Source organism: Stegodyphus dumicola, chromosome 1 (genome assembly GCF_044657685.1).
Source record: "Stegodyphus dumicola isolate Sdum_Otavi_A_Nest chromosome 1, ASM4465768v1".
NCBI lineage: Eukaryota > Metazoa > Arthropoda > Arachnida > Araneae > Eresidae > Stegodyphus > Stegodyphus dumicola.
In genome coordinates, this window is record NC_140768.1 from 67,988,393 (window position 1) to 68,060,481 (window position 72,089).

General features: G+C 31.5%; 1 protein-coding gene and 1 long non-coding RNA gene across 5 annotated transcripts; one reads left to right on the plus strand and one right to left on the minus strand.

The window, feature by feature from the left end:
* Positions 1–10,149: 10,149 nt before the first annotated feature.
* Positions 10,150–55,069, minus strand: CSN5 (COP9 signalosome subunit 5). Of its 3 annotated transcripts, none has more exons than XM_035370729.2 (6): positions 55,020–55,069; positions 33,071–33,305; positions 23,595–23,723; positions 23,444–23,509; positions 14,141–14,338; positions 10,150–10,865 (listed from the first exon to the last, which is right to left on the minus strand). In XM_035370729.2, exons 1-6 carry the CDS (start codon positions 55,052–55,054, stop codon positions 10,629–10,631), a joined length of 900 nt encoding a protein of 299 aa, XP_035226620.2. In that variant the 5' UTR covers positions 55,055–55,069; the 3' UTR covers positions 10,150–10,628. The 3 variants fall into 3 exon arrangements, with proteins under 3 accessions (XP_035226620.2, XP_085672258.1, XP_035226619.1); XM_085816132.1 differs by having other exon boundaries at positions 55,024–55,052; XM_035370728.2 differs by lacking the exon at positions 55,020–55,069 and adding an exon at positions 40,685–40,958.
* LOC118198949 (uncharacterized) lies at positions 41,689–49,263 on the plus strand. Of its 2 annotated transcripts, none has more exons than XR_004759872.2 (2): positions 41,689–41,882; positions 49,054–49,263. It is a non-coding gene; the product is annotated as an uncharacterized LOC118198949 (long non-coding RNA). The 2 variants fall into 2 exon arrangements; XR_015039431.1 differs by lacking the exon at positions 41,689–41,882 and adding an exon at positions 41,945–42,052.
* Positions 55,070–72,089: the final 17,020 nt, after the last annotated feature.

Here is a 72,089-nt window from a genome sequence, read left to right on the forward strand (position 1 = left end):
TATACGTCGACTTATTTTTACTTAAAAAAACATCCCAGAATTGCACAAAAATGGCATTGCGCACACTCTTCACTATATCCATGTACACTGCTTTTTTCTCATAAATTAGAAAAATGTCACGAAAATGTATAACAATTTTCTGAATCTTTAAACCCATTAAAAAGAACATATATGAAATTACCTGATCGCGAAAAAGTACATACCCTTTCCAAATATGAACATTTCCCCGTATAAAATAAATAAAATATCCAAAAACTTTTACCTCTACATTATCTATTATATTACAAACGTCACTAATTCATACCTTTACTTCATTACAAATGGTTACAAATACTTAGTGTCAAATATTTAAATTATTTCCATGCACGTTTACGCAAATTACTTTACTTCCACCTTACATTTAGAACAATGCATAAAAATAATATCCTCAAATAATTAAAAATACTAACTTACCTATTCTTCTGCAGAATCTTGATTACGTGTCCGATAAACTTTTCTTATTTCTGTTTCAGGATCTTTAAAATCATACTTATAGTTCACACCAAGGTACCAGGTAAAATAAATAACTTAATAAAACATCTTTACTTCTATCTCGCACAACCTTAAAGAAACACTTATTACCCCTTTCAATCCCACTAAATACCCATTTCGAATTCACTTTAGTTAGGGCCATGGGATCCAAAAATTAACGAACACTGTTTCACACAACACAGAATAAAGGCAAATACAAAATTTCCAGATTTTTTCCTGATTTCCCTCCTTTTCCGATTAAAGAACCGTAATTCGTCCATTAATATCACATGATCTTTCATTTCCCTCACACAAAATAATGCGTAATCGGAACTGAGTACTGCTCACATTATTACCAAAGTCCCAGGTAGTAACCTTTATCGCCTCCAAACTACCAGTTACCATATTGTAAAGATCAGCCATTTTTTTATATATATAACACATTTTTATTGTTTTTTTTTTTTTTTTTTTTTTTTTTTTTTGATAAAGTTGTTCTGCAGAGTAAAATTCTGTGCAGAATTTTTTGTTTTTTGAGTTTCTTTCATGTTATTTTTTGCTTATTTCACTGTAAGATATTGAAAAGTTTTGCATGATTTTTTTCCTTCAACAGAAAGTTGGTTAATTTTTTATTAGGATAATTAATATTTGTATTAAGGGATATAGCTTATTTCATTGTAATTTTTTTCTCTTGAAAGTATAAGATCAAATATCATTAATTATATTTTGCTTTTCAGAATTTTTTTCTCTTGAAAGTATAAGATCAAATATCATTAATTATATTTTGCTTTTCAGAATTTTTTGTTTTTGTATTCTTTTATATTATTTATTGCTCATTTCACTGTCTTTAAGATATTGAAAAGTTTTGAGTAATTCTTTTAGGAAACAAAGTTATTAACCTCCTTTATACCATTTGAGTTCTTAAGATTTTGCAAAGAGAAGTTGGTTAATTTATTTATTAGGATAATTAATATTTGTATTAAGGGATATTGCTCATTCCATTGTAATTTTGTTATACGTAAAAACTTTTTTTATGAAGTTGTTCTGCAGAATAAAATTTTACGCAATTTTTAAATTTAACGTTTGGTGTTCCCTTCAGCCATTTTTCCGGTACATTTAAAAGCCAGACGAAGGCAGGCAGCGAAGCTGCTAGTATACTTATACTGCTTTTTTTGAAAAAAAGTTCTCTGAATGTAGTCGGATACCTTAAATTTTATAATACAGCATGCTTCCCAATTATTTCAAGTTTTTCACAGCCGATAATAATTGCAGATCTGGGAACTTCAAATTTCCTGTTTACGGATTTACGCTTAAATAGGAAATTTTGTAACAGTATATTCCGAGCAAGGAAGATAATACAAATAACTTGTATTATCTTTCTGCCTTATAAATAGAATTTTAATAGCCAAACAGAGCTTAAGCAGCAGATGAAACATATTAAAATATCAGATTTTACTGATTAAATTCATTTTAAATAAATCATGTACTTTATTTCTAAGCATTTTCTGAATACGTATGAAACAAACATAAAACAGCTTTTTTTTTTAAATTCTGTTCTTACATTCCAAATAATTTTTGATTATCATGATATCCAAAAAAAGTTATTTACGAATGAAGGGCACGGAAACTACTAACTATTAAAGGTCAAACTAAATATTGGGGGAGAGAGAACAGATTTAAACATGTGACCATTTTTACCCAGCTTCCTGAACGATTATCTAACTTTCTATACATGACTTTTAATTAAATTTTCAAAAACCATCTAAATTCGAAATGTTTTTTTAATAAAAGAACTTTTAATAACATACTCTACAACTCCCATTTTCAGTATCAGAGACACTAAGGATGGTAAAATTACAAACTACTCATCTCTTTCATACTCCTGTATAATTATGGAAAGATTTTCTTTCATATTAACTCTCACATCTGTTTCAGGTAAAGAACTTAAGCAAATTTAAATTAGCAAACATAGGTGTAATAAATTTTATGTATAAAAGTCTTGTGGGCTCCATTGAAGAAAAATCCTGCGATTATCTGAGCCACTATAAAACGTTATGCAATTTCGGTATTGCGTAGGTACCACAAATTTAAAATGATGACAAAAATAAAAGGTATATTTTACTAGAAATGTTATACATATCACACATTGGATAATAAACAAATAAATGTTCGTTTACAAGTAAGTTTATATTTTTTCTGTTTAAAATAGCTGAACAATAGAATTACCTATTAATAAGAACAATCTGGAAGATATGATGACGTAGCCATAGCTCTCTTTGCCATGCTTTGATGTAATGGTACAAAAGCAATACATTCAGGATAACGTTTAAAAAAAAAAAGTCTAAAGGTTTCAGATTTTAAATTACGTCCAGAGGGAACTTTTTTTAACGTTTTGTGTGTTATCTTTATTTATTAAAAATCATGTTCTTTGCACTTAAACCATGAAATTCAGTTCAATAGCAATAGCGCAAAATAATTCTAAAATGAGCATATCCTTTAGAATTTCCGATACACAGTTCCGCGCGCTAGAGATAAAAAGATCTTTTTTCCCCGTAGAGTGTTGCCATTGCTCGCTTTTAAATCGTTGAGTTTTTTACTCAAAAATTTGTTAAAGTTTTACAAAATATGAAATCGTTAATAAAACAAATTACAAATTTCAAATTTGGTCTTCCACATGCCCATATTCGTAGGAAGATCATGTCATTCAAAATTCGATGGCTCTATGTACCGTTGTTTTATCACAATGCGAGAAATATACATACATTTATGCAGATTTTTCATTACTTAATTTCTTCAAATATAATGCAGGACTCTAAAATTTGGTGGCAACAGCTTGAAAAGTGAAACGAACATTTATACTGATTCAACGCAAAACGAAAAGAATAGTCCTTCAGGGACAAAGTCCCTAAAATAATAAAAACCTAGAAAATTTACAATTGATGCATCGTGTCTAAATTTGAACTGAAATCTACGAGGATTACGATATTTTTAAGATATAATGATGTCTCGGACAATCAAACTATATAAGGATAGTGATAATCTATAAAGACACGCTACAAGGAAGTGAACAAAGTATATGCGAATATTCGATTTGAAATTAAAATTAAGCATCTTTAAAGATATCAGTGTCAACTGTTATTAATCTTACTTGAGCAATGTTTCTTCCTTAAAATATGTTTAAAAAACTTAGCTGATATATCAAGCAGTATGTTTATATCTCTTGTATATCAATTGTAATTCCAATTTCCATTTCTATTCACATATCCTAATCTTAGTACAGCGTTCTGTTTAGAAAGCCATATTCCTCCTCCCCCATATAGAATGAAACCCATATTCTACAAAACCTCCAGTTACAGAAAGAGCATGACACTTCAGACTTGTAGTATCACAAAACACAACATAACAGCATATGTTCCTAACAGTAGCATAGCTAGGGTGGGGCATCTGTCCCCGGGCGCAGCATCCAGTTGGCACCAAATTTAATCTACAAAATTTTAGAATAAAGTGTTTTTCATTTGTGGCAAACATAAAGGGGTGCAAAATCTCCAGTTGTCCCCGGGCACTGAAAACCCTAGCTATGCCTCTGGTTCCTAATGACCAAGGTTGGTCTTCTATATTGCTTCTACTCATCTGCTTTATTAATTGAAAATTTGCATCTCACCAACACAAATTTTAATTAATTAATAAATTAAATAAAAATTGTGTCAGAATGATAATGAATCGAATAAACTGGTGTATTTAATCTAATTATGGCAAAGCATACTAGGGCTATCTGCCTAAGGGGAGGGATGCCTTTGTGGAGGACTTTCTAAGGGAAACTGGCTCGTATACACATTACACATGCAGAAAACACCAATACAGCCAGCCCGTTCGCGGAATTCGAACCTTGGACCGAACTACCAGTGTTCAGCGACTTTACCACTCGGCCACTGGTGGGCCTCGAATAAACTGAATGAACTAACAATTCTTTCTTTTAAAATGTATGCTCCTCAAAAGTTACACTTGGAACAGTTATTTTGAATCTAATATTAATAATATTTTAAAATTAACAATCATAAAAAATCCCATTCTTGATTAAGTCAATAACGATAAAGAAAATTGCATTTCAGTTTCTAAAGATTATCACCTGAATGCTTGAATTTCAATATATTCTAGGTTCCTGGGGAAAAATCATGAATGCATTACCACAATAATATAATCAAATAAACTAGCAAATGCTTTAATATAGTACCCATTACTGTTCTATACTTCCCAGCAAAGCAATTTAGGCTACTTTATTAAAAACATGTAACTATTATTTGTTTCTGTAGATGAAAACATCTTAACCAATTGGAAACTAACAAAAACACTATTAATTACAAAGTTCAATACTTTTTTAACTTATCTTCAGAAATTAAGTTACAGTGACTAAAATTTACACCTGCCCATTTCTCACCTACATCAAAAGCTTTTTAGCAAATATATTTAAATCACTAATGCATAGTATATTTACCTGTTTTCTCCAGCAGAGTTTACATATATGATTATTACAAAACTCAGTTTTTTTAAACTGCCTAACAGGTAATCCTCCCCCAAGTTTGCTAACTTTAGTTCCCCGTATCATGCAATTTAATACAACTCAGATTCGTTTCAGAATGTACAAAGATACGAGGGCCATCCAGGAAGTAGATTACGTTTCCGTCTGTGTCCGCTAGGGGCGGGGCTAGCGCGGCCATCTTGGGGTCAGAGCGTTGTGCAGCTCAGTCTGCATCTAGCCGTGCTAGTGAGAGGTTCGTGCTGTGCTCCGTTCAGATACTGTGACGGTTTGAAATGTCTGCGTTAATTGAAAATCCCGCGAGCTGCGAGGTGCGCTCAGTAATAAGGTTTCTGACTGCAAAAAACTGTAAGCTGATAGAAATCTATCGGCAGCTTCGTGAAGTGTATGGGGACAACATTATCACTGAAGGTGGAGTGCGTCAGTGGGTCATAAGATTTCAAAATGGCCGAACCAATGTTCACGACGAAGATCGAAGTGGGAGACCCAGCATAGTGACCGCCGAACTTCTCGAAAAAGTCGATGCTAAAGTCCGTGAAAATCGAAATTTCACAATAACGGAACTTTCTTTGAGTTTTCCACAAATTTCGCGAAGTTTGTTGCACGAAATCATCAGCGAAAAGCTTGGTTACCACAAGTTTTCTGCAAGATGGATTCCAAAAATCTTGACAGAGGACCACAAAAATCAGCGAATGGCTGCAGCGTTGAACTTTTTGGACGCTTACCATAAGGATGGTGACTCTTTACTCGATCGCATCGTTACTGGTGACGAAACATGGGTGAAACGTGAACTGTGAAACGAAATTGCAATCAATGCAGTGGGGGCACACAAGTTCTCCCCAAAAACCCAAGAAATGCATGCAAACAATGTCGGCAAGGAAGATGATGGCGACTGTTTTTTGGGACAGAAAAGGTGTAATTTTGGTGGACTTCCTGGAAAGAGGCACTACAATAAACTCTCAAAGGTATTGCCAAACTCTCCAAAAACTCAGAAGAGCAATTCAAAACAAGCGCAGAGGAATGTTGAGCTCTAAGATCTTGTTGATTCACGACAACGCCCGGCCCCACACGGCAAATGTCACTCGTAAAGTTCTTGAATCTTTTAAGTGGGAGTTGTTTCCTCATCCGCCGTACAGTCCCGACCTGGCACCGAGCGACTTCCACCTATTCCCAGCAATGAAGAAGTGGCTGGCTATGCAGCGTTTTGATGACGACGCACAGCTGCAAGAAGAGGTAACGAAGTGGTTGAAGGCGCAGGCGGCCGAATTTTTCGACGAAGGAATTTCCAAGCTCGTACATCACTACGATAAATGCCTTAATTTGTATGGTGACTATGTAGAAAAGTAGTATTTGAGTGTGGCTTTCATCTGTATATAATAAAATTTGTTTCCTATACTTTGTTTATTTTTTTATTCCAAAACGTAATCTACTTTCTGGATAGCCCTCGTATTTCAAGCTGATACGTACGACAGCAAAATAGTGCCTTTCATACATTTTTAGAACCCTGTTTTTGTGTTTCTTTTTTTAGATTAAGCAAAATTTCAAAAATGTTCATATCTGCTACTTAAAAGCTGTGTTATAGGGTGTCGTTACACATCGGTTGTTTCTCATCTTGCACTATCAGAAATTAAATACAACAATGCATAAACATACTTTTTTGAGTGAAGATAAAAAAGTGCCTATCAAGATTTTAGTACTGCTTATTTCCAATATGGAATTTCAGTCTCATAAACATTTCATTAAACTGTACTTTAAACAATGCTAGGTGTTTAATCTGAAATGAAACTCTGCTATTTTGATAATATAAAAAACTGTTTTTAAGTATATAGAAAAATATATTGTCATAATTTATTTATAATGGTATATAGAAATTTAATATCTTATAAAATTTTAAGATTACTAAAATATACTGTTCTTAAGTAACTAAAAACTCTAAAATCTAATGCTTTAATTTACAGTTGCATTATCAAGGATATCTTATTTTCTACAAAAAACAAAAAACAAAGGGAAAAAAAAAAAAAAAAAACCCACTTTCCTGAGAGTAGCAATATTTTAATTAACTTTTACAGTCATACAAACAACAACAAAAATTCTTATTTCAAATGGGAATTTTGCTGGTTCATACTGCACTTAAACTGCTATTTCTTATTCTTTTCCACAATATCCATAAACATACTATATCCTCATTTGCTTGTGAATGGTAGCACCAAATCAATAATTAAAAACAGAAGCTACCTTTTTGAATGAGTTAACAAAATGTAGTAAAGATGGTCATGGATATTTATTAATGAAAGTACTTTGAGAATTTTTTTTATTTAATTCCCCTTTTCAAGATGGGTGCAAGTGTGAACAGTACAATTTTAAACCTTTATTGAAGATCATCAGTAATGGTTAACTTCAGAAAGAAAATATTCATGCATTTGTTGGATTGCTCACTAAATTTTTTCGACTTTTTATACATCTATTAATTTTCAACATCTGAAAATGTTATCAATTAAAAAAGTCTTGAAATTTCCACAGGTTATAAAAAAAACTCACTTCTTCACTCTCTTTTAAAATTAGAATGAAGAAGAGATATTAATTGAGATTTTTTTTAATTAAAAAAATGTGTAAATGTATATGCAATGAAGCAAAAGAAGTAGTATCAGTTCTTCTTAAGCATCAATTGGAAACATACTTTCAAGGTTATTACCCTTGCTTCGATATACATTTTTCGATAATTGATTTTATTTATTTATTCATTAATAAAAATTTACTTGCAGCAACGAAATTAAGTTTATTATAAAAGTCTATTCCATTTTATAAATGCTGTTTTTCTCCCCCTTTTACACATATATTTTACATGTACAATAGATTTAATTTTATTAATCTCAAAAATAATAATAGTTGATTACAGTTAAAAATATTTCCAATAAAATCTGCCACATCATTTTTAATTATTTCCATTTCATAGGTTTATATACATATTTCTCAGCATTTTACTTTAAGAGCTGATTTTTTTAATTTTATAGCAGTATGTACTACTATATTTTTTCATGTGTTTTAAAATTCTGACATTAAAAAATGTATCAACAACAAAGGTTTGAAATATTCAAAGGTCATAAAATAAATTCTTCAAACTTTTTTAAAATGAGAATGATAAAAATTGTGAAAAAATATATATTGGGATATTTTCTAAAGTTTATATTAATATATATCTGTATTTTATATGCTTCAATTTATTTAACCTGTTCATGATGTTTGTCACTGCAATCAAAACTTTATCATCGATCTGTTAAGGTATGAAACAGAAATTTTGGCATACATACTTAATGTGCATGATAATATGTGGTAAAATATTCATTTAAAGAACAAATTAAAAATCTCAGAATTATGCTGTTTGCACCATTGGATAAAGCAGCAAAATCTTTAAAAGGCATTTATACAAGATAAAACTAATTTCTGACTTTTTAAACCATCTGACACAACAGATTTTTTTAAGTAAAAAGCAATGACTCATAGTTGGAAAATTATTTTTCATACGAATAATTTGATTGACAGCATACCACTGACATTGACAGCATTTTTAATAAAGAAGTTTTTATTTGAAATATATGAAATAATTAATAGATTAAAAGGAAAAATAATTTATCATATAGTTTAATGGGAAACAAGAGATTAAATAATTATCTCCATAAAATTTATCTACAATTCTATATCAAGAATAAAGAAAGCCAGGGCATCAAAAAAATTTACAGCATTACCAAATGCATAAGCCATTATCTTTATAAATTTATCAAGGGTGCGAAACATTTTTATTATTAGTGATATAAAATCATAGATGTATTGTGTGAAGAGAATTATTAAATTTCTTGTTCGCATTAGATTTGATAAATTCCTTTTCTTTTTTTTAGTACTTTATAATTTTATGAGTTTGAAAAAAAAAGTTATATAAAAATATTTTATTTTAACCCCCAGCCAAGATTTTGTTTTTCCACCTACAATTAAGTGTCTGATGTTTTGAGGACAAATTGTTACTTCACCAAAGACATGGCTTTACTGAAGGAAATTTGAGTCTTCTTTTATAAATCCAATATTGGGGGGGGGGGATTTCTACTATTAATGCTTATTCTCTTGTTGATGTTTATAAATAACATTTCATTATAATTTTCAAAAGATTAATGCATTAGAGCAAACTGGGCACCAAAAATGTGTTCACAATTCATTTTGATATGCTCAATGGAATTTGTTAATCATTTGGTATTTTTGGCAAAACCCTGATATCAAGCAGAAATAAATAATAGTCCTAGATTATCTTGCAGGTGATGAAAGAAGGGAGCAAGGCATTCAATTACTAGCCTAACCACAGTACCCTGACCAGGTCAGATGAAGTCACATAAGCTTTTCCCATTAATAATTAAAGCTCTGAAATCTGCTAAAACTTACTTATGACATGCACAATAATACCCATGTGTGCAAACTTCTATGATGTCAATATTTTATATTGCATTTTTTATCATTTATTAAAAAGTCAATAAATGAAAAAAGTTCACTTGAATCAGTCAATCAACAATGGATAAACCACGATGATTTAATCACACTGCACTTTTGACGAATGAAAAAATTTAGTATTGCACCTCAAAGCATTCTAAACTAAAATTAATCAGGCTTCTTTTAAAGTCTTTTTTTTTTTTTTTTTTTTTTTTTCTTTCTTCAATCACATATTTTGGTGAATCATATTAAATTATATGCTAATTAGTACCATGAATGTAATACTGCTGGTCACATGATGATTAACACACAGATATGTCAATTCAAAAACTTTTCTCTGCATAAGCTAGAAGAAGCAAATAATTAATTTTTATCTTGCATTTTCATAGTTCCCTTGCTTTACTTTCCATGGCCTTTTTCCTTCACTTCAAGACCTAGATTTATTATTTATTTCTGCTCGACATCAAGATTCACTGGCGAATGATAAACAAATCATAAACAGAACAAAATTTTTAGTGCTCAAACTGCCAAACCAAAAAAACTTGCTTAAAATTTTCTGCATCTCACAGAAGAAAGATATTACAGACTTTATTTTAATCATTTTTTTTTTTTTTTAATATTGAAGAACTATGTTTAAATACATTATACAAATATCTTTTATTCAACAAAGTACATCACAAGGAACAAAATGAAAGCAAGAGAAAAATTAAAACACTGTTACACCATAATAGTGTAATACAATACTGCACAACATTTCAACACTGTCAAGAAAATTTACCTGTTGATACAGTAATATTTATTAAGCAAAATACAGAAACCAAATACGACTATTAAAAATATTTAACTATTTACTGGAAAGAAATACATTTAACATTAAAATATGATTCTGAAGTACAATAATTATGAATTTCAGTTGTATAGTTGCATATAAGCAACTAATGCATATGTATGCAATGTAACATACAAACAAACTTCTTACCAATGCATATAAATACAAGAAATAAACTATATCACATCGATCCATACATCTTTTTTTTTTTTTTTAGTTAGTTTATTTTTCAGTTGAATATAAAGCTAAAAAAACATACATTTAAGTGGAATGGAAATGCAAATATTCTCAAAATTTACGGTTCACTTGATTAAACAAGCGATCTTTAATTATCTGAGACATAAGTCCATGGATTACTTCAATAGTTATTTTACAGCTATCTTTTGTAGCTTTGGCCAATTTGTCTTCAGTTTTCTTTTCATGAGGATCCATGCCCAAAACAAAACCACAGCGTCCCAACTGAGCTTCTGATTGTTCGAGTTTATCAGACAGATCAAATACTTGTCCTGTTGTATAATCAGCATTCTGTTACAGAGGAAGAAAAAAAAAAAACTTTTATTTAATTGCATATTAAGAACAAAAACTGTTGATAACATTTGGAAAGATATTTAACATAAAAAGTAAAATCTCTGAACTAAGGATTAATTATATATATATATAATTAAGCTTTAAATAAAGCTTGACTAATGGCTATAAATAAGGCCTGACTGATGGCTAAAGCCACAAAATGCTCATACTGCTGCTCGAGTTGTACTTTCAGTAATTGAATATACTGGTTGTATGAAATTTCTACAATTTTCCACAGGTTTAGCAACATAAAGCTGGGCTAATTTCCTTTAGAAAATCTTTAACAAAGTTTGTTCTTTGCCATAATCAAATGATCCAATCAAATTGATTAATGAAACTTGCTCTTGCGCAGTACATTTTCCATGTACAATCAAAACCTTGCACCTTCTAATGCGAAATGTTTTCGAGTTGTATACTTTATACAATGCAGTTGTTTATCAGTGTGATTTGAAAAGATAGGATAGTCTCAGTTATCCATTTTTATAAGGCCAAAGTTAAAAAATATGCCATCTTCCATTGACAACTAATGTTTTTTCATGTTTGTAAAGGGGGGGGGGAAGGAGAATCACAAAACTTTCAAAGCTTTGCAACTTTAATTATTTTGTTACTATAAATAAAGTGTAGTATTTGAATTTACTGTAAGTTGCAAATTTTTAGTTCAAATGACATCAGGATACTGACAAAGTTCCATACAGGGCCTGACTATCACCTAGGCCTTCAAATACTATGCCTAAGACCCCCAGATTTAAAAGGGTCTTAATATCATCTTACAATTTCTCATAACCTACACATGTTCTCTTACAAACACAGGTAAAGTGAGTATTGGGAGCCTCTGAAAGAAAGTGATTGGTGCCCCTGTTTTAAATGTATACAAATTATCTTATTTTATACTTTCACATGTATTTTATACTTTCACATGAAGTTATATACAACACTTATGATGCGCTACAGCTAGACTAGAACAAATTATGCGTAAAAGAAAATAACTCAGTTATAAAAAGAAAAAAAAATAATGTTTTACTAAAACAGAATAAACAACAGAATTTATGAATCCATGTTTAATTAAAAAATTTAATGATATTGAAAAAGCTACTAACATTCCTATGAATATATGTGACAGAAAACAGTGCATAAAATCCTAGGATTTTTGCTTCATATATGAAATATTTAGACAACAGTGCAAAAAAAAAAAAAAAAAAAAAATTAGCAATTATTAGGCATTTTAATTTTTAAAAGTGGCAAAATTGGACCTGACAATGCCTTTTCTTAATAAAATAGACATGAAACCTTAAACAAGAAAATGAAAGTAACATACTATAAACTTGCTTCTTATAAACTCAGTCATGACACACTTTAAATTGTCACTTTATTTTATTTAAAAACTTTGTGGTGACAAATAATTTGCCATACTAATTGTGCTTGTTCCAGAATGTAATATTTTACATTTATATAAAATCGAGCAATTATTGGGCATTTTAACTTTTTAAAGATGGCAAAAATTAGACCTGAAAATGCCTTTTCTTAATAAAATAGACATGGAAACTTAAACAAGAAAATGAAAGTAACATACTATAAACCTGCTGTTATCAATCAACAGTGATCTTCCTTATAAACTCAGTCATGGCACATTTTAAATTGTCATTTCATTTTAGTTAAATGCTTTGTGGTGACAAATAATTTGCCATACTAATTGTGCTTGTTCCAGAATGTAATATTTTACACTTATATATCTTTGTGGTTAGAAGAGTTAGAAGAGAACTGTGCACCTAGGTCAAAAGGAAGAAGCAAAGTGAAGTATTCAGGACAAAACCTTAACACAGAGTGAATTAGTTTCAGACTGGGTTAGTGTTTAGTCGAAAGATTCAGAGTAAATTTTGAAGCAGTAATTAAATCACAGAAGATCATTGAGCATATTTTTTTCATTCTTAGGTATCTGGCAGAAAGTAAGATTTTTCATTAAATATCCAGTCAATAAATTTGACAGATGTGGAACAGATTCAAACCTTATCAACTTTAATAAATGTGATGGATCTAATTTTTGGAATGTTGACTGCAATAGATGCTGAAACAAAAGACAGTAGAAGCTTGCAATCATGGCAAATTTTAAAAATTCATTTTAATTAAATATTTTGCAGTCACAATTAATTTGGTACACTAATCATGTCTGCTCCAAACTCTAATATTAACATTTAAGATGTCTTAGCAATAAAGAGAGCAGCCCTGCAACAGTCTACTTAGGCTGAAGAAAGAAGCAAAGTGAAGTGTTCAAGACAAAATCTTAATTCACAGTGGGTTAGTTTCAGTGTCAATACCTTTTGTACATTTTATTGGATAATTAATAATGCTCTAAATAAAGCAAATATACTATTGGCTATCTGAGGTTTAGTTCCCTTTACATAATCAGTGTTATGTAAAGCATATGATATGGATTAATCTAAAAATAATGCAGTCCAGAAAACATGACTATAAGCAATTGCTATTTTACCTTACATATACACACATACACATAATTCATAGGCTACTTGTACATGAACAAGTTTAAAAATTTGCTACTACTTAGTGCACTGTAATTTATTTCCATCTAAAATATTTTACGTGAACCAATATACTAAAAGATATGAAATGCTTACTAAACATTCCATGTTGTTTTAAAGACAAATATAACATACTTTTATTACTTATGTTCTATATTAATTTAAATATTCAAAAGAAATAAAGATTTTTCGAAGAAAAAATACAAAAAAAAATTGCTTTGTTTTAGCACTAATGTTACATAAAAAGAAGGACCACAATTTTAATTTAAAACAGTAATTTTATTAGGATTATTCTAAAGGTTCCCCCCGCCTAAAATAACCACAATTAGCTACATTCTGATATCAAATACAAATGCATCACAGCAGTGAAATGTTTATATTAGCATAATTTTTATAGAACAGCTTCCCATTATTAAGTATACTCCTAAAAGCTTTTATGTTACTAGCATAAAATGTTTATATTAACTTTCTGCCCATATTTCAATCAAATGTCACAATCTTAGAATATATACTTTATATCAAAAATCATACATAATTAAAAATACCATTCACAAAAAATTTAATGTAAATTTCAAAGCCCACAGGAAAATGAAACACCAGGAAATAAACAATTATATATTACCATATATATTTCATAATACTAAAATTCTGTGTAAAAATCCCTTGAGACACTTAGAATGGCAGGAAAAACAATCTTACTGTAAGAAGGCTTGATGAACTAAGAGTGTTAACCCAGTACTTGTTCCATAATGAATCTAACAACCTCCTGTCTAGTTTAGATTTAAAATAAGATACATCCAATGAGTAGTACTGCTTGCAGTGAACTCCAAAATCTTCAATCTTGTTCAAAGGAATTGTCTGATATTCAGAAGGACCTTCATCAGGTGGTTTATAACCCTTCAAAGAGTACAAAAAAGAAATATGAATTTAAATAAAACTAATAAAAACTTTAAAGAAAGTAAAAAGAGTGTTACATAATTCAACACAATGTTCTACTGATTTTTTTAGGATGCATGAAATATACATCTCTTTCCATTAATGAATGTTCAAAATATTTTGGCAGAAAAGCCAGATATACTGAAATTTATAATTAAAGAAGCGAATACTCTTAATTTTAGAATATGCATCTGATTTTAAATAGTTTCCATCTTCACTTCTATTTTTACATCATAAAAAATTTCAAATATAATTCAATATTTCCAATTTTCTTGAAATATAAAAACATTACTCTAACATTAAGAGGTATTTCTTTGCCAATCCTGGGTGAAGAGAATCATCATCCAACACCCTTTTAGTTTGGGCGCCATTAAGATTCTAACAATCCATATCTGATATTGAGATTCTAACAATAACATAACCATCACATCCTTATAATATTGTAGAGACATTAGGTATTTTTGGAAGCAAGCAAGATGAAAAATTAGCAATGCTTTCACCAGCAATCGAACCGCCGACCTCTCAATAATGCACTGAGTCTGCTGACCACTACACTACGAAGGCAGGAGAAATACCATATATACTTCCCCTTTTTAAATGGCGACTGGGGTTTTTAGGGGACCCAGTCACCAAATTCTGGTTGAAGAGAATCATCATCCAACACCCTTTTAGTTCGGGCACCACTGTAGAGAGATTAGGTATTTTTGGAAGCAGGCAAGATGAAAAATCAGTATCGCCTTCATCGGGAATCGAACTGCGGACCTCTCAATTATGCACTGAGTGTGCTGACCACTACACCACGAAGCCATGCTAAAAAGGCAAAAGAAATACCTTACAATATAACTAATTACCTAAATATTTACCAGTATTTATCTTGACATTGATTATCTTGGAAGTTAATTGGCATATCCAGAAATGGACACTGTATTTCCATCTATTTCTGGAAACCAAGCAATTCTACATCCCATTCATTCATAACTATAAAAAAGGAAGCAGAAATTTCCCTCACAACCTATCTTGAAAGTTTACAAACAAATCAAGGAACTATTAGCATACTTGTATAAAATGCTGAAAAGTGAATGATTTTGTGTTCTATTGATTTGAATTCTATTTGAATAAAAATGGAGACAGAAATTAATATTGAAAAACCTATTTTGGAAGTGACCCATAGAAACTGACAAACAAACCAAAACAAAGAAACCAAATGATTTATATAATCAAAAGCTGAACAAAAAGTAAAGTTTTATATTTTAATGAGAATATAGAGAATTTAAGAAAATAGCCAAATAGCTATGTTGGTTAAATAACAAAAACTATGATGCCCAGAAATAGTACATCTGGAACCTTCTTCAGAACTGTACAAGCGAAACTGTCATCCATTAATAATATGTGACTTTTATAGAACTTGCTGTTAAATTATTCATTGGTAGGTAGAAAAAATGTACTTTTTTATAAATATATATAGCAACTAGGTATAAATACACATAGCAATTATGTAAAGCCACATGATTAGAACAATTCTTATCTGAAATTAATTTTTTTTAAACTTTTAATAAATTAAGACAACTGTCAAATATTTTTACTCAAAATGCGAAACAGAATGAAATACATAGATTTTGTCTAATGAAAACATACACATTAAACATACATAATCTATTTTAATTACTAAAATGCTAAAAATGTCACTGAAAAAAGGAGAGAAGAGGATTGCTAAGTTATATTTTATACTATTTAAAATACTTATATGTTTCAATGCATCTTTTAATATAAACTCTGTGCAGAAATGTGAAACTGTAACATAAATGTAAATTATCCAGATTCAAAATCACAGTTGGTAATTAAAAATTAATTTCCAATTTAAATTAAAAACTTGCTCTTAAAGAATTATAATCTATTAAAATTTAACTTAAGCCTGTTCTAAATAGTCTAAACTGTTTAACCCTTAAATGCACGCTATATTATTTTTATAATTTTAACCTAAAAACTCTAGAAATTGAATATTATGATTCTAGAGATAAGAAATATATGAATTTAAAAAAATCTACTCTTGCCCATTGTTCTGTGGGTGGTGGTCGCACTGCGAAACCAGCACACGTCTAGGACATTGAAACTTACTGAGGTAGTAGGGGGGAAAAAACTTACCTTTTTCCATGCGCGTTTCCAATAAATGATGAAATTTATGAATTTTTTTAAAAAAATGTATGTAAGAATTGCATTATATGTAAATTTTTTACATTATTTTACAAAAAGCATGTCTTGTCTTTTTGGTACATGCATAGTCTCACATTGCACATGTATCTTGCTCTATGAGGTTTCTTCCGTGTGCCTGGACCTTCTAAATTTCACTGGCATATGTCATATGAAATTTGTGGTTTTTTATGTTAATGGGGAAGGGGGCTTCTTCTTTTTGGCTTTGATACGGATCATTCATTTTTCATCCATATTTATTTTATTCGTATTTCAACCCAAAATATTTTTAATTTAAATAAAACTTTTACACGATTTCTATTTTTAATTGCAGCAAAGTATATTAAATTTAAACCACACCAAATAATTTATAAAATCACAATACTAGCTTGGGAAGCAAGTGCGTTGAGGTCAGAGAAAAATCTCTGGAAAAGAAAGACATTTTGACTAGGCAAGTGCATATATTGTTTAGTAATAAACTAACTCTGTGGTTTCAAAGTCCCTTATCTATATTTGGGTAAAAACAAAAATTCGTATTTGAGAAGCAAGCAAACGCCATTGTGAAGAGCAGTGGTTTCAAGGCACAACCACAGAGCCTCTATAGGATTGTGAGCATTGTGACACAATGGTCTAGCGGTGCAGTGGTGAAACCACAAAGCAAACGCCATAAATATAGACTTTTTTTTTATATATATATATACAGTTTAATTATTGCAATTTTTTATTATTGTCGATAGAAACCATGATGTGCGATGAATAACTTTTTAAATTTAAAGTTGTTTATATTAATAAAAGGAATGCCCAACGATGCCATTTTATGAGCACCATTACTTTAAGTTCACTTTATAATGCATAATTCAGGCAACTGAACTATTTATAATATGATTCTGATGCAAAATATATTAATATTGAATTACATATTCTAAATTTTATGCACTAATTTTATTTTATAGCTTTCTTATACTTTTCTACTGAGAAAAATCTGAGTAGGAAAGAAAAGCTTTTACTTTAAGAAAATAAAATTGATACTTAACATATAGACAAGTGTGTGGATAAACTTAATAATGTACCGTAGAATAATGTAAAACAAAATTAAATATAAATATTAACTGATTAGATGCTCCTTGAATTTTTATAAAAAGTTCCACAAATATATACAGCAGATTAAAGATAATTCAGGTCAAATTAAACTTTATTACAAAAAAACATGCTAAAAATAACTAAGGTTGGCTAATGGAATCTGCATACTTTAAATTTCATTTTTTGCAGGAAAATATTTTCCTTAGTAATTTTTTTAGTAAAAGCTGAAAAGTAAAAAACAGGAGATTTAGCAAACTGCCAGGAGATACATGGAATAAATGGAAAATTTGTGGCTATGCATTATTAGAAAACACATCAATCACAAAAATCTTGATGACAAAAGTCTCTCACTGATGGCATTAAGTATATATAAATACTCAGTTTTAACAAACTGATCAATTATGTCCATTAGAATAGGTAATTGATTTAATGCTTTATTTTTTACTTGTTAATTTTTATTATCAAACTTTGAGTACCTAACAAGAATCTTTTCAAATTCATCATAAGCTGAAAGTCTTTCTATTCCTTTGAGTTCTACAGTTCTTTTAGATTAAGATATAGCATGCAAAACATTTTGGAAATATAAGAGCTTTATACAGCTCTGATTTCAGTTACACCCACTGAATCAGCATTTCTCTGACGTGAACTTTTATTTTCTGTGTACTGATTTGAACAACAAGTAACTTAGAACAGCAGGTAAAAACAACAGGTAAACTAGAATTATTATCAAAAAATAATTGCATGCTTTCATGCAATTTTATCTTGTCAAATCCATACTATCCCAAATATAAAATATAGTGCTTTTCTTCCTCAGAATTATTTCTATCACTACCAGTTTGATCACTAAAACTATAACCACTACCTTCATCACCATCATCAAAAAATGTTTAGTATACTTCACCTAAATCATAGTAGTTATTTAAATTGAAAGAAGAACTTATTATTAAAATTCTAGATATCAAAGTTTTGAAAACCTACATGACCAGATGCAGCATATCTGACAGATAAACAATAGTGGAAAGGAGAAATTTTTTTCTGGAAGAAATGTAAAATTACAACAAAAAGAATGTTTTCAACCAAATTTCTAAAAACAAAAGAAACTACAGAAACTTAAGTAAGTATGTGCTATATATTTCATCTGTTGGTCAAGAGATGGGAAAAAAAGATATTTATACTTTATGGTCAGGTATCTGTCTTTTACACTATGGGAACATTAAAAATGTTATGCACACAGATGGTGCTATAATATTTCAGCACACAGATAGTGCTAAGCTATAATGTTGCTCAGCAACTCCCAGGCACATACAGAAAAGTATCTCACAGATAACCAGATAATCTGAAAGGTGAATGAAGTAAGTTTACAAAGACAAATGCTTCATACTATCAAGATTTCAATAAAAAACATTTGACATACAATCTGCTCTTGGACAATGTTGATTCTGGCTGAGCAATTCTACAAGATCATTGGATATCATGTAATATCTTGGATACAGTGTTTTGCATTGTACATGAAAATTTACTGCTTTACTGCATAAACTGCAGATATGTCTCTGAGCATTTTAACATGAAGACAAACATTAGCCAGATATAAGAAAATGAAATTTGAAACAAATTTGAATCTCTTAAAGATACTAGTAAAAACCAATGAAACAAGGGTCCATAACACTGATCCCCTTACAAAGCCTGCAACAAGTGTCTGGAAACACATCCAACTCTCCCCCCCCCCCCGAAAAAAAAAGGAAAAAAACTGCCAAACCAAATGAGATGGAAAGATTTTTATTATTATTCCTACTACTATAAAGCTGTTGTCTTTTAAAATGTCATTCCTCCAAAACTATTATTAATGTTCAATACCAAATTTCAGTCTTGAAGCATCTTTTAAAAGAGTGTTTATTACTCAAGGCCATTTGCAGTCTACATAAAAGCAGCCGTGAGTCGTTTTGTGATTTCAAATTACTTCAGAAAATTTAAATTTTAAGAAAATACAGTGCAACTGTGTTTATAAAAAGACAATCTCACAGATAAGTATGTTATTTTATCTTTATTAAATAGAACTAGAAAGTTACTAAAAGCTACTCAACAGAATTCTTAGAAAATGTCAGTGGAACTTTTATGCATCGGCAAACAAACATCAAAGAAAGTTTTGAAAAATTTAAACACTTTCAGATACCAATAACTTCATTTGCTATAGGCAAAGGCATTATTTTTACAAAATTAGTTTGTCTGCAAGCTAAAAAACTGAAATGAGTATATTATCTTTTAGAAATATATTGAGATGTTTAGTTTTTGTAGCTAAAAGGGCTAGACCTATGGACCATGCACTAAATATTTTATCAGAATCTTAGGAAAATTATGAAATTAATCATTCAGAAGTATTGATAAAAATTGCTCAGTTATCTCAATATAGTATTAAACTCATCAAAAAATGTATGTTGCTATTTAGATGCTAATTATGCAAGTAAGAGGAATGGCAGGGTATCCATGGATGGATTCAAATTATATTTAGACAAAGTACTATTAATTTGGAAATCATAAAAGTGAAGTTTATCCAGCATGGAGGAAAAGCATATCACCTTACCAGTAGCAGCAAAGGAGTTGCTGTGGACGAAAAATGTCTTAAAAAAGGAAGTTTCAAAGTTTGATTTGAAAGAGTGTAAACTATTTTGAGATAACAAATCTGTTCTAGATTTTTCTAGAACACCAACAGAAAACAAATTCATTCAACTAAGTACACTGAAATATGATATCACCTTATTAGAAGAGTGACAGGTGATGTGGAGTCTGACCTTAAGTTTATCTCCAGAAAACTAAACGTGAACTTATTTACAAAACCTGTAATTACTCTGGATTTGAAAAAGTTTCATATGAGTGTTCAGAGTATTCCAGAAGAATGATTATTTTGTTCATGTCATAGAAATGAAATACGCAAATGTGTATTGTATGCTTTCCTCATGCAAAATTATCAGAGGCTAATCAGTGGCAAAATGACATGGTTGCTTGCAGTGAATTGGCTGACGATCTGTTATAAAGAATATATAAACTACAAACTCAATTAAATCTGCACTTACCAATTTTTTTTTTTAATTTACTGTATATACTCGCGTATAAGTCGACCCCCCCCACTTCGACATAAAAAATTCGTAGAAAATAAGAAAACCGTGTATAAGTCGACCCCCCACTTCTGAAATCGATTGAGAAACTTAGAAAAAAAAATTTAAGTACTACATTTATTCAAAATCATCTGAGAAAAAAAAGTAAATATACGATAAAAAATACCTTAGTAAATAAACAAAATCAAAATCCTTCAACGTCCGATTCATGGTCAGATTCGCCAAACATTTCATAGAACTCTTCTGTCGTCATTGGCTTGTCATCATACATATTTTCAGTCTCGAACTCTGTATTGTTACAATCACTACCAGAGCCTTCGTCGTCATTTTCACTTTCAAAAACAGCATCATCTTCCGTGCCGTCTAGTTCTCTATGATTAGTTCGTCACATAATTCAAGTCATGAAATTACTTCAATTAAGTGACATATTTGATAAGTCGTCCAATTTGCATGCGGGAAGAAAACAACTGCATTATATAAAGAAATTTTTGAACTTCCGATTCGTTTAATTTTTTATGGCCCCGCGTATAAGTCGACCCCCCTTTGAAGTCTTTTTTTTGTCCAAAATATCTCGACTTATACGCCAGTATATATGGTAGTTTCGGCCAGTTTTAAGAGTGAAATAAAGTTCAATTGTTGATTTTTAGTCAGGTTCTTGTGTTCTCATTTCTTCAAAAAGCAAAGTATACATTTCACTTGATTTCTACCCTTCCCCCTTCTGACAGTCATCTATCTCAGTTGTGGTGATAATTCCTGCAGTTTTGAAATTTAAAGGTTAGGTTCAAAGTTTCTGCTTGTTGTGATTAGGGTGTGGAGTTTTGTTTCTTGTAACAAGTTGTACTGCCACTGTGGAGTTTGCCGAAAAACAATGTTGCATTTTTTCAGAAATATGGCATTTTGCCTAGTAGTAGAAAGTGTAGGAATGCACATGAAGATAATTTGTGCAATTCTTTGATGCTTTTTTTAAAATTTAAAACAGGTTGATGCATACATGGAGAGTGGTGAATATTTGCTCTGCAATTTCAAGAATTCTGAATTTTTTTTTTTTTTTTAAGTCCACAGGGGCTTTTCCTGAAGGACTACAGTTTACATTCTACAATTTTGCGCTGAACCACTATAAAAGTCCGTTTCATTTTTCAAACTTTTGCCACCAAATGCTAGAGTCCTGCATTATATTTAAAGAAATTAAATAATGAAAAATCTACATAAATGTATGTATATTTCTCGCATTTTTATGAAACAACCGTACATAGAACCATCGAATTTTGAATGACAAAATCTTCCTACGAATATGGGCAAGTAAAAGACCAAATTTGAAATTTTTTTATTACCAATTTCATATTTTATAAAACTTTAATGAATTTTTGAGTAACAAACACCAACGATTTAAAAGCGAGCAAAAGTAACACTATACAGAGGGGGGGAAATCTTTTTATCCCCAGTGCGTGGAACTGTGCAATCGGAAATTCTAAAGATATGCTTATTTTAAAATTATTTTGAGACACTGCTATTGAACTGAATTTTAATTGAATCTGCATAAATGTATGTATGTATGTATGTATGTATGTTTCTTGCATTGTGATAAAACAACAGTACGTAGAGCCATCAAATTTTGAATAATATATGACTCCACCCAAATATGGCATCTGGAAGCCCGAATTTGGAATTTGTTTTATTATCTATTTCATATTTTGTAAAGCAATTATAAGTTTCTGATTTAGAAACTCAATGATTTCAAAGCGAGCAATGGCAACACTGTATAGGAAAAAAAATTATCTCCAGCACGCGAGACTGTATATCAGAAAATATATAAAGATCTGCTCTTTTAAACATTTTGTGATATTGCTGTCAAATTGAATTTTATGGTTTAAGTGCAAAGAACATGATATTTAATAAATAAAGGTAATATATAAAGTGTTAAAAAACACCCCTTTGGGTGTAATATATAATCTGAAAGCTTTTAGACTTTTTTCCTGTGAAGACTTGGGGGGGGGAGGGGAAGGTTAAGTGTTTTATTATGGATGTTGCATTTTTAATTCAGGTAATTTGCTGCTGTTTTATGTAATTTAGAGTACTTCATTATGGATGTTTGTTTTATGCAATTTTCAGTTTTTCATTATGGATGTTTCTTTAATTTTAATTTCCTAAATTCATTGCTGTTTTATGTAATTTTCAGCAAGATGCCTATTTTTAAAATATCTTCTGTTTTTCATGTGTTAGGTTGATGAAAATTCAGTCACCAACAATTGGCTATTTTGTGGTGGGTGCTGGGTGAATAATGTGAGAATTTCTTAATTCAAAATTAGTAAAAGAAAAATCCACTTCAAAAATTCTTACGTTATTTTAAATATTTAATAGTTTTATGAGTAAAATACTATTCAAAGCATGCTATATTTAATGACAAATCGAATTTTACACACTGACATAAAAAATATCTGTTTTCCATACCAATCACTTCTAATACACGGCAGTGATGTGATACGAATGATAATGAATAAATAAATAATAGTAATATAACAAGTGAATAAATAAACAATAATGATACAAATAAGTGAACAATAAATGTAAATAAAAATAAAATCCATATGGTGTTATCATAGGATAAAATAGACTTCATTAACAAAATGTTTTGCATCTTGTCTATCATTCAATTAGTTTTAATTGTACGTAGATTTCAAAAAAAAATTACCTTTGGATATGTTCTGAAAGCACCTAAATTCACTTTGCCAGCAGATATTGTTCTTACAGGATCAATCTATAAGAATAATACAGTAAAATAAGAGGGAAGTGCTAAATGCTATTGCATCGAGAATTACAATGTACTAAAAAAATTCACTTACTACAATGGCAACAAATGGCTCTTGAAACTGCTGATTCAACATCTGAGTACTAACATCTATTCCAGAAAGCCAACATCCATAGCCAGGATGACTGTGATACCAACCAATCACATTTTCTAATCTACCAACCTAAAATGCAAAATTATCATTGCAGAATATAAACAATTTATGCAGCATAAGCAAAACAGAAAAACCAGTGTATTGCAGATATTTCTATGATATGCACTCCCTTTATTATTTCACTAATAATTTCAGTTTATTAGTTAAAAGCAAACTGATTTGTTACCTGTGACTATTTATAGTAATCTCAATAATTATTTATATTGCTTGCTGTGGGTTAACTATGATGGTGGTTTGGCTGATTTTTTAAAAATTTTATTTATTCATTAATTCATTCCTGGAGGATACTGCCAAGCTATCACCTGCAGCAGAACTTCAAAGTAAAGAAAGAGGAGAAGGAGTTCGAACAGTAAGATAACATGCATTCCTGGTCTTAAGTTTCAAGTTCATCTCTAGTCCAGCATTTGTACAATGGCTCACAAAAATGATCGGATAATTCAAATTTTTGAATTCTTCAATGAACATAAAAACTAAAATAAATTAAAATAATAAGAAAGGCTTTCATTTTGATTATGTATAAATTCAACATTTTTTACAGAAAATACATTTTCAAAATGATGAAAATTAAATTAAAAAATCAATATCATTTGTTTAATGAGGAAAAGTATTCTCATAAAAGTAATCTTGCACTTTTAGTAACAGTAAAAAATAACAAAAACTTACATTATTTTTGCTTCTTAATATCTTGTGAGATTACCTTTAATCTTTTGGGCACTGCAACAAGTTTTTTTTTTTATGCCACCCTCTTGACTGCTTTCAGCTGCTGCAGCAAAGATATATTTTGTTTTCAAATTTCCAATTCCAGTTCCTGCCAAATACGTTCAATAGGATTAAGATCTGGTGATTGGGGTGATGCCTTAATTACTTCGGGACACATATATTACACCCACAGTCTAACACTGTGAGCAGTATGCTTTGGATCATTGTCCTGGTAGAATTTAAAATTATTTTGTATATAAGTTTTTGTGCTGATGATGCTAAATTTTGCTTGCTTCCGAAATTCTTCTTTGGGTTTTTTTCACACCAGCATTTCTCCATCTGAGCTGAAGATGTTAAATTTGCGTTCATCAGCAAACAAATTTTTTTTCCAGTTCTTGAAGTGTTTTTTGTTTCATCGATTTTGTGAAAGCAATTCGAACTTTTGTTTATTATTATTATTATTGATATAAAATTTTCTTCCTCTTACTACGCCTATGATAAAATTTCTGATATGATGCCTTCTAAAGAGATTTCTGATGTATCAACAGCTGGTAATTGCTTGAATACAGAACTGTTAATGAAAATTCAATCCCTTGAACAGTGAATTGCCGAAATGACTGTTCATTATATATCGAGACCACGATTTAGAAACAACTCTCCATCCTGCAGACGATCTCGCAGTACTTCTAGGAAAAGATTTAATCCTAAAGGAAATTATTGTTTTAATCATTTCCCTTTTGATAACAAATGTCATCCAGATAAACGAACTAAGCCGTGCAGTTGGTCAACTAATAGATCATCCAATCAGGGAAACGACAATGCGCAGTAGAAGAGGCGGCAAGCTCTACTGCCAATTAAAGAATGTAGCCAATTTCGAGTATTTATCAGAGATAATGCATCAGCACAAGACAAACAATCCGCGGATTTCAAGTTGTACACAGTGAATGGTACCGAAATTGAAACATATGGTATAAAAATGTTAACACTTGATTTAGGACTTAGGCGTGAATTCCAATTTCCATTTATAGTAGCCAAAATTAATAAAGGAATTTTAGGAGCTGATTTCCTTAACAAATTTAAATTAATAATTGATTTACATGGCAAGAAACTGATTGATGGAGTAACTCAACTCAGTAACTGGTGACGTTGCTTCCATCAGTGAAAATAGTGATATCGTTACAGTAACCCAGTCAACAAAATTTAACACTCTTCTAAAACAATACCCAGACTTATGCAAACCAAATTTATTCTTATCAGGTTTAAAACATAATGTTCAATATCACATCATAACACATGGTCAACCTATGCATTCTAAAGCAAGACAGTTGGATCCTCGAAAGCTTACAGTAGATAAGCAAGAGTTCCAGTTCATGTTGGACAATAACATAATAAGACCCTCGAGTTCTCAATGGGCAAGTCCTCTGCATGTGGTGCTAAAAAAAAGATGGTACTCTTCGCACATGTGGAGATTATAGACAGCTAAACAATAGAACAGTTCCTGATAGATATCCTATACCTAGGATAGAAAACTTCCATCATATTTTAAAAGGTACGAATATTTATTCTAAAATAGATTTATTTACAGTCTACTATCAAGTGTCCATTGCCAAAGAAGACAGATGTAAAACTGCTATTATTACTCCTTTTGGATTATATGAATTTAATGTTACGAGTTTTGGTTTGAAGAATGCACCAGCAACGTTCCAAAGATTTATAAATACAGTTCTTTCTGGTCTAAATTTCGCTTTTCCATACTTAGATGACATTCTGATAGCATTTGCTAGTGAAGAACAAAACAAAATCCATTTGAAGCTTGTGTTTGAGAGATTTAATGCCTATGGACTCCACATTAATGTTTCCAAATCTATCTTTGGCACACAAGAAATAGAATTCTTGAGTTACTTAATTACTCCTCAAGGATCACGACCTTTACCTGACAAAGTCCAAACTATTGTTAATTACGAGCTTCCAACAACCATTCAAGAATTCAGAACATTCTTAGGCCTTATTAATTTTTATCGGCGATATTTAAAAAATGCATTAAAAAAAAAACAATCTCTCCTGCCTTAAAGGACCTCGAAAAAAAGATAAACAGAAAATTCAGTGAACTGATGAAGCTAAGGAACAATTTCAGCGATGCAAAGATGACTTAGTCAATACAACACTGTTATCCTTCTGGAATCATGAACTCGGCAATTGGAACAGTACTTCAACAATTTGAAGATAACGGATGGAAACCTATTGCATTTTATTCCAAAAAACTAAACGAAGAAAAAGCATTACAGTACTTACAATAGAGAGTTACTACATATTTACCTCTCCATCAAATACTTTAAATTTTTGCTGGAAGGAAGAACATTTACAATATTCACAGACCATAAATCCATAATCTTTGCATTTAAACAAAAGCCAGAAAAAGCATCACCTCGTCAACTTAGAGATTTACAATATGTCTCTCACTTTTCAACTGATATACAGCACATAGAAGGTCGAGACAACACCTTTTACGTGCAGATACTTTACCTAGAATTGAACAAATTTCTTTGATCGACTATGACAAAATTGCAGATGAACAAATTATGGATAAAGAATTGCAAAATTTAAAGACATCAGCAATTTCCCTGAACTTCAAGCAGTATCTGCTACCTTCTGGGAAGTCTTTGTGGTGTGAAACTTCAACGAATAGCCCACCAGCGGCCGAGCGGTAAAGTCGCTGAACACTGGTAGTTCGGTCCGAGGTTCGAAATCCCGCGAACGGGCTGGCTGCATGGGCGTTTTCATGGTTTTCCCCATGTGTAACGTGTATACGAGCCAGTTTCCCTTAGAAAGTCCTCCACGAAAGGCATCCCTCCCCTTAGACAGATAGCCCTTGTGTGCTTTGCCATAATTAAATACACCAACTTCAACGAATAATATCAGACCATATATTCCAGACAGTTATCACAAGAAAATATTTTATCAAATGCATAACTTAGCCCATCCTGGCATTAAGTCATCTGTAAAACTCTTATCGTCTAAATTTATTTGGCCAAGTATTTGTAAAGATGTACAGCTTTGGACTCGATCTTGCATGGCTAGCCAAAGAAGTAAAATTAATCGACACACAAAATCAAGTTTCAGTGATTTTCAACTGCCTTCAGAAAGATTTTGTGACATGCATATTGATCTTATTGGATCCCTACCACCATCAAATGGGAATATTTACTGTCTCACTTGCATTGACCGGTACTCTAACTGGATGGAAGTGATTCCACTTAACAACATTTCAGCAGACACAGTTGCTAAAGCATTTTATTCTAATTGGATTTCAAGATTTGGGACGCCATGTCGCCTAGTCATAGATCGTGGACCGCAGTTTAGTTCAGAGTTGTTCAACAACCTATCAAAAATGTGTGGAATAAAATTACAACATACAATGGCTTATCACCCCCAAGCAAATGGGAAAGCAGAGTGCCTCCCTAGATCTCTCAAGATCTGCACTTATGGCACACAATAGCCTGGCCTGGACTGAAACACTTCCAACTGTTCTTGACTTATGCACAGCTATGCAAGAAGACTCTGCATATACCATTGCTCAAATGGTTTATGGACAAAATATACGATTACCTGGAGAATTTCTCCATGATAGCACAACTCCTACACCACCTGATATTTTTGTCAAGCAGCTAAAAGAAACTATGGAAAAAATTGGACCAAGAACAGTATCTGATAAATATGTCCAAAAAATATTCGTCCGTAAAGACCTGAAAACAACATCGCATGTGTTTATTCACAAAGACAGAGTTAAAAAGCAATTAGAACCCCCTTACGATGATCCTTTTCAAGTGGTTGACAGAAAAGAAAAATATTTTACAGTAAAAATTAATCGCAAAGATGTTACAGTGTCTATTGATAAATTAAAGCCTGCATATTTCTTGCAAACAAATATGCAGACATTACTACGAAGCAACCAACAACGTCAATGAGACAACCTGTCAAACCTCCAACAGACTTACCTCTTAAAATTAACAAGTTTCCTGTAAAACAGTCGCGTACCAGACAGACAACCCCTGTGCAATTTCGGGATTAGCATTTACATGTATCAATAATATATTTTTTGTAAATAGTGTGTTTCAAAGGTAATATTATACTCTACCGTAACTTAGTTACTGGGAAGGAGTACTGTTGTGGCTTGAGCTTATACAGAAACTTTAAATACTGATTAATAGCATTTTATTTATTTATTTATTTATTTGTTGCTCTTGGCATGGCAACAAAAGATTACTAATGATATTGTTCTAAAGAGTTGTTTACATTTGCTAAAAATGAAATAAAGATTATTTTTGATTTAAAACATGGATTGATGTTATTTGATGAAACGGAGTTGTAAAAATAAAGATTAATTTGGAGTCAGAGCCAATAATTCGACCAAGAGACAAAAAGGTAAAGTACTGTTTTATATCAATTTATTATTTTAATCATAAGTGTGTTAAACAACATTCAAAAACAAGATTTCCAAATAATTGCAGACAAGTTAGGCTTAACAATGATGATTGAAGTGAAAGTTATTGAAATTACATCTTTTGTTGAGAATGCTGATATTTATAAAACTGATATTTATATCCTGAATTTGTTCATGGAATTATTATCCAGATGGTTACAGAGGAGCAAAAGAACATAGCGACTGAACAACAGTGAAAATTAGGGCATGAAAAATCAAATTAGCTCAGGAAGGGAATCAAGCTCCAAAAACGGCAACTACAATTAGCTGGTGAAAATGGCGATCATGCTGCGATTACAAATATTGAATTAACATCTTGGAGTTTAGAAAATATCATTAAAAGCATTAAAAGCTTGACTATAGCTGTCCCTCAGGGATTGGAAGCTTTGCATTTGTTTTTTCAATCGCTTGAAAAAGCTTTTACTCAACTTTTGCTTCCGAACAAGAAATAACAGATTATGATAAATAAAAAGCACTAATCTTGAAGGAATTTCAGCCAACATCACATAAATGTTTGAATAACTTTTAAAAATGAACACAGATATTAATTAGAATCGCATGTTCAGTTTGCAACTTGACTTGGTACAACTTTTGATTACTACTCCAGACTTTGTATGAAATGCTCGACTGGAAAACAAATGGACATATTAGTATTTGGGAGGGCCAAAATTGGTTTATTCTTGGTCAATTGGGAAGAGAGTTTGATTTATTTTATTCATTTAGAAGTTCTTAGGCGATGTCAGTAAAACGGGAATCAAAATCTAAAAAATAAAAGGCTTAACTTTTCTAAAAACAACTTTTAAAAAGCACAGTGCAATTTGAAGGATTCAAGGTTCATAAATCAAAAAAACCAGAAGTTATTTGCTTATGAGTGTGGGGTTAAGGTTTTTTTTCTTTTCTTTTCTTTTTTTTTTTTTTTTTTTGCAAGAAACTGCCCTAAAAATTTTAAAAAGCACGAAAATTTATCTCAAGAAAGGTTGTATCAGGTTTAAAGATTAAATCAGATTGTACAACGAGAAATGAGGAGTTGGAATTTATAGAACAGTCAATTTACGACAGGAAAAGAAAATGTTTGAAATATTCTGGGAGTGAACTCGTAATTGCAAAGGAAGCTCTTTCCTGATAAAATACCTTTTGGATTAAATGAAATCAAAAGCTCTTTTGGTCATGTGATTCACACAGAAACAGCTAAATTTATATTTTTCTTAAGCAAAAGCGTGAAACACATTGAATTATAAGCTGTGATGGTTTTTGAATTGATAGCGGATTGCATCCCCCCATGTCTTGTCTTGTTATTTGGAACCTGCACTCATTGAGTGATGATTATACAATAAGGAAATGACTCTCTTCCAAAAGGGATTTTTTGTCTTTTATTTCTGTAGCCAATTAGGAAAAGCATGAAATAGATTTAACACACATTACAGACAAAAGATTATGTAAAACTGTTTTCGCTCTTGTTAAAGAGAATAAACTGTGAGAAAAGCCATGCAGTGCAGATATAAAAATGACACTTATACTGAAAGATGAAATTCCAGTTTCTCTGCATTTGAGAAGAATTCCTTTTGCTGACAAATGAATTGTTCACGATCAAATCGAGGAGTGGTTAAGGGATGGGAAAATAAAGCTATCTTGTTCAGAATATGCTTCAACAATTGTTTTGTGTTGTGTGGATTTTCATGAATTAAATAAATAAAAAAAATCATGATTTGTCAATAATGATCAATTTTCAGCAGCATATTGCATGGAAATGCTTGGAATAATTATGTTTTTAAATAAGAAAATTTTGTGATTCTATATATACATTTATTAATTACTAGATGTACCCGCCCGGCGTTGCCCATGCATTTAGGAAATGCAGATAAGTGAATAGCGCAGGAATAGTAGTGTAGGACATGTAGACTGTCTCTCTCTCTTCCCCCCCCCACAAGCTACAAAAAAGAAATGAATTGTAATTAATCGATTTAATGTATCGTCAAAACAGCAAACTAACGCTAGAATAAAGAAATCAATTGTTACAATTGAACGTTATTTGAAAACAAATAATAATATCACTGAGTCAAAAAAACTGTGATTAATTAATTATAAATAATTTTTTTAAAATTTTTCTAATTCAAAAATCGAAAATCGGGCTTCGAGGTCTGGTGGCCAGCCCCTTTGTGCTTCCGTATAAAAAATTCCAGGTCCCTGCGTGCGATAGATTTGGCTGGAGAGCTCGGTCAGACAGACAGACAGACAAATAATTAATTATAAATAATTTTTTTTAAATTTTTCTAATTCAAAAATCGAAAATCGGGCTTCGAGGTCTGGTGGCCAGCCCCTTTGTGCTTCCGTATAAAAAATTCCAGGTCCCTGCGTGCAATAGATTTGGCTGGAGAGCTCGGTCAGACAGACAGACAGACACATTACACTTGCTTTTATTATTATAGATTGTTAATTGATTAGAAGTTAGTTTGCTCCCCTTGAAAAGTTTCCCTTGATAATTGCTGCATATGGATCTTTTTCAGGTTATTATCAGTGAGTGATGAGTCATTTAAAAAAACTGATTCATTTCAGTGAGCGAATTGTTTTATTCTGATTCCATAAAAGAACAAATTTGCCCTTCTTTAGTGCAGCCGTCTGAATGCAGAGGTAATTTTTCCAATCAGTGTTTGTTTCTCCCTTTTATGGGACTGAGTTTTCCCACTGATGAAAAAGAAAGTGTTGCCATTTCTTCAGAAATATAATATTTGTTCATTAGCTTTCATGACAATATTTCTTAAATGATCAACTTTTATAGAAATGCCATGGGAAAAATTGCAAGCAGAGTGTTAAATTGTGGTATCTAATCTAATCTAAGAAAATAAGCCGTACCGCCAAAATTGGCACAACCGGCAATTTAAAAGAAACAAACTGAAAGATAACTGGATAAACACTACAACAGAATAAGGACTACTTATCCAAAAACTCATCCTCCGCTGGAGATGTGTCGGCACCGCCAATGGGTCATCTCGACCTTCATTCAGAATAGAAACCACCTATTTCTTAACATAAAATGACTAAATTGAACTCAAGACAACTGCTAACCTAAACAACAGTTATAAAATACAAATATTGCCTAGCTTAACGAACAATAAGCATTTACAGTTTTCAGTAAATGTGGTATGACAAATTTGTACAAATTTCTGCAACTTTTGATTTTGTAAGTAAAAACAGATAGCTATATATGCAGAGAATAGTGAAAAAAAACTGCATAAGGATTTCTTCAAAAAATATGTGCTTCATTATGGATTTTTCTTGCTGTTTTATAGAATTCTTAGTGCATCACCATTTTGGAAATGGGTGTTAATTCAAGTATTATATCTGCAAAAAATTACTTGGCAACGAGTTGCTGAATTCTCAGGAGGTGTGGGGGTGCAGAAAATCAGAAAATACCATTAATATAACACATTTAAAAAATTGGATAGTACCAAAAATTTTGCATGTAATGTTTATGGGTTAATTGATTCAGAAAATGTAAAATTAAATTTTCCAAGAGCAACAGAAAACGATCCCATTCCTCACAAGGATGACAAAAGACATTTAAAAAAACACTGAATTACATGGGCCCTAATTACACAGACATTATATTTTATTTTTGCCTTCTGACACTTGTAAGGAATGGAATAGTTGCCGTTGCTCCTGTAAAATTTGACTTTTCTCATCCCTTTTACATCTTCTGATTTAATTATAAGTTTGTGAACTTCTGATTCAGTTATAGTGTTTGCTATAAAAAAGGTCTGATTATATTTTAGAGTTTGCTCAAATTAAATTATGAAATTCAACATCTTTCAAAAACTGAAGTATTATAAGATGAACATACCACTAAAATAACATACACTTGTTTTAAAATATTTAAAACTGATATGACAAGCATACTAAAAAATAAACAATTAAAATATATGACATTGGTACAAATTATGCAGCTCAGTGCATTATTCCCTCTGAACAGAAGTTAATAGAACAACATCTGCTATCTAGAGTAATGCCTGCTCTTGAATGTATGAGCAAAAGCTTATATAAAGTCCAGTTATATTAAAAAAAAAAAAAAAAAAGAAAGAAAGAAAGAAAAGAAACAGCATTACTAATTAGGTGGCAATCTTACAATCCACAGTCTTTAAAAAAAGTTAAACCAAATCATTAATTTGACAAGAAATCATACCTGCTTAGCACTTTCGGTGTAAGCAGCCATGTATTCATACGCTTGAGCCTGAGCATTAACTCTCGTTTCTGTACCTTCCACAGGCAAAGCAAAGGAATCCATAACAATCATTGTAGTCAGGTCCACTTTCCCAATAAGCATACCCATTACTTCCAGAGTGCCACCAGATCGTGCATGCATGACCATCTTCAGTAAAGCAAGAGCTGATATTTTGATATCTTTGAAAAAATGAGGACTGTAGAAAAAATATTCATTTATTAGAAGATGAAAATTGGCAAAAATACTAGCACATAATAGACATCTTCAAACACTAATAAGCAGTACTTACATATTAGCATAACCACTTTAGTGCAGTTGTGACAATTTTTTACGGGAAAGAAAGAAGGATGATGGATAATTGCAAAAGTCATTTAGTACATATATATTTTAAATTTAAATTAGATATTTATTCAAAAACCTCCATTAATAAACTTACTTACAAATGGGTTTTTATTTTGTTCTAGTGGAAACTGTTTCCGATCGTTTTCAGAATAGATTAAAAGCAAATGTTCTATTTACTGATTTTGCAGCAAAATATTCTACTCCTATATAATTTTATCAATTTCTTCCACTGCAATCATAAGCTCATATTTAAAAATCAAGACAAAAATATCACAATTTGTCTAAAAACTGCTGAAACATGGAATAGAACAAAAAGAACAAATATGAAAACAACAATGTTGCCTGCTAACGGTTATGCACATGCTTATCAGAGTCTGGCACATTATTGAAATTTTGGCAATGTGGCAGCACTAATGCACAAGTATCACGTTTTGTTTTCCTTCCCACAAAGGAAGAATGGAATTTTACCATAGGCACATAGGATCTCATATCTCATATCTATATTTTACCATAGGATCTCGTATCACTACCACTATACGCATTTTTTAGTATCAAGCCAGTTTGTTATAAAACAAAACTCCGATTAAATTGAATTTTTATTAAAACAACCAAGTAATACTTTGTTTATGAGTACTTCATAAACGATATCGTAAACATAAAGCAGTCATCATTAACATACAATTAAAACAAAGATAAAATTATGAATAATAATTATATTTGTCTATTAAAACTTATGTGTATTGACAAAACAGAAAAATAATTAAAAAAATCAATGCATATTATTACATAATATGAAATTTATATACAGTCAAAAGTCATTAATCCGGACTCGTCTGGACTTCGTCGATTCCGGATTATAGATCATTAGTTTAAATCTGGTAAGATGGCATGCAGAAATTACAAAATTAAAAATATGAAAACGTAATTTATGAAATAAAGAACAATTATGATCTAAAGGGTATCAAAATTTATAAAAAGAAAAAGCTTAATATTTATTTGTTTACTTTATTAAACATTTCTTTCAATGCAAGTTGCTTCCTTTCACGTGATAATACTTTCTCTTTAATTCTATTAAACAGACATAATTTCTTGTTTAATTAAAAAGTTCTGCTGTTCAAGTCCTATAATTGCTGTGTTGCGAATACCGACTAATTTGTCAATCGGAATTTTTTCGTTTTCAATAACCTCTGTGACTTCACTATCGGAAGCGAATTATAATGACGAGGAACTTGATTTAGATCATATCAAAGACGGAGTACATCGAGATGAAATACCACACTTAGTAAGGAATTATAAGCCAAATAAAATAAAAACATCTGCCCTGAAGATAAGGATAGTGCTGACAGATCAACTTCTAATTCATTGTGCACCGCAGCATGAAATTGATAAACAGATTTCGGATTTCGAAACATACTTTCGCTTTGTAGATCCTTTACATATTAGGAAATATATATCTGATATTTTATTTGACATAATCAAAAGTTCAAGCTCACTTTTATAAAATTGCTCTAACAGTCTGCAAAAAATAATAAGCCGGATCCAATTCGAAGATTAAGAAACAACACAATCTGCAACATTAACTGAATTAGATAATTTTAGCTTAGCTTATACCGTCCGTTACACATTAAACGCGCATGCACACACACATATTCGCAGCTGTAAAGGTCTTACGTGCACTCGTAAACGCGATGCATGCGCAGAAAGTTTATAGCTTTGAGGTCCGGATTATAGGTGTCCGAATTAACAACTTTTGACTGTACAAAACAAAACTCTCACTGAGGAATATGGTTTGAAATACAGTTTTTTTAATATAAAAACTAATAGCATGTGTGTCATATTCATTGCATACCTGCCAACCTCTAAAGATAAAAATTCAGAAGATTTCTTCCCCAAATTCAGAAGATTTCTCCAAAATTCAGAAGAACACGAAGAATTAATATCATGCTTTGATATTAAAAAAATAACAATTTATACAAATAGAAAAAAGAAAATTGTACTTACATTAGTAAATCTCAATTAAGTAGTAACTAAAAAATTTATTAGGAAACATAAATCAAGAACTTAATGTTACACAAAAAAATTATTGCAATGAATTTAGAGTGCATTTTTTGGCTTTAGCCAAAAACTCTTTGGAAAATTTTCTGTCATAACAATTAGTTTCCTCATAACATTTAGCAATTAAAATGTTTTCTAGCGCTTTTGGTGAAACTGAAGAACGAAACATAGTTTTGTTTTTCTTCACAACACTGAAGACTCTCTCGCACTCAGCATTACTGTGTGGAATCATGAGAATAGCAAATAAAACTCTTGCTAGTCTATCATATTTTGGTGTTCCATCAGCTTTTTTTATTCTTTTTAAGGTACCAACGAGGACATCAAGTCTATCTTCTCCAGAACTGGCAAAGTCTTCAAACTGTGCATCAGAAAATTGGTTCTGTAGTTCATCTAAAGCATCATTATGTCATTCATTTTCTTTAATTGTTAACAAAAATGGAAATTTATCAATAAAAAAACGAATCTTTTCAAAAAATGAATTTTCAATTTGTTTCAAATTTGCCACTTCAGCATTTAAAAGAACTTCATTTTGCAAAGGAAACTTCCTTACAATGTAATCACAGGCTGAGGAAAAGTATTTCTAACACACTGAAAAAATTCTTTTTTCTCATGATCTTTCAAAGAATTTACAAGTTCCCTGGTTTGATTTCCAAGATCATTGTCATCCTTCCTTTTGATTTGCCAAACTATTATAGGCAACACGAATCAACACACTGTTTTTCACAACGAACGGTTTTACAAACTTAGTATAAAGTTCTTTCAAAAGATCATTAAGAATTTGGATAAGCAGGGGAGATTTAGGCGAAGCTGATTGTAGAAGGGTATTTACACTTTCAAAAATCTTAATGGTACTTAACACAAAACTACAATATGCTTTGTTCAAATCCGAAGAAAGAAGATAGAAAATTCTTTCCTCCCAGCTAATAGAAGATTGTTTCTTCTTTCCTTCAACTTCTTTAACAAAGTTGACCTTTGAGGAGTCTTCTAAGCATTTTCTTTTTAAATGGTTTGATTCTGTGTGTTGGCTTTTCCCTTTTAAAACATTTGATTAGAAGCAAAGTTGGTTTTCAGAATCTTATATGCCGACAAATTTGATGGGATACGTGGTTTCGTTTTGGTCTCTTCGTGGAAATATTTTAGCAATGCATCCTACTGTTCAATAAGCCTTCCTAGCACTCTGCCTAAGGATAACCATCTCATGCATACATGTTTCAGAATTTTTCTCGTTTCACCAGAACAAAGTTCTTGGAAATTCTTTAGGTTTGCTTTCCTTTTTTCCAGATAGAAAAACACATCAATCAGAAGCTGGTCAATATTTAATGGTAAAGCAGCTGCAGCTTTTTCTGCTACCAAATTAATTAAGTGGCATGGGCATCCAATAACAATTAATTCATTTTGTTCTTTTTTGAGGAAAGAGGCTACACCCTTTTTGTCACCCACCATGACATGAGCATTATCTGCACCAAATGAAATATTGGGATGTTAAGTTGTTTCAACTCATTAATTATCAAGGAGGCAATATTCCCCCGTAGCGTCTCCATTTCACAATGGAAGACGCAAAAGATGAGTTTTCATTTCATTAGAAACATCACAGAAATATGTGACAACGATGGGGTAAAGCTTCCAATCGCTGTCATTCCTGCCATCGATTGACACCGAAAATGCTGAATTCTGGAGTGCAGCTATCGTTTTACTTTGTGCATCGCAAGCAATTTCGTTCACAATAGAAGATGTTTTCGTGCGAGCACAGGCATATTTCTGAGCGATCTTGGAGTCGGGAAACATCCGTCTGAAAAGTTGACCGGCGTGATCGGCAGCGCTTAGCGGCACATTGTGTTCGATGAAGAATGCAGTAAATAAACACTCTGCCAAAATGACATCGGCATCCGAATTCGTAGCCGAATTTGAAAAAAAAAAAAAAAAAAAAAACATCCACTTTCTTTGACGTTGTCGAAGCCGAAGCATTAACTTCATGCTTTTTAGACTTAACACGCTTCACAATGCCGCTTCTTCCACCGTGACTTATTATGACGCACACGTTGAAAAATGTATAATTATTTCCTTTGAAGGATTCTTTAATTGTTGGAAATTCGGCTTTGTAGGCAGGCCGAAAATATTGAGAATACGGTTTTTTGAACTCATTTCGTAACAACGACATATTAAGAAAATTCGTAGTACGTGCAAAAAAAAAAAAAAAAGAATGCGACAATCCACGCTCGCTGAGTAATTCCCTTGCTGCTGAAGTGAATGCAGAAAAAATAATCTGGTGCCCACAAAGAAAAGAGTGGGAGAAACAAGTTCAGCGCATTGGATTGGCTGGTTAAGCAGCTAGTTGGGAGAAACCGCAGGTTACTGGATTCGAAATAGTTGGTAGTTGGCGGTAAAACACTATGCAAATCGCTGAATTGGCGAAAAATTCTAAAATTTCAACAAAAATCACTAAAAACACTTGAAAAAGGAAAAAAATCATAAAAAATGGATTACAATCGTAAAATCATAAAGACAAACGCAATTTCGTAAAAATTACGAAAAATTCGTAAAAGTTGGCAGGTAAGTCATTGTGTAATTTTTTAAGATTTGGTACTCAGTCTGAAAAATGCCTTCCTTAAGCCTAGTATTTGTTTCTAAAACTTTTTTATACATTTGGGTAACTATTACTTAACAAAATGTAAAAGACATCTTTGGGAAGTTTAATGTTATTTTTCAGGTTACTGGCCAATTTCTACGTCATTAAGAGCATAACCAACTTAGCTTTTTGAGACTATATCATCAAAATTTTCTTTAGAGCATTTCCTTTTCATTTAATGCATAATAAAGATAAATTTTTCTACAGCTCTATTTGAAAAAGATAAATTAAATTCAGGTAAATAAAAATCCAGATCTTGCAATTCATTGACAGACCAACAGATGTAATGAAAAACTGCAATAGCCTCTTTAACACCAGAAAGACTGAAACTTAGTATATACCTATATTGCCTAAAAGCAGTCAAAATGACTGCATTGTGAAAGAATAACTAATGTGTAAAGACATTTGTATAAAATTAATTTTTTATATTATTTACAGTTATATAACAAGTTATTAGTAAATATTAACAATTAAAAAGTTACTTCAATTGGAAAAAAAATAACTTATCCATTATTATTTGTACATTTTTGTAAATGAAAGTGGAAATCTTTTTATCTGTACATCTTTCACAAACATACTTTTGACATTTTTCACATATATTATTTGTTTTGTTGTGGCACAGTCGTACTTGACAAATTTTGTATTTGTTAGAAAGGGTTGCATTTGATGATGTTGCAGTTGATCTTTGCGAGTCTTCTTGTTTTGACGACTTTTTCTGTCCTGCAGGTCTGTATTCAGTTGAAAGCTGTTCTGCTAATGGAAGGAAATCTTTTTGTTGTATTTTTGTATTCCTATCGTTTCTTTGTAAAGGATCCACGTATTTATAGCAACCAAATCAAAAATATTGAAAAATATTTGGAGGGGCCATCTTAAAGAACTAGCGGCTAATCTTTAGAATATGGTAACAGGTAGTCTGGCAACATTTTGGTAAGGTGATAAAGGTTACTAGCTAGGACTTTAGCAGTGCACATGGATAAAGTCAAGAGTGTGCACAATGCCATTTTTGTGCAATTCTGGGATGTTTTTTTAAGTGAAAATGGGTTGACGTGTACATGGATACCGTGTATGTGCAATTCTTAAAAACGCGGCAAGCAGTGGGCGATTCTGCACTTTCTCCCAATTTTGCACCTAATCTTTGTCATGATTAAGCACTTTTGTTCCATGAAAGTTCTGGCATAAACGGAATTCGGCTAGCAGATTGTTGGAAAAAAATGTTGAGTTAAAAAAAAAAAAAAAAAAAAACATGCCTTTATTTCGTGAAAACGAAATGGCGTCCAAAAAAAAAAAAAAAAAAAAAAACTAGCAGGTTGCTGAAACAAGGTTGGTCGCCAAAAAATCACCAAGTTACCATAATCCGAAGATTAACAGAACTAGCTTTTACTGCACATTTTCTGGCCATTTGATCCATCATATCAACTCCAAATTTTTTGCTGTTATAAAATTGAATAGATTACGGTAACATTTTTTTATTACTTTTATCAATTTTCAAAAATTTGTGCTTGCAGATGTAGGTGTACTATTGTACATTAGAATGCAGCCATCTGGCTAATGGAGAAGGATCCAACATGGAGGATTTGAGAAAAATTGATTTAAATTCCCAGTACACACAAGAACACCACAAAAATGAGACTTCATGATAAAAAATCTAAAACCTTGATATAAATGTGCAATGTATGTAATATACAAATACTTATTAATCAATAGTTAAGGGTATTTTAAATTAATAAATTATCTGTTGCAAGTACATGTGCTGTTAAGTTCTTATCAGATACAATGAATTAATTGAGAACTTTATTACATCAAAGCACACTGCAGCTGTCTGCTCACACTTTCTTACGTGCCTATGTGGAAGATTTTCTGCGAGAAATAAACTGCATCCATTATTATTATTATTATTATTTTTTGATATAAATGAAAGAAACTATAAAATTCTCATTCAATTGTCCATTCCACTATTTGATATGGAATTTGATAACAAAATTTGAATGTTTTAATTAAACCAAATGTTAAACAATCAAAGGTAAGTATGCTTTTTTTATATGACAAACGCACACAAAACAGACATAAAAAGGAAAACTTTTGTAAAGAAAGAACTTAAATTTACACAAGTTAAATATGAAGAAAAATAGACGAGAATTTTTAAAATTTGGTAGATTTGAAGGCACATAGCTTTTAAACATAAAATATATTTCTTGGTTGAATTATCTGGTCTATTCATATGCCCTGAAAGATTAAACTGCAATAGACAGCACACGGACTACAACTGTATTTGTAGAACAGAAATAGCATTTACTAAATAAATAACTAGTCTAATTAACTAGGAAGAATTTATTATGTCATTAATAACTACTATTAACCAAATCTGAACGCATAAAGAGCGGTAAAATATTTACAAACTCCTTAATCATTCTAATGCTGGTAATGGAATCTTTAATTAATATAAACAACAACAAAAAAAAAATTAAATAAATAAAAATAAAATAAAACAAAAATAAAAAACAGCATGTTTTTCGACTTGAAAAGTATTATAAGTAACTTAGGAAAAAACTTACTCTCTTTCCCAAGGTTTAGCTGTTAATATATCTTGTTGAGTCTTTTTATCATAACAATATATGTCATCAACACTTTGAACATTTTCGATATTATTAGACATTTCCCACGTTCTTTGCGCCATAGCTGAATCCATTTTTAAAGCTTCAAATAAAAGCAAACGTTTTCCTTCACTAAAAACAATACTAGACTTCCAGATTTCTCGCGTTCAGCATAAAACGAATTTTCAGTGCTAAACAACGAATGGCGGTGTTACAAGACGCCGTGCCTTTGCATCTCACAGCTGGTTTTTCTGCCCTTTGAAGAGATAACCGAAGACAAATAATGCAATAATATATGGCTAGGTAATTCAGATGTCAAACAACAAAAATCAGCATTCTATTTTCAAATTTGAAAATACAACGCTGATTTTTATTGACTGACTGTTGTTTGACTTCTGAATTAGCATTTGTTCGGCGTGTTATTGTGTCTTAAATATATAAATAGGTAATAGATCCTTAAAAAAATAGAGCGCACAATTCCAACAATTAGGTCTTAAATCAGAAATGTAAACAAAATTAAGAAAAGCGGGATAAGGTTCGGAGAACAGCCTTGGTTGCGCCAACTTAAGGATCAAGGAAGTTAATTTACGGAGTGCGCTAGGCTAGGCCCTTAACTTCACAACATCAGAGATAAAATAATTACATCAAAAGAGGGGTTTATCTAATAAGGGAAAATTTTGAAGCCTAATTATAAAAATAAAAGCTTTTCAAATAATGCCTTCCGCATGAGAAAAATAAAAAGAAAAGAAAAAGGAAAACTCTTAGAAAGTCTTTAAATTAAATTTCGTGTCTAAAAAGGGCCAGGAATAAAATTTGAGAGAGGAGTCAACATTCAAAAAGTTTTGAAAAGAATAAAAAGGTTCAACGCATTTCCTTGATTCTTGATATCAACACAAAATAAAATCCTTAGGACAAACGCGGCAACGCGTTCGCGCGTAAAGCGTTAACCAATCAGAAGCGAGCTCAGAGGCGGCATTTGCCGGCTGACGGATGGCCGAATGGAATGATTCAACTTCAACTTTTTGACGCTTGACGCGTGTGTTTCTCGATTCAGGAGTTTTTCTCTAGCGACGAATGAACTTCTACGATAAACGTCACAAAAATTCCCTGATGAGGAAAAATGCGTGAATCAGCATAGCTGAAGCCATTGGATATACAGGTGAGTGGCATACAATTTTTTTGCATTTTAAACTGATTAAAATTCTTTCTATTTTAACTACTTACGCTAATTCTTGAAATATAACTAAGGGTTTTCATCCGCAGAGAACCCGTTGGCGCCGTTGCATTTTTACTCGCCAAGCTCGCGGTTCATGGACGATAAGCCGAGACGTAAGCGTGATATTTATTATTTTGTAAACGTGAGTTTTAGTGCATGTAAATTCAAGTTAGCAGACAAAACAATATATTAAGCATATGGTAGTAAAAATTCACAGATAATATGCATGTAGATGTAAAACTAACCGGTTAAACGTGATATACGGATATAAATTTGTATTAAATTCAAGTTAGCACAGAAAAGAATATATTAAGCATAAGACAATATATAAGCATTTATAACGGAAATAAAAAATATAAATTAGTATTAATGTACTGAAATTACCCGGTTAAACGTGATAAACGAAAAAAAATTTGTCTTAAATTCCAGTTAACACGGAAAACAATATAATCCTTACATCAGCAGTGGTTTGCTAATTTTGATGACCATGGTGATGCATCAAACTATTCTGTCATCGGTTGATCTTTACATTATGGTAACTTGGCGTTTTTTTGGCGACCAACTCTCCTACAGCAACCCTCTATTTTTTTTCCGTCGCCATTTTGTCTTCACGAAGTAAAGACATGTTTCTTTTCTTTTTATCTACTGAACACTTCTTCCAACAATCTACTAGCCGAATTACACTTATGCTAGAAATTTTATCTAACAAAACTGCTTAATCATGACAAATATTCACTGCAAAATTGGAAAAAAGTGCACAATACCATACTCCTTACGCGTTTTTCAAAATAACACATACACATAGACCATGTACACGCCGACTTATTTTTACTTAAAAAAACATCCCAGAATTGCACAAAAATGGCATTGCGCACACTCTTCACTATATCCATGTACACTGCTTTTTTCTCATAAATTAGAAAAATTTCACGAAAATACATGACAATTTTCTCAATCTTTAAACCCGGTAAAAAGAACATATATGAAATTACCTGATCGCGAAAAAGTATTTACCCTTTCGAAATATGAACATTTCCACATATAAAATAAATAAAATATCCAAAAACTTTTACCTCTAAATCATCTATTACATTATACACATCACCAACGAATTCATACCGCAAGCATTACAAATACTTAGTATCAAATATTTAAATTATTTCCATGCACGTTTACTTCAACTTAAACGTATACCAAATTCCTACAAACATAAAATTCACAAAATAACTATCATTTAATTAAAATAATCACTAAACCATGTACACGTCGACTTATTTTTACTTAAAAAAACATCCCAGAATTGCACAAAAATGGCATTGCGCACACTCTTCACCATATCCATGTACACTGCTTTTTTCTCATAAATTAGAAAAATTTCACGAAAATACATGACAATTTTCTCAATCTTTAAACTCGGTAAAAAGAACATATATGAAATTACCTGATCGCAAAAAGTAATGAACATTTCCACATATAAAATAAATAAAATATCCAAAAACTTTTACCTCTAAATCATCTATTACATTATACACGTCACCAACGAATTCATACTGCAACCATTACAAATACTTAGTGTCAGATATTTAAATTATTTCCATGCACGTTTACTTCAACTAAAACGTATACCAAATTCCTACAAACATAAAATTCACAAAATAACTCTCATTTAATTAAAATATAATTAAATTCAAAAACACTACTTAAAATATAAATGAACACATACATTAAATTAATACATACATACCACTAAATACCCATTTCGAATTCACTTTAGTTACGGCCATGGGATCCAAAAATTCACGAACACTGTTTCACACAACACAGAATAAAGCCAAATACAAAATTTCCAGATTTTTTCCCGATTTTCCCCCTTTTCCGATTAAAGAACCGTAATTCGTCCATTAATATCACATGACATATCCCATGATCTCTCATTTCCCTCACACAAAATATGCGTAATCGGAACTGAGTACTGCTCACATTATTACCAAAGTGCCAGGTAGTAACCTTTATCACCTCCAAAATGTCGCCAAACTACCAGTTACCATATTGTAAAGATCAACCCTGTCATCTTAGATAATCAATCATATTTTTTATTTCAATTTAATGATCTATTTATGTCACACCTGCAATGCTCTGAAAGGTTATTGTTAGAAAAGCATTAACAAGATAATTATCTTGTTAAAATTTTACGCCATAAAAATTGATTTATTCTCATAATTTTAGATGACCATAACCAATAATAAAAATAAAAGCATTACTTAAAATGCACATGCATATTTTTGCGGCCTACGAAAACAAATTATTTTACGGGTTAAAAACCTCATAGTTCTGCATGCTTACACCTGTTAATAATTAAGAACACAACGTCAACAGCCGTGTTACAAATTAGCATTCACCTCTCCCTCCGTATTTTCCTTTCATCCCGAACCGAGAACCGGCATTTATCTACCAAAATATTTCTATTTATTCGTTGTTAAAAAAATTCAGAAAAAATAATAATAAATAAGAGAAGAATAATATAAATCTGCAAATGCGAACAACGACACTGATAATTCAACAAAGTAAACGCAAGAGGAATGGTTGCAAACTTCGAACAAGCGAATAGGATAAATCCGCGGGGTTACCAGGTTTGAACTATTATCGCCAAAGTTGCCGATGTTTACATTTACCGGGTTCTCTGCGAAAGTGCTTCCATAACTAATTCAGTTTGACTAAAATTAACTTTTAAATAAGCTCATAAAGCATGCTTTACTGATTCAGAAGTCAAACAACAAAAATCAGCGTGATATTTACAAAATTTTCACAGGACTAGTTTCGATGGTTTTACCGAACCACCATCCTCAGCTGCAAAACCGCAAATGAACAAGATAAGATTAAAGTTCTTTCAACAATGAATTCTATTGATCCTGCTATTCAATTCACTTTTGAACTTGAGACTTGCAATTCTCTTCCGTTTCGCAACATTCTAGTCACACATAACACATCCAACTTCAGTACTACGGTTTACCGTAAACCTTCATCAGTTTGCCTTCCACCATACTTTAAATCATGTCATCCGACTAAACAAAAGTTAGCTTCATTTTATTCCTATGTTTTCCGTGCTCTTCAAGTTTGCTCCTCCAAACTAGCCCTTGATGAAGAACTAAATTATTTAAAAGCAATAGCTATTGACAGGGGCTTTTCACCCAACATTTTGATTTTAATTTGAAAATATAATTTTAAGCAATTATTACTTAAAATATGTATAGTTTCTTTCGTGTGAGTATATATGGTTTGAAAATATGTTAGATATGCTTAAGGGGAAATATACAGATTGAAAATAGGTATTAGTGTCCTATCAAATTAATACCATCACTGAAATTAATATACAGAAACATCTGAATGAAATTTAAAATCAAATTTATTCATGTTAAAATGTAACATATTTCCAGTGTTTCTATGAATTTTAAAGCACTTCTTTTTACCTTAAAAATTTGATTACTTTGAACAGGTCAAGTAATCAAATTTTGAACATTTGAATGTTCAAATTTACACTTTTTCTTTTTTGTATATAAGACCCTTTATCAAATGACAAACATTTAACTGTAATTCTTTAATAAGATACTAAGAAGTTTTAGTTTGAGAGAAATGAGTGCCTATTTATATCGTGAAAAAATATTATTTGAAAACTTCACCTTTTGATGTTGGGAATAAAATATAAACATTATACAGTACAAAGTCCGGAATGATCTAAAATCTGGACCTCAAAACTCTCCCACCTCATTTGACTCCCCCACCCCTCCATGCATAATAAAACATGTGAAGAGTCCTGATTCTTAATTTCACTTCTACACTAAATAAAATACATTCTTATTGAAGAAACAATCTATTTAGCATAAATTTGTACAATCAATAATTTGGCTTCATTGCTGCGCTTGAGATGCATTGGCACACATCTCAAACAGAAACATTCGATATAGATACATCGCTGATCTGACATCAACCTGGCAAATCATTATTTATGTGTATTATACTTTCCTTTCATCATGGCATGTTTATCCAGACATGGCAACTTGAGTAATGACTCATGTAGCAATGCCTAAACAATTTTTTTATGTTAGAAATTGAATAATAAAGGGGTATTTTAACCTTTTATGTTGACACTATGCTTGGCGATGATGAGGAAACATTTAGCAAAAATTTCTTTCCATATACTAAAAAAAGATTTTGTTGATGAGACTCATAGACCCAAAGTTTACCTTTAGGGCTATTTGAATTAAGAATAACTGATTTGTTATTCACATAAACTCAGAATTAGCACCAGGGCTCCTATGGGTGCACCGAGTCACATAATTTAGGACCCACAGAGACTGCATCAGGCGATAAGATATCTACCGCCAACCCTCAATAAGGCTTGTGGAAATTTATTTATTCAGAACTCTGATAAGCCTTAAGCATGTGTAAGAAATAGACATAAGTATAATAAATAACTAAACTAATACAATTCAGGCTTAATTTAACGGAAGAACTTGTTGTTAGTCACCAAGCTCATGATGCATAGCCAAATAATAGTAAACGACAACTAAATTTGATGATGATAGCCGCAAATTTTAAAGGTTTTCAGATATCGCAAAACAAAGGTGAAATTTTCAATTAACAGATTTTGTAAAGAATTGTGGAGAAGTCGTAATAAATGAAGATGATATAAAAGAAGTTTTTCATTGTGATGACAATGCGTCTCAATCATCAATCAATTAATGAATGGCAAAATTAGTATGGGTCTAGATCCAGAAAATACCATTACCGTTAGTGAGGAAAGTAACAGGGAAATTACTAAAAATAAAAAAATTTCAATTGACAAGTTAGTCGGAATTCTTGACACAGCAGTTACAGGACTTCAACAATGAAACTGAACAAGAGATTATGTCTGTCTAAAGAGAAAGTATTAGCACAAAAAAAAAGCAACTTAAACAACTTACATTGAAAAAAATGTTTAATAAGGTAAACAAATAAATATTAAGCTTTTTTTTTTTTTTTTTGTAAAATTTTATATCCTTTATACCATAAATACCTCATTATTTTATAAATCACAATTTCATATTCTTAATTTTATATTTTCTACATGCCATCTTACTAGATTTAAACTTATGATCTAATATGCGGAAAAATCCAGAATCGCCCAAGTCCAGATTTTGGACTTTGTACTGTATTATTACTCTTATTTTACTTCAACTTTATAGAAAAGATAAAACATTCACCCTGCCCTCAAATTTATTTGAAATTATTTGTGTTTATATTGTTTTGCATATAAAATACATGTCTGCATATAGGCCTAAGTGAAAGGTTCACAATGCCACAACTAGCTAGCACTGGAAACAAAGCAAAAAGCAAGCTTGTTATCCCATTCCCTTGGTTACCTTATACTAGATGCATATTTCATATATCAGGAATGCTTTCCTCACATGTTTGTGCATCATTTTGCCATTAAGATAGATTTATAACATTGGATCCTAAGAAAGTGGGTAATGCTAAGAAGCAGATAATGTCCCTAGATTCAAAGCATGAAATCATTAATAAACATGAGTCTCCTGGAAAAGAATGCCAAGGAGAACTTATTAATAGTGGAAGACAGGAAAGATAACAGGCCATAACTCCATTACGGACAGGCTGATCCTTGCATTATATGCAAAGGCAATTTGAGACTTTAAAATAAACTTGCTAGTTGTTATCATTTAGAAAATCACACACCATTTGTGCCCCCAAAATTATAGGAACTTAAGATAAAGCAATAAAATAAACTAAAGAGTGAGAAGCGTAAAGTATTTTGGAGGAAATTAATAATGAGGTAGGAGTAGAGCAGACTTCTTCAGCTGTAATTAAGTACATTCTGTACTAGCACAAAGAAGTTGCTGAGTTCATTGGAAAAAATGGCAACTTGCCATACAACAGCACTATTCAAGCAACACTTCTTTAACACACTTTGAAAACAATCTTAAACATCATATGATGACATACATACTTTCTTGGACAATTTTTTATTGAAATGAGCTGGGGATGAAAATGAAAAAAATTGTGGAGAAAAAGGTAACAGTAAAGAATAATGAAGGTATGTTGTATGTGAGTAGAACACAATAATTAAGCTTTATAAAACTATTTCTTTAAATTCTTTCATATATTTGTATTATGCTTTATACAGATTTTATTTATTTTTATGTAATACAGTGCATAAAAAATAAATAAGAACTGTAGGATATGAGTAGATCAGATTAAAAGCTCAGTTGCAGAGCAAAGTAAAAGTTGTCCAGTCCATTGTAACACTGTATTATTAAAAGTTTGAAGTTAAATCTTTTGAAAATCAAAGTAAGTTAAGATTTAAAATATAGCCTATCAGAGAATCACTATACAATTTTGCTTGGTTTATTAATACATTTTAGTATACCTCCAGGTATAATCCACTAATTATATTAATTATTGATTGACTCAGGTAATGAAAAGGTTTATTCCATTAGCACAGTTTGTAAGCTGTACTTCCTTACAGGTCCATATGTAATTATTTTTGGTTTTTTGTATATTAAAGCATTTTAATTTTAAACATTTCTTGCTCTGAAACTTTTTTCAATAAAACTAATACACTGTTGAATTTGAATAAAATTTATGAGCATAAGGTTGAATTTTGCATAATCTGTAATTATTAATTTGAAATTGTTTTAGTACATGGTCTAATTTGAGTGCCCAAAGCATGAATTCATCATGCTGCACGAATTTTGAGCAGCTAGATGTGCAAGATTCAGTGGATTTTGAAGATTTCTTACTTCGATTTATGTAAGGTAGCTTCTGAGTCTACCTTACATAAAAGTATGTTAATATGAATTGGAATTCTGGTAGATTAAAAACTGTTATTTTTATACATCATGTGAATGATGAAAATTTTTTTTTATTTATATATACATGTGCTAATTTACAAAAATATGTTTAAATAATAATAAAAAAATTCTAATCTTCTAAAATTCACATGTATATATTCCAAATACAAAGCAAAATAGTTAAACAAATTTTAAAATATTTTCAGTAAAATATACACAGTGGAGATTGAGATTATTATTTAATAATGAATTTTTTATTTATTTTTCAGATTCTTCTGTGGAAAAAAATGATGTGATTGACAAAGCCATTGCTTCTGTCCTTGAGACACAAGAGCACAACAACATCGATCACTTAATGTTGTTTATATCTAAAACAGTGAAGTCTTTTCCTCCAGAAAAGCAAAGGAAGGCTTGTAGAGGTCTTGCAAATTTTATTTTTGATTTAATGGATGACGAATAAATCCTAAATACATTCTTTATTATTGTGTTATTAGTCAAGTGTGTCAACAAGTTTATTTTGTCTAGCAAGAAATTAAACATTTCATTCAAGACTTGTACACTACTTACATTTCCTAAGCAAAATTAATTCCTTAAATTTCTTATGAACATGTAATCTTAAATTCAGTTAATACAAAGTTTATTTGGGAAAAATGTGAACGCAGCTTTATGGATATGGGCGACATTTCATTATGCCAACGGAAATAAATATCATGTGGGGAATAGGTGCTAGGGAGAAAAGGAAAATACATGGGGAAAATTGGGATTAAGATGTGTTTATATTTGGTATGTGAAATTTTGTTCTGTTATGTTGCTAAATTAGCATTAAAAGTCGAGTAATGTGCGTCTATTGCCAAAACGCAGGGCAATTACTTTTCGATCCGATTTTATATATGTATTAATGTATCACATTCCTGCTCATATGATCTACATATGTATCAGATAACAAGCTACTTTTGACACTTATTTCTGGATGTGTATTATTTTATAACTTTTTCTGCTTTGAAAACCCAAGTATTGAAACATTATGTGTATGCTTGTGAAAATATTATTTCAGAGAGTACAGGGAAGCATAACAAAACAAATGAAAACAGAAAATACAGCATTAAATAAATGAAAACAGAAAATAAAGCATTAAATAAATATTTACAGGTGCAAGACACTTATTTTTACATATATTATCAATATTTTATTCAATTATGTGCTATTTCTAATTTAATACTCTTTGCTTGATAAGCAAACATAATAATATTTTCCGAATAGTATCCCGATCTGCTGCTACGGATAGTCCCTTAGTATTAGTATTAGAAAAAGTATCACGCTGTCCTCCTAGAAGAAGTACGTCATCGGATGACAACCATAACGTGATCTACCATAATAAGCTGTTTCTCCCCATTTTTGTATTAAGGCTATTCTCTGAACCTTATCCCAAACTTCTTGTAACTCGGATATTTCTTATTTAATAATTATTTTTCTTCACAGGTAACTCTTCGATCATTTCTGCTTTATTGTGCAGTTTGATTCCCATACAAAATGTTTGTTGGTTTAACTTAACGATTTTTTTTTTTTTTTTTTTAAATTCTATACCTGAACGCCTTCAAAATCGAAAGTTTTATTTCAAATCTCCCAATGAAAGTTTCTTTTCACTTAGTTTTAAACTTTAAATTGGTGTGTTTCTCTTCTATTTCAATTGAGAATCTTGCTTGATGTCAGAAAGCATGTTCACTAACTAAAATAAAATTTTCTCTCTGTAAAATCTTGTTCTCCATTTTCTTACAACAACAGCGGAGAATTTAAGTTCTGTTCTCCGAAGAAATAATGAAAGTGGAGAATTTCAGTTCTGTTCTAAAAGGAATATCCAAAAGAAGAAATAAAACAAAAACATATTTTAAACAATTAAAAATTTATAAAAAAATTTAATTAGTGGATGAATAAATTAAATTTTAAGACTTAAATTTAATTTTTGTACACTTCAAACTGAACTTGGGTAGAAATTATCGTTTTTACCTCTAATTCGGAACATATTTTCACTCTGAGATTCGCTAGTCCTTCTTGTGAAATGCACAGAATAAATCTTAATTAATTTTTTCTAAAACTATCTTTGGATCTCGCTGACAACATCAAAAAATTAAGTTCTTAATAATATTTTTAATAAAAAAAATTAAACGATAAAGTGCAAAAAGCACTTATTGCAGAATGTCAAAAGTACTCCGAATTTTAAAATTATATCTGTAAATTTCATTGAAAGAATATGTGTCATTATTTTCTTTCATGTAAAATTATCATTATATATTATCAATATCAGAAGACGTTCTTTTCATGATACCTGTGTAATATCTAAACTACTATTGTTTGTAAAATTTCGTCTTGTTGTGCATACTAAAGACATGTTACTATGTTAACATGTATTTTGCCCATCGTCGACTTTTAATTGCAGCTTTAAATATTGATTCCTTATCTACCTCTTCAGTAAGCTTTTCCGCAGCATGCATTACTGTGTTGCATTATTAATGTGATTAAAAGCTTCACCTATTTATTATCTTTGTATGTATCGGGCGCCTCCATAATAAAGTAACTACCACTCCTGCCCTTAGCAGTGGCCAAGCCGAAGTCGGCTGAAGGCCGGGCATTAGTGAAAAGAAATATAGATTTAGGTTACTCTTGAAAGGCAACATTGTTAATATAGCTTTAGAATAAGTTTTTTTTTTAAATATTTTTAGTTCTATTGTTAAAAGTAATAAATGGAGTTATTAAAAGAAATAGCTTGGATTTCGTTTGTTTCATCCAACATGAAGTACGTTGCTGTGATATAAGTCTTATATGTATTCTAATAAAACGATTAATTCTTTCGAGGATTCTAGAGTAAGTTTAATATCCGCTGTTTCATTTTGAAAGAGTTTGCTGACAGACTTTATTGTATTAAGAGGAATATTCAAATCATCAGAGATGAAGAATTAAATCTAAAATCTTTTATTCTAGCTTATAAATGTTTGGAACTATCGGCTTTCATAATTTAAAAGAGCATTGTAAATTTCTTCCAGCTCATAAATGATAATCCTCATCCATGATAAAGGAATAATTGCTTTACTTTTGTTTTTTCACTGATTGTATGCTTACGCGTCAAACTATTACGCTACCAGCATATCACGGATTCTAAAGAGAGTACAGTAAAAGTCGTTAATCCGGACTCGTTGGGACTTCGACAATTCCAGATTATAGATCATCAGTTTAAATCTGGTAAGATGGCAAAAATTACAAAATTAAAAATATGAAACCGTAATTTATGAAATAAAGAACAATTATGATCTAAAGGGTATCAAAATTTACAAAAAGAAAAAGCTTAATATTTATTTGTTTACTTTATTAAACATTTCTTTTAATGTAAGTTGTTTAAGTTGCTTCGTTTCATGTGATACTTTCTCTTTAATTCTATTAAACAGACATAATTTCTTGTTTAGTTACAAAGTTCCGCTGTTCAAGTCCTGTAATTGCTGTGTCAAGAATACCGACTAATTTGTCAATCGAAATTTTTTCGTTTTCAATAACCTCTGTGTGACTTTCTTCACTATTGGAAGCGAATTATAATGACGAGGAACTTGAATTAAATCATATCAAAGACGGAGTACACCGAAATGAAATACTACATTTAGTAAGGAATTATAAGACAAATAAAATAAAAACATCAGCCCTGAAGATAAGGATAGTGCTGACAGATCAACTTTCAATTCATTGCATGCCGTGGCGTCCCCCCCCCCCGGCCGCAGAGCAGCGTGAAATTGATAAACAGTCTTTGGAATGGTTAAGAAACAAAGGATATGCCTTTATCCATTTTTTGCAGCAATTCCACTTTTTGTTTAATGGACTTCAAAACATACTTTCGCTTTGTAGATCCTTTACATATTAGTAAATATATATCGGAAATTCTATTTGACATAATCGAAAGTTCAAGCTTACTTTTATAAAATTGCTTTAACAGTCTGCAAAAAATAATAAGCCAGATCCAATTCGAAGATTAAGGAACAACGCAATCTGCAGCATTAACTGAATTAGATAATTTTAGCTTAGCTTATACTGTCCGTTATACATTAAACACGCTTGTGTAAACGTATTATGCGCATGTGCATATTGACAGCCGTAAAGGTCTTACGTGCATGCGTAAATGCCTATGCGCATGTGTCAACGCGACGCATGCACAGAAAGTTTGTAGCTTTGAGGTCCGAATTAACGACTTTTGACTGTACTATATTCTGAAGTATTCATTTATTTAATAAAACATCACTCAGGTGTATAACATACAATTAATCTTCAATAAGTCTAACTAACTACGGAAACATATTTTCCTAATTCTATGAATTGCCCTGCTGTCACTCTCATGAAACAAATTAACAGCAATTATTAGTGGCCAAAAAGTAAAAGTAATAAGTATTGTAAAATTAAAAGTATAATTTAAGTAAAAAATTAAAGGAAAGTAAGTACAAAATACAAACTACATTGTTTTTAAATTCAACGCTGATAGCTGCTTCAATGTAAAACTGATTGCATTTCACAAACGAACCTTCTCAACGCTTTGATGAAAAGCAAAATTATGTATGTGTTTTGAAATTTTAATGCAAATTGTATATTTACTTGCATATTTTAGTGTTCTCTGGTTTCATTTCCATTGCCTGTGGGAAAAAAAAAGGGTAAAAGTGCAGAATAGGCTGCATTAGTTCAGTAGGCGGAGCTGTGTGATGTCCATAAATTGGGACTAAGCTTGTGACATCACAATGTAGTCTCCATGGACCTTATAAGAAATAGACTAACCCAAACGGGTTTTCTCCCTTGTCCGAGGCATTGCCGCCTGTCACCTTGATCACATCCGGAGGAGTAGGGACGACTTGCAGAAATTTAACATTGGTTGCCTATTGCAGCGTGTTTAATTGTCAAGAAAAAGCTGGTTGTAGCGCCTCATTTCACAAATTAGAACTTTAAAGAAAGAGTGCTTCTAGATTTTATTTTATCTTTTTTTTTTCCTTCAGTACGCTCAGAAATTTTATGCTCCGAATTTTATTAATTATTAAAATAACTAATCCACTTTAATGTTAATAATTTAATGATCATATAATCAAATAAATATGATTGTTTTGTAATGTTATTATAGTTTAGGAAATCACTGCCGGAAAATGTTCAGTAAATTAAAAAAAAATTATCAGATCTTGTTTAATTTTACCTTATTTATTTCAAAGCATCGCATATTATCAACCTTATTTAATTTTACTTTATTTTTATGCAAAATTAAGTTCATAAATTTTGTGCTTAGAGTTTTTACCGTTTTACCAAAGTAAAGATGTTTGTACAAGAATTACATGTGAAAAAAAGTGCGCGAAATGCAGTAAAAAGTGCTTTAATGAGATATATTAAATCCTATTTGGAAAAAACTGTGGCTTTTATAATTTCATCACTATACAATGTATCACATTTAATAATTAAAAAGAGTTATGTGATGCAAACGCCATAGGTTTCAGTGTTAAAGTAAACCAGATCGTCTGTACTCTTTCTTGCTGACATTTCGGTGACGCGCGTCACGAGCACTGGGTTAGTCTATCTCTTCTAAGGTCCTTGGTAGTCTCACATTTACACTATGCGTACTTTCTATTTGCTCTTAAAAATAACAATAATAAATTGTTTATTATTGTAAATTAATATCAAATTCTTTACTTTTAATTTACATTTATAACATTTAAGCTTAGGCATTATTAAGTATAATAAATTATTTATATTTAAAATTACCATGATACAGTGAACGAATTCTACCAATTATTAAAACGATAAAGAACGTCACAGTCTCTAATACTTGTAGAACATCAATATTTTCAAAGATTTTTATTAAAGCATTTATACAAGTATTTTTTTTTTAATTTAAATTCATATTGTGGAACATTTCAATTTTATCATTTTTACAAATTACCTTCTTGCTATGGATATACTGACATATTTCCTGACATACCAATAATTAGGCAATTTTCATTATTTTCTAAAAATTTTTAACTTTACATTAATAAAAAAAGAATATTTTTTATTGCATATGAACATTATTACACAACTTTCATATCAGTTTCTAAAATTCCTAAATCACGCATATTCTGTGTAGGCATACTAGAATTCTACACATTAATAAATAAAAAATTATAATTTCTCAAAATGAAAGAAAATAATATAAAATAAATACTACAAATTTGGAACACTAAGCAATGCTTACATACGTGCACACACACATATTATCAATGAACTCATATTATCAAGTGCAATTACGATACGAAACACTACGTATTAAAATAAGAGGTAAACGTTACTTAAAGGGTTAAAGTTTACAGTTTTGCTACTGTTGAGTAGACCGTCGGACTATCGATATATATCGTAAGTCGGAAAGCGTTATAAACATATCAAAACAAAAAAATTTAAAATACAATTTAAATGAAAAAGGCTGTCTTAAATATAATTCACAATTAACACAACAATACAAATTTAAAATACATAAACGATATGTTAAACATTGTACATAAATAAAGTTACATTACTGCTCGGCATCACACACAACCTCATTTTCCCTTATACACAACGATCTGTATTCGCTCGAAAAACATCAAAGAATTCCACAAACTCGGTGTCCATGTGCTCATCTATCTATTTTCTCTTAAAGAAAAATCAGACAATTGCTCAAACTTGGCATTGAGCACCACACTGGCTTTGCCCAATGTACACATCGATCTAATTTTACTTTAAAAAAAAATCTCAGAATTGCACAAACTCGGCATTGCGCACCACATTGGCTTTGCCCATGTGCACATTGATCTATTTTACTTTAAAAAAATCAGACATTGAATAAATTCTCCATTGCTTATATACTCAGAAATCTACTTAAAGAAATCAGAGAATTCCAGAAACTCGCGCGTAACCAACTCCATTGATTCGACTTGCAAAAAAATGTGTCCAGAAAAATGATACAAAACAAAAATAAAGCTGCCAGAATAAAGCAACTGCCGAACATTCAAACTGCCATATTAGAAAAGCATCCAATATTTTACTTAAGTCAATAATAATAAATGAAACTTACCTTCAGTCCTCTCCTTTTGCAGAATATATGGCTGTGATCTCACTGAGAAGTATATGCATCAATTGGCTGGCGTCGGATTTCTTGTGTTTCTTTCTCCAAATGCCAAATTCCTTCTCCAAAAGTTCTGCAAGATAGGAAACAAATTGTCCTTTTGCCTTACTAGAGCCACGGAAACTTCGTTTGATTGCTGCCCAAGTTCGCTCAATACTATTGGTATGCGCACCTGTTTCTGGATCTTTAAAACGCAAGCTATGCTTGACTTTCAAGTGCGCATACCCTTCGAACTCGAGACAGTCGTAGGCTTTCCAACAATCCGATATAATAATCGATCCTGGTAGAACATTCTCTTTAATGATTTCTAGCAATGTTTAGGCACCTCTGTTTTCAACAACTCTAAAGACGCATTTATCTGACCCTCTCTCAACCAAACCAAAAACCCATCTTCCTTCGACTCTTTTCCCTCTATGATACTTTTGCTTGCCAAACTTGCTTTCGTCGATTTCGACAGTGACGCCTTCCCCACCCAACATCACATTCTCCTTCAAACATAACTCCATGCATACTTCTCTACAAAAGCTTTTCCAGTCTATCACCGTATTTTTAGCAATACGTAATTCCGTTCGTATAAAATCATTCCCGCATTTACCGATCCACATGCTCAATTTACTCTTCGCACATCACACATGCACATGCTCAATTTATTCTTCGCAAACCAGTTCTTTCGAACAGACCTTGGAATTCGATGCGTACATTCGCCTCCAGTAACTCTATACATCCACTCAAAACCGTCTATACGGTTTTTTGCTTACTAATTTCATATTTGTTCCACAAATTGGGCACTTATACGATATTGCAATCAAACTTTTCTCCATACACCACTCAATTAAGCTCTTTTTACCTCTTCGCTCCAACTGATAAAAAAAAAAAAAAAACAGATTCAGATACTCATCCATTCTGCAGTAAGCAGCGATTTTGACACACTCATCAATAATCAAAACATTCTTTAAGCAAAAGAATTCTTTTCTGTATTTTCAGAAGTTACGGATATAATTTTTAATTCATGCATTCAATATTTTTAATCGTTTGCTAATGATCGTTTAGTATCTTAATAATACATTTGTGAGAGATAATTCGTTGCGTTAAATGCTAACACTGCCACACAACACACAAAATTAGATTTATAATTAAAAATATCTCGCGCAGAACATTGTAAACCTACCATTTAAACTCAATTAAAGTATAATTTAAGTTTTCTTTAAATACGAAGCTATAGCATACTTATAACTTGTTTTTAAGAAGAGGCGTAACCAATATTACGTCATAAAAAGTCGTATCCAAGCATAAGAGAAGTAAACACAGCATCGACTGATGCGGCCTATTCTGCGATTTAGCCAAAACATGTAATAATTCTTATTTGTTTTTTATCTTAGTTCTACCTGGTGTGCAGTTTAAGATTATTGAACAACATTTAGCTTTTCGAAGATAAGTCACAATATTTTCTCTTATTGTATATCTACATTTTGTCTGGCTTTACTGAAATAATGAACTAGAATTTTCTTAGCGAAGAGCTCTTTCTACATGTGCTTCCATGACTGGTTTAAACTCAAAGAGCAGTTCTATAAATTAAAGAAATTTCCAGTATTTCTTTAATGCAGGTTTATCTGATAATACTGTAAGAAATTAATGTTGAGCCCTTAAGTTCTTTTACTACTTGAATTAATTTCAGAAAAATATCGGACAAATCTTTTTTTTTTTTCTTTTCATATTATAAAACAGCATGTGTGAGTTTCAACAGTAGTTTAGTTTTTCCTTAATTCATTTAATTAAAAAAATTTCAAGGTGTATCAATCTGATCTTGAGTCTTTGTAAAGTTTTCCAGTTATTGCATCGTATTATAAGAGTACTATTATATTCTTCCTTTAAACAGGTGTCATTTCCATAATTCCATCCTAATAATATTCATAATTTATCAACAGTATTTGGCCATTTTGCTGAGTCTTTTAAATCTACAATCATTAATGAGTTTAAATTATGTAAAAGATCTTCATGATCTGAATAATTAACTAATTCTAAGTAAATCTTATCAGTTGTTAATTCTTTTGTTGATCTCATTAGCTAACATTTGTAATAAATCAGTTATCAGTAAAGTGTTTCAGTAATCTTACCAGTTATCAGTAAAGAAATTAAATAATGACATCTAATTTCTTTGAAGAGCATGATTCGGAGATCTTATCGTCAACAATCGCCCCTGACAAATTTGTGTAATAGAATTGCACCTAACTTTGGATACAATCAAATCTTTTGAGAAACTTTTGAGTAATTTTGTTTGTGCTGTTATGTTTCAGATTTTGAGAACAGAGCAACTTCTTTTTTCATTTCATATTTTGTTTGAGGCTAAAATTTTAATATTTTAACGTAAAACAAAATATAATATGTTAATGTCTATAAATAGTATTTTTATAATATTCTAATGCTGCGTTTCTTAAAACCCTCTTGAGTGACATGACCACCTTTATCCGGTCATGAGATTTTTATCGGTTGGGGTACATTAGATTATAATTTAAAATATTTAGCTTTCTTACTTTCTTTAATAATGTAAATATCATCTTAATGCAAGAAAGTGTATGAAAAAGGGATCAAAATAAGCAAATATTAAACTTTAACGCTATGCCATTCAGGGGATTAAACTATGGGTAGCAGAGCAAAATATTTTGTGTCGGGAAATTCAATTCAGATACAGGAATTAAAAAAATACGAATCAAAAATCCCTTCGTTACCTTTAATATAACGCATTTTCTGAGCACTGCAACTATTGTAATCAAATCGTAACACTGGTTAAGATGAACAGTAAATTAAGTTTACATATTTTAAAAAATGCAACACTTTATTGCATTTTATTGTTTTACTCAACTATAGTTGGTATTTATTTAAACAGACAAGATGAGATTATCAAAATCGTAAAAAACAACCTTATATTTAGCGTAGGTATAATGAAACACTCAATCGATTTCGAGGGCAGCTAAAGGTCCCTCCTCATCAGGAAAAAGAAATACATAGAAAGAAGAAAATAGGAATCACAGAAACACGTGGTGCTTATCAGCACTGCACGTGGTTATAACTAGATTTTTAATCACAGTTGCACTGGCCGCCTACTTTTACTGAGCCAGGCTGTCTGATCAAGCATAAAGAAATATTAGCGAAGTTAAAATAGGGAGCGAGGGGCAAATGCACATTACGCTCAAAATCTGAACTTCAAATAATGGAAAGCAACCACTGAACGGATTTTTATACCCTCTGGTAGTACCAAGTGCGAGGAGGTAGCGCCATCTATCGGCAAAAATGATTGAATTAAGATAGTAGAATTTTAAAGGCATTAGGAAGGACTGGATTGGACTTCAAATCATTAACTAAACTTTCTAAATCTTTGTGAATGTGAAAAGCCTCAAGAAAATCCAATTCGCCTATGGAAGAAGCCTTTTGGATGATTTTTGCAGACCCAAAATCAAAATTATGGTTAAAAGTCCAGCTATGATACGCTATTGAAGACTTGTTAATTTCCCCTTTTTTGACATAAGATTCATGTTTCTTGATACGAAACTTCAACGCTCTTTTTGTTTGGCCAATATATCTTAAACCACACTGACATGATATACTATAAATTCCCCAAGAATTCAAGACAGAAACGCAATCTTTTAGAATCGAAGGGTGAATTTTATTGATAGGGGAGAAACCGACTTGAAAATTGAATTTCTGGAGAATCCGTGCAATTTTATAGCTAACAGAAGGATAAAATGGAAGCACGACAAGGTCATTGATATTATTTCTAACAGTGGAATGTCTTCTTTGATGGGAATCTGAAAATTTTTTGACGGCTTTATCAATAATCACGGGAGAAAATCCACGGTCAATCGCAACTGCTCTCAAATAATTAAGTTCATTGGTAAGCAAAGATTCAGAGGAACAAACTTTTAGCGCGCGGAAAACATAATAGTAAAAAGAAGCCATTTTTTGCTTAACAGGGTGGCATGACTTGGCATGGGGTGGTAAACAAACTGCAAATGGTTTACGGTACACAGTGGTGCTGAAATCGGTTTCATTGCGGATTATAAGAATATCGAGGAAGGGGAGGGAATTGTTGGATTCAATTTCAAGAGTGAATTGGATGGCTGGATCAATTGAATTCATAATAGATAGAATCTCGGATAAATCCTCTTTATAACCGTCAAAACGTGCGAAAGTGTCGTCAACATACCGAATCCAAAGACGAAAAGATAATTTATCAAATAATTTCATCTCAAAATAGTGCATATAAATGTCAGCAAGTACCGGACTGAGAGGATTACCCATAGCCAATCCTTCAACTTGACGAAAATATGCATTTTGGAAAACAAAGTGGGTTTGACTTAGAGAAACTTTTGTAAGCGAAACCAACTCATTAATTTCAGTATGTGTGAATTGAAATTCCCGAAGCTTAGTTTCAAGACAATTTAGTGCTCCTTCGACTGGAACATTAGTAAACAATGATTTGACATCAAATGAAACCATAATGGAACGAAGTGGGGAAATATTTTAAAGTTTATCAATGACTTCAACAGAATTTTTTACAGTGTGAATATTGTTATCAAGTAGAGGAGAAAATCTGGAAACTAAATATTTGGCCAAAGGATATGAAGCAGTACCTATGTTGGAAACAATTGGTCGAAAAGGAATACCGGTTTTGTGGACTTTTGGAAGAGCATAAAGTCTAGCGCAATTAGTAATAGGCGGAATAAGTGATTTCTTCAACTGAGTTGGCAGAATGTGGGAAGATTTAATAGCACTTTTTACTTTCATGAGGTCCGAAGTTGAAGGATCTTTAGGGATCGAGCAGTATGGGCCTTCATTTATCAATTTAGAGACTCCAGTAATATATGTGTGTTTGTCCATAACAACGATCTGTCCGCCCTTATCAGCTTTAGAGATAATGATATTAGTATCAGAATGAATTTCACGTAAGATCTCATTTTCCTTTTTGCTAAGATTAGAACCCAAAGATTTATTGTTAAAATTAACGTTATGAGTAATTAGGTGGCGGATTGTATCCTTCTGCGTTTCCGAAATTTTGGAGAATTTAAAGGCTTTCTCTATAGGGGCGATGATTTGAGGAATTGAAGGTTTAGATGTCTTTGAAAAGTTGAAATTATATTTTAATACTTTTAACTGATCCTCCGAAAGATTCCTATTGGAGATATTAACGACGGAGTTAACGTTTACAGTGGGAAGATCAGCTAGATAATTGGGACTATCCGACTGGTGTGTGAGTTTTTGGAATTTAGAAATGAGCACATTTTTATGCCGTTGACAAACGGTATCGGTTCTAGACCAGGATGTATGTTCAAATGAGGAAACATTTTCAGTGGAATTAGCAATTTTTAAATGGAGGTAATATAATTCAAATTCAATTTTAGATAAACGTTTGCGTGTGTCCCTTATAATGTGACGAAGAAGTGGAAAGAAAGAAAAAATAGTTTTAAAACGAGCATATCTTTAGAATTTCCGATACAGAGACTCACGCGCTGGAGATAAAAATGTTTTTTCTGGACAACGTTGCCATTGCTCGCTTTGAAATCCTCGAGTTTGTTAATCAAAAATTCGTCAAAGTTTTAAAAAATAGGAAATCGATCATAAAACAAATTTCAAATTTCAAATTTGGTCTTCCACATGCTCATATTCGTTGGAGGATTACGGTATTCAAAATTCGATGACTCTATGTACCGTTGTTTAATCACAATACGAGAAATATACATACATTTATGCAGATTTTTCATTATTTAATTTCTTCAAATATAATGCAGGACTCTAACATTTTGTGGCAACAGTTTGAAAAGTGAACCGACATTTATGAGTCCGACGCAAAATGCCAAAACGAAACTAATAGTCCTTCGGGATTCAAATCCCTTTGGACCAAAAAAAAAAAAAAAAAAAAAAAAAAAAAAAAAAAAAAAGTTGAAATATATTAGAAATAGCTCAAAATAGATATATTCGTAAAATATGATACCTGAAATTTTCGCGATTCCAATATTTACTTTGCACAAGGCATTAAAAACCATACACCGTTGTAAAAGATTTTTGTATAGCTTAATTGCTAGCAAAATAATACGTACGGCGAATCAATTCGGAAAATTACTTTGTCAAACGATACCTTAGCCGATAGAATTTCTATTAGTAAAGATCAGTTCGAGGAGCTTATTACTAGACTTATTAAAACCACATTTACTATTCAATTCATATTTATTATTTTCCACATTTACGATTCGATTGGACGAAACAACTGACATTTCAAAAATAGCTAATTACGTCAGACGCATTTACAGATTACATAAGTCAGATACATTTATACATATATTGATCGAATAAGTATTTTTATCTTGCCGTTCTTTGAAAGAACATTTAAGAAGAGAAGACATATGCAGTAAAGTTGAAGAAAGTTTTAAAAGTTAAGCTTACAGTTCTGGCGTATGCACAAACGCTTCAAAAGCGATGAAAATATTGGTTTTAAATCATTCGTTAATTCTTCTGGTAATGAACACATTGCCTGATTCATCGAGAGGTCCTAGCAAAGCAAATAGCAAAGGGATTAAAGATGTGCTTTAGGGAGCTCTCAACATTTTATGAAAAGTCGTGTCCTAAAGAGCCACTTATTTTCAAATCTCTGGTAAGATATGAAATCTGAACACAAAAATTATTATTATAAGCAGAAGTAAAATGACTGGCAAGAGAGAAGTTTAAGAATATTATTATTATTATTAAAATATAAAACTATTATACTTTTAACCGAAAGAAAATCTAATCTCGCTTCTCATTTTCAAAATGACTTAAGACTATCAAAGCTATGCTATTTGTCAGGTAGTTGACAAACTAAACGATCTCAACATATCTCTTCAAGGAAAATGTATATTTACTTCGAATGAAAAATCCAAAGTTTTATTAAAAAGATCGATATTTATAAGAATAGGATGAAAAAAATTCATTCGAAATTTTTTAGACTACCGAAAAGTTTATATTAAAAAAAAAATTAAAAGCGTATTATCTTGAATTCTTGAAACCTCTAGAATCATAGTTTGCAACTAATTCTGAAATGTTTTTTTTTATTGACATTAATGAGATTAATCACCTGCTATATAAAGCAAAAAATGAACCTATCAAGTGACTGAAAATTAAAACATGAGTTTCCAAAAAAGTCCTTTACTGAATTCTGGATCGGAGGTAGAACTGAATTTCCCATCGTTCCTGAAATGTCATTATATAATGCTCTTCTGGCATTGGGAACCCGAAACTTACGTGAAGGAATTTTTTTCAGCTTTAATGCTGATTGAATCTAGATCTCGTGCAAACGCTCAAAAACATTCAAGATGTTTGACATCCAGCACTTTTAAAATTTCTCCAAAATGTTATTTATTATACAGTAAAAAACAAGCACAGCCATCTCATTTTTTTAATCTCATCTCATCTCATCTCATTAAAACGTGATTTTTTTTCATTAATTTTTGTACACTTAAAATAAATCCTAAAACTACTTTTTCATGTGCATATTGTTTACACAATATAAATAAATTATTTATTGGAAAATATTGATTTTTATACTTTTATTCTGGGGTCGCAAAAACTCTCGATGATAAAAAAGTTATGAATAGAAAAAGTTTAAGAAGCGCTGGTCTAATATATTAAAAGTATTAAAATTTTAACACAGCATTAATAACACAGCATAATAATAAAAAATAGCACATTTTTTAAGTTAATTAAAAAACTTTATTAATTTGTAAATCTTGAATGAGGAAAACCAAAGTGCTGAATCTTTGGTTAAATATATGAATAACAATTTCCTAAACTTGAGACAGCAGTGAGAAATAAAATGAATGTTTTTTGAAAATTGTAAAGTGCACAGACTTCAGCGTAGGTAAGTAAAGGTGTAATTAAAAGCCTTCTTCAATCAGCTGGAAGAATATCAGCTAATTTAATAGTAATTTTAATTTTAGGGGGATCAAAAGCTGAATGATTCTTAAAGGCAGGTGGGACAGATCTTAAGTATCTTACAACTCCATTAGTACCAGCACTTTTATTCATAGCGATTTAACAACTGTCAGTTTCTAAGAGTAATAACAAACTATGAATCAGAGTGAATTTATTCAAGGCCGCATCACATTAGCATCGGTTATTTCACATCTATCAGTTCGTTAACATCCAAAGGCACATATTTTTACTCATCCACGTTATAAAAAGCACCTTGTAAACCACGTACGCCTAATATTTTGAGGAACATATCCATTAAAATTTTTAAAAATAAATTGTTGCAATTTAATTATGTCACCAACAACGTGGCATATTTTAACTAATTTCACGGAAGTGAAATTAGTGAAAGAGTTCATTAGTAGAATTATTCAAACTGTTTTATATGTGAGCCTAATGGGTTCAATTTTTTTATACGGTTTCGTTACCTTTTTTCATTTTGTGATTACAACTTCGAACTTAAATACATTTTTAAAGCTATTTAATAAATAGGTATATTTTCAGGTAATCATTGCAAACCTCAAGAACTCCATTTTTGGAATTGCCAAGTTGGTGGCGACATCTAATGATTACTAGTGGTAATGAAAGAACATTACTTTTATAAAATTATTTCTAGTGGGTTTACTTCTATTTTCGAAAAGCATTTACAAATATGGAAGCGGGTACATAGTAAGTGCTTATTGCGTGAAAAATAATTTAAACATTTTTTTTCGCTAACTGCATCTAGAAAAGTTGTAAAAGTTGCCAGAATTTAGTTGAGATGTAAAAATCCGTGTAACTCAACATGCTGTATTAAAATAGAATTGCAAGAGATGTGCTCCAACAGGAATTTTAATAACTTATAAATATTAGATTTATTTTTCATTAATTTTAATTAAATTTTTCTCATTCAAGAAAGATAAAGAATGATCATTTCCTCGAGAATATTACTTAAATGGGGACACAATTTCTAAAAGGGTTCAGATTTTAACAGTCGCTTAAAAAAGGCTCTTTTAAAGTTTAATATGATTTTTATAGAGTTGGTTCAGGTGAAATACTGAAACATTTTACAGAATACTAGATGAATATATATTTAGACTAACAAAAGTTCCAAAAAAATCGAAAGGCAATTCCTGTAATGTAAGAACAGAAATAAATAATTAAAAAAGATAGAATGCGGTGTAAAAGGAGAAAAAAGTTAAGGATGAAGAAACATTCTTACATAGATATATTTTTGCGAATGGCATCATAAACTTGACGGCGTGATCAGCCATTTCGAAGAAATTCACTGGCTCTTTGTTCTATTTGCTCTCTTTAACCCATCTTTCACAAATGCTAAAGATTATGTTTGAAATTGGATAAAAACACACTAAAATTATGTCTGTCACAGGGAGTGTAACAGTAGTCGATAAGTGTTAAGAAATATAGCATATTTGTGCAATATGTGGTCATTATATTATTATTCAGCTTCCTCTTGGTTAAAAATCAAATCCAGCTTATGTTCCAGACACTCAAGTTTTAGGAAAATACATTTTCAGTATAAATAGCTTCCTTGAATTATTGGAAAGGGTTTCTACAGTTGATCACGAAAACCTTAATTTCTGAAGAATTCGGTTTACGAGCAAAGTATCTGAGCAAAAAATGCATCGAATAACAAACTTGTTTCGACTTACGAACATTCAAGTTGGAAATAAATGATTTTTTAAGATATTTTGAGGTAATCGTTACCAATAATTAACACTCAGGACTAATAACAGGACCATGAATTTCTGATGCAAATGAAGGCCAAAATGGTTTGGTTGCAAGCTGCTTACAGGTTTTTGCTACCTATAATATTGTCAGGGCCGTTCCTAGGCCACTGGCTGCCCGCGTACTTTCCTAAGATTGCCACCCCAAAATTAAAAAAAAATGCTCAATGATTAATAAAATTTTTATTTTATACTCACTAAGTACTTACATATGAAAAATTGTATAAAAAGTACTTACATATGTCAAGTACTTTAGGCAAAAAATTGGGCTAGTAAGTTAACAGTGAAAGCGTGGAGAAGTTAATAGAAGAATTAGATAAATGCACTGACCAAAAGGAAATGCAATAACTCCAGAAAAAGCAATTAAAGACTATTTCGGAAGAAATTGGTTAGAATATTATATTTCTCTAATATGTGAAATTTATGCAAAATGAGGTAAGATGCAATGTTTCTATGTTCCTACATAAGGTTATCATCCTGATAAAGTAATAGTAAGCTACAGTTTACGCATTTTCAGTGACAATATCGAGTCTCACATTAGAAACATTTTAAAACATAAAAAACAAAAAAATCACATTAGACAAATTTGAGCGAAATGTAGGTCCAGTACATCTCAACCAAATTGGAGTCAGCTTAGAGATAAAGAAAAGATAAAAGAAGATGATACATGAAGAAAGTTTCATTATATTTTTATGGAAGGGAATTTCGCGTTCAGACAATAACATCATCATCATTTTCCACTTATGCCCACTCACTAGTCTTTGGTGGCGAATTAAATTTAGTTTCTTTTTCATCTGTTATCTTTTTTATCTGTTGTTTTTTATCTGTTGTAGGGTTTATATTTATTTAAACTAACATTTATTTTAAGTTTAAACTATCTTTCCTGTCAAGCCTTACTTTCCCCTGGAAATGCCAATGCCAGAGTATGTAAATTTTAGTAGAACGCGCAAAGGATTCAAATTGTCAGCGGAAGTAATCTGAGTTAAATAGAAGGGAAACGAGTTCGAAAGAGTGCTTTTCTTGCATTACGAGCGTGGAGGTGGCTAGTTAGAAATTGAAGAAATTGATTTCGGCCTGTGTGCTTGCCTCGGCAAATAGTCGAATCTTTCAACGTAATATTCATAAGTTTTCTGAATTATCAGCGGTATCTCAGAACGCGGTTAGGTTAGTTACGTTTAGAGAGCCTCGTAGTTAGTCATTTGTTATTATTTCTTTTTAGTTTCTTATTTTTATTTTACCGCCGGGTCGGCGTAGTTTGTGAGCGTCAAGAGCATGCATCTGTAATTTCTAAAGTTGAATAAAAAGGGATTTAAACCCTTCTCAAGACTTTGGGTACTTTCCAGTTCTTAGCAGTCACCACTTTTGTTGCGTGCAGGTTAGAAGCGCGCAACATTACATTGGCGCCCGAACACTTGTCGAACTGAAATGGCCGAAAATTGGATGGAAGCTGCTGGACAACAACAAGAAATGGCAAGCCAATTGGAAGTTATTGGATACCTGGTCCAGACGATGAGAGCATCAATCAAGCCAAACGTCAATTTCGACGGAAAAAATTCGGTGGCGGTATTTATAGAAGCCCTCGAAAATCACTTCCAGCTCTACCCTGTGTCTGAAAGACAAAAAGTTGCCATCGCCACATCTGCACTAAGAGGACAGGCCCAGGCCTCGCTATGGTGGAAGAATATAGGCAAATTTTTATTAGGGGAATTCGGAGGCCAAACATATACATTTGAAAATTTCAAAAAATCGTTATTAAAGGCCTTCCCCATTGTGAAAGACCGAGCAAGGCTCGAAGCCGAACTATATAGTTTTTTTCAACGGAATATAGAAGAGTTGACGGACTTTATTCTGCGAAAAATTAAGCTGACGGATATGCTGTATGGGAAGAAACCCGAAGCGGAGATTATTGAAATAATCTTACCAAGATTGCTACCTGCGGTTCAAGACTACTTTGAAATTAAAAACCCAAGCACATTGCAAGAGCTCTTCGAATTGGCGGTCTTCCAAAATCGCAGAATAGCGGAAAAAGTTAGAGGGGCATCGTATTCACAAAGTATCCGAAGGCAATCTTCAAATGAGCAAACCAGAAACGCATATCGCTCTTATGGGGTAAAGAGCTATCAAGCTAACTCATCGAAGCTCGAAGGTCAAGGTTCAAAAAGGAAATTTGAAAACAGACGTCCGCGTACCCAGAAGGCAGAAGTTAAAAGGAAAGCTTTAAAAGAATAGAAGGGCCTGTGAAAGCGAGGGTCCAGACCCCGGAAGTTTTGAAAAAACCCTAAAAAAGATACTTAAATACAGTCATCGTAAAAAACTCACATTTACCAATTATACAAGTCCTGGTTGGCGATGTACCAGTAGAAGCCCTCATCGATACAGGAGCAGAAGGTAATTTTATGAATGATAATTTTTTTAAGAAGAATTTTAATAGGTTACGATTATTTAAAAATAAAAATACAGAAATCATAGCAGCGCAAGGACAAACTTGTCAGTGTATAGGAAAACTATCTTTAAAGATACAGGTTCAAAACGAAAGCCTTAAAGTATTAATTTTTGTAGTAAAAAACTTGAAAATTCCACTTATTTTAGGTATGGAGTTTTTAAAAGCCGCGAAGGCCAAACTCAATTTTCAGGAAAGTTCTATTGTGCTGGAGATGGACCGGAGGGTGGTGGAATCAGTGGAACAACCGCAAGTTGACCTTAGCCATTTGAATGACCATGAAAGCCAAGCCATCCAGCAAGTGGTGAGTACTTTTTCAAACTTGTTTTCACAACGGCTTGGTAGTTGTCAAATAGTTACGCATGAGATACAGTTAACTGCCGACAAACACTGTAGGACTAAACCTTATCGCTATGATAAACAGAAAGAGCAAATCATAGAAGAACATATTCAGGAAATGTTAAAGAACCAAATAATAACGCCCATAAATAGTGAGTACGGGAGTCCAGTCGTACTATGTAGAAAAAAGAACGAGTTTCCTCCTTCGGATAAAAGGGCTTGGAGGTTTGCTATCGATTACAGAAAACTTAATAGCGTTATTAAATTCCCAGTTTACCCTTTGCCGGTTATAGAGGAAATTATTAGAAAGATTAAATCTACAAGATACATGACTACGTTGGAATTAACGTCTGGCTACTATCAAATAGCTATGAGACCCGAATACATACATAAAACCGCGTTTATAACAAAATCGGGCACTTATGCATTTTTTACGCATTCTCTTTGGGTTGTGTGGGGCCCCGTCAACATTCCAGAGAGCTATGGACATTGTTCTAAAGCCTGTCCTAGGAAAACCGACTTTAATCTATCTAGATGATATAATTATAACGAGTAGTACGTTGGAACAACATATTAAAGACCTAGAAGAAGTTTTTAAATTATTAAAAGAGGCCGGTCTTACAATTAACGCCTCAAAATGCAAGTTCGCAACTAAAGAACTTAAATATCTGGGTTATAAAATTTCGCAAAAGGATATAGAAACTCAAGAATAAAAAATAAAAGCCATCAAGAATTTCCCACCTCCCAACACCGCCAAGAAACTTTCTTCTTTCCTTGGGTTATGTTCTTATTATCGGTCATTCATAAAAGATTTTGCTAATATTGTTGAACCCTTGTTAGTAATTAAAAGAAAGAAAAGTAAATTAACGTGGACAGCAGAAGCAAATACCGCATTTGAAAGGTTAAAAGAAGCGCTCATCAATGCCCCTGTTTTGAAATTCCCGGAGGAAGATGAAAACCTGGAAATTGCAGCAGATGCGTCGGACTATGCTGTAGGTGCGGTTCTTATTCAAAATGGCCATCCTTTGGCATTTTTCAGTAAAACGTTGAACCCTACACAAAGGAATTATGCAGCTACAGAGAGAGAAACATTAGCCGTATTAATGGCTGTACACAAATTTCGAGTTTATTTCGGCAAAGCGCCAGTAACAGTCTTTTCGGATCATGCGGCTGTTGGTAGTGTGATACTTCTTTGGCGATATGAAGCACTTCCAATGATGGAACACAGCAATAACTTTTATTTAACACTCAAAAATGGCGACATACAAACAAGAAGAGAAAACATATTCTAACATTTAAAAATAAATTACATTCTTCGTGCGAGAGTCGCACGAGGCACTCGAGTCTGGTTTAAAATATTGCCATTCACAAATACCTTAATGTTCATCTATTTAAATTATTTAAACTACAAGATTTTAATATTATTGAAATCTGTTACAACCTCTCCCCCAACGGAGAGACTTTTATCGAAGGGAAAAGGTCTGTAAATTTCGAAAGTTTATAAGTTCGGCTTGCTCAATTGCTTAAAGAGAAAAGATAACTTCTCTCATAAGTTTCCAAATTTTTAGGCCGAAAATTTTAAGTTTTAAACAAATATTTTTACACCACATTTAAATAGGAAGAAAATGGACAGTGTTCAAATTAGTCTTCTTTTTTTTTTTTTTTTTTTGACGGCGCCTAGATCTCTTCCATGGTGGACCAGTTCCTCGGCTATAATTCACTGCAAAGCCTTTCCTCAGTTCATCTGTGCCTTTCGGATAATATTCATTTGTCATTTGCTTTCGACAATTGTTTTTTTCGTCTATTAGTAGCGGCTTTGATATTAAATCAAAAGCCGAAATATGATGATAACGCTGCATTGCAAAATGATTCTCAATATTAATTTCTTTATCGTTTTTAAAATTTTCTTGAACATCTTTCCACGTTTAATTCTGGTGATTTAACTTCTTCTTCAAATACATCTCTAGATGCTTTATTTTCTTCCTTCATCGGTTCAAAGATCTGCTTTTCAGCTATTTTTCTTTTCCTTTGAGCTCTAGTAGAAATGGCATTAAAATGGTATCACTAAGTTTACGTTCAAGTGATAAACTAATAAAATAAGGCAGTTTAGTGTTAATAGGAAGTAATAACCTGATATCACTAATATTACGTTCAGTGATGAACTAATAAAATAAGGCAATTCAATATTAACAGAAAGTAATAACCTGGTATCACAATATTATGTTCAGTGATGAACTAATAAAATAAGACAATTCAATATCAACAGTAAGTTACGTTCAGTGAGGAACTAATAAAATAAGGCAATTTAATATCAACAGGAAGTAATAATCTGGTATCACTAATATTACGTTCAGCGATGAACTAACAAAATAAGGCAATTCAATATCAACAGGAAGTAATATCCTGGTATCACTAATATTGCGTTCATTGATGAACTAATAAAATAAAGCAATTCAATATTAACAGAAAGTAATAATCTGGTATCGCTAATATTGCGTTCCGTGATGAACTAATAAAATAAAGCAATTCAATATTAACACGAAGTAATAATCTGGTATCACTAATATTATGTTCAGTGATGAACTAATGAAATAAAAATACGCACGATTATTCGATCTCGTCGGTGCCTCCAAAATAATTAAGACTGTGATACTTCTTTGGCGATATGAAGCACTTCCAATGATGGAACACAGCAATAACTTTTATTTAACACTCAAAAATGGCGACATACAAACAAGAAGAGAAAACATATTCTAACATTTAAAAATAAATTACATTCTTCGTGCGAGAGTCGCACGAGGCACTCGAGTCTGGTTTAAAATATTGCCATTCACAAATACCTTAATGTTCATCTATTTAAATTATTTAAACTACAAGATTTTAATATTATTGAAATCTGTTACAGTAGTAGACTTTACTCGGGGAAAAACCTAACGCCCAGGTTAATAAGATGGGCTTTAAAACTTCAAGAGTATAATCTCATAATTAAATATAAACCGGGTAAGGAAAACAATGTAGCTGACGCACTTTCTCGTATAAAACTGGACGATGAAGGAAATGAACTCAAATGCGCTGTGTTGACTTCAAAAATTTTAGATTCTAGAGAAACAATTATTGCTGAATTGAAAGCTGATCCTGAATTTGGAAGTATCTATGCATATTTGAAAGACCCTGAAAACTTTGAGCACACAGATATCGATGCGATAAGAAATAGAGCAGAAAACTATGAAACAATAGATAACTTATTATTTTATACGAAAACAACAAACGAAAATCTCGAGTACAAACCAGTCATCCCAGCCTCGCTTCGATTATTGAAGGAATTACACGACGCGAAAACAGCGGGTCATTTAGGGGTCAGAAAGACTTTAAAAAGGGTACGCGAGGCGGTATATTTCCCTCAATTATACAAAATAGTAACTGCGTATATCAGGTCCTGCAATCAATGTCAGTTAATAAATTATATTAATTACAGCCCGGCCGGGTACTTAAATAGCATTCGCGCTACATTTCCGAATGAAATTTTAGGCATATATCCTCTTGGTCCTTTGCTCCAGAGTGAGTTAAATAAAAATTGTTTTCTTTTAGTAATTGTAGATCATTTTTCAAAATGGACAGAAATTGTTACACTTAAACGCGCGTCAGCCAAAACAGTCGCAGATG

Coding starts and splice junctions, on each gene's coding strand:
- CSN5 (XM_035370728.2), bottom strand. CDS start 40,818: ATGGATTCAGCTATGGCGCAAAGAACGTGGGAAATGTCTAATAATATC. Junction 23,724..33,070: donor ACACCGAAAGTGCTAAGCAG/GTATGATTTCTT, acceptor TTTGCATTTTAG/GTTGGTAGATTAGAAAATGT. Junction 14,339..23,443: donor CTTTCAGAACATATCCAAAG/GTAATTTTTTTT, acceptor TACTCTTTGAAG/GGTTATAAACCACCTGATGA.